Source organism: Beta vulgaris, chromosome 8 (genome assembly GCF_026745355.1).
Source record: "Beta vulgaris subsp. vulgaris cultivar EL10 chromosome 8, EL10.2, whole genome shotgun sequence".
Lineage (NCBI taxonomy): Eukaryota > Viridiplantae > Streptophyta > Magnoliopsida > Caryophyllales > Amaranthaceae > Beta > Beta vulgaris.
The window spans coordinates 7,505,699-7,569,566 of NC_079209.1; the positions used below are offsets into that span (position 1 = coordinate 7,505,699).

The window sequence follows — 63,868 nt, forward strand, 5'->3', positions numbered from 1 at the left end:
CAAAATTAGGTTTTCCATAACAACCTTAAATTCACATTTTCGATATATTACATAAAATCCTAGCCAAATTAGGTTGATTGCACAAATGTCCTCAATATTTATGATACTATTCCCAAATCACTACGATAAAAATCATGTCTCAATTTTACGGTTTTACCCTCAACTCCACTAGGGCAGACACATTAAAGAAAAAAAAAAAAGCCCGAATTCATATCACAACACAACACCATAGCATCACTTGTGCAATACCATATCATTAAGGTTGATGTCTAAAAAGTTAAAATCAATCTCTTGGGTTGTCCTTATAAAAAGCCTCATCCAGTGGCCAATTATAAGTCATACACCCCCAAACTGCCTAACTGGCTATCCCCTATCTCTTTAATCCCAAATAAATGATTAAAGTAGCCGAGTAGAAATTCAACGCTACACTTTACTACAGAAGATAGAAAAAACTCACCACTTAAACTTACAAAATCTACTTATGAACACTTCTATGATTCTATCTCAGTTATGTAATTACCTTGCCAAAATTTCTCCTATATCCTATTCATTTGAAATAAAAATCTAACTTATGATTAGTTGTTGTTCAAGAACAACATTACACACACAACCAAATTAAAAATCTCCATTATGACATTGACAAACCTCAAGAAAGTTGGTGAAGAAGAATAAAGCTTTTAAAAGTGCAAAAAAAACCATACATAGGAAGTCCCCAACAATGAAGGTCCGGCCCTCGACCCACGAACCGATATCCGAAGCAAGTTCCCAACCACGATCCTCGCCCACGACGTGGTTAACCTGAGCCTCAGCCCAATGTTCTCCATAGACAAACAACAACACCATCACTAACATCAACATCAAAAAGTTTTTCCTTACGCAACCCATTTTTAATGAGAAAATCAAAGAGTAATAAAAGGAATAAAGAGATATATAAAGAAGAAGATGAGTAATGGAGAAGGCAGTATAACTATAAACCTATTACAACTGCCAATCTCTTTTATCACACTCTCTGACTCTCACTACAACTACCAGTCTCCTTTTTTATATATCTCTACTAGCCTCTCCCTCATAAACTCACTTTCCTCTTTTGTTGTTTTTATGCTTGCCACTCGTCACAAATATGTGGCAATTTCAAGGTAATTTCTTGTAGGACCCATGCGTTTGTGACTCAACAATCAACATACTAGTATCAAAGCCTACATAATTTTTTATTTAACAATTAGTCTTGTGAGAAACTGTCTACTTTTAGTTTATAAGTAGGCACGACCCAAGTCCAATATTCAGTAGAGAACATGCCACCTTTCTTAATATAATGACTAGTTTAATCTATTTAAGGACCAGTTTAATCTATTTCGTGACCATTTTAGTCTATTTAGTAATGACATTCTCTAACTTGTTTAGTAACTAGTTTAATTCATTTAATGACTAGTTTAATCCGTTAGGTAAGACTACCGCGTATTTTTTGAAATTGTCTGTTGATAATTCGAGAATCAAGAACACAAATGAAGGAAAAGATAAGGGATGACTAGGATAGTGTTGGGTTAGAGTGGAATGAAATGGGTTTGTTAGAAAATATTAGTTTTAGGTTCCTCTAATTTTATGTCAAAATTAGACCATTTATTCTGATATTTTGTTTTTTTTAACAAAAAAAATAATAGGTGAGAATAAATCTTTTGGGTTGCCTTCAAACAGTTAGGAGTCAAGACTCCCATCAAGAGCACTCATTATACGCCCCACAATTATCCTAAATTCTAAGCAAATGCTTACATAGTAGTGTGTGACAAATATGAAAAAAAAGTGCTTGAGAGCACATAAAACTAGGCCCTCATTTTTACATTTTTTGAACATTTTATATTTTATACATATGAGCAGATTATGCGACAAATGTGTATAAAACGTACTTTGTTTTTTTTAATCATTCTCACTTAGAATCTTGATACTATTTATACATAGAAAGAATATTCTCAATTTTTTTCAATTTATAAGAAAAGATGTAGTTATATATGATCTTGTTTGATTCGTCTCAATTAGTACCATTTTAATATTCAATCGTTATAATGTTTACTAATATATAATGAAAGATATTTAAGTTCAAAAATATTGATATGAAAATACAAACAGGAAAGTGAGAAAGATAAAAAACAGAGAAGTATTCATAAATATATAATTCTACGTGCTCCTGAAAGTACCTAACAATTCGCATACTAGTATCAACACAAATCATCCTGCATCGAGTTTTCACACCTTTAGTGTAGCTAACTTTTACCTAATTGCAATATTGTTACACTATCTCATATTCCCTTCTATCATATGCTATGTAGATGAAATTTGTTTTCCATTTATGAATATTAAACTCAAAGCTGCTTCTTTTTGTTGGTGTTTTTTTTTAAAAGTGAATCGCCAACAAGTTCAACAAGCGCATAATACAATGAAGTTGTGTGCTAGAACTTGTTTGCAACTCACAACTTACATGTTTTAGTTTCTTTGTTTGTTAGTTCCCCCATTGTCAGAAAAAAACTTTACCCACTAATCCAACATTTTCAAAATATAAATTCAGAAGATAATGATATTAAACAAAGTATATAAAGAATGGTGGGTTCAAAACATAATTAATAAATAATTGTGTAATAAATGTATACCTAAAATTTAAGTATTTATAGTATTTCTCTTAATGTTAGATACTCCGTATGTGTCTAAATAACTAGTGGGAGAAATATAAATCATTGATCTCTTAGGCTCTGTTCTTTTGGACTGTATAAATGAAATTTCGTTTCAGTTCAGTCTAGTTCATTCACTTCAAATCAGTTTAGACAAATTCATTTCAGTTATGTTCAATTCAGTTCAGACTACAAATTCTTCTTCTTATTATTATTATTGGGGTTGTTGTTATTATTATCATGATTATTATCTTTATTATTATTATGATTATTTATTATTATTATTATTAATATAATTATTAGTTATATTTTTGACAATGTCACTTTTAATCTTTTTGGAGGGTACTTTTTGACCCATTGAATATAAAATACGATTTTTTCACCATATACCCTAGAATTTTTTGTTGTACCATATACCCTTTCGACTTTTGAAATTCACCATATACCCCTCACTTTCGAAAAAATACATCTACTTACCCTTAATGACTAACTGCGTTAAACTCCGTTAGTCATTAACCCCTAATCCCCCCTCTAATCCTAATTAACTAACCTAAATCTACCTGTAACCCTAACTAACCTAGATATACATCTAACCCTAACCCTAACCCCCACCCCTTCAGTCCCCCTCCCCACCACCCCCGAAGTCCCCCCTTCGCCCACCTCGCAGCCCCCTCCCTCTTCTCGCCACCCCGCAGCACCGCAACCCCCTCCCTCTTCCGCCACCCCTGTAGTCTCCCTCCCCACCACCCCCACAAAATCGTGCAACCCCCTCCCCCTGCAAAATCACGCAACCCTCATGGCCCTGCAAATTGCGCAACCCTCACTCCTCCTGCAAAATCGCGCAACCCCTGACAAATCGTGATTTACGATGCTGAAATGCTTCGTGATCATCGGTCTTGGGATGGATTCAAGTTTCCGGTGATTGTGAAACCCTTGGTTGATAATGGAAGCGCGAAATCGGAAGAACATGAGAGAGATTCGGGGGGGGGGGGGCTCGAGAGAGCAGCGAGGAAGGTGATGAGGGGAGTAGGGTGGTTGGTTGGAGGTGGTAGACTTGCAAACGACAGTCAGTAGATGGAGGAGTGGTGATGGTTGTCGTCGGAGTTCGTCGGTGGTGGTCGGGTAGTGGTTGTTTTGGTGGTTTACTGAAATAGAGGCAAGAATCCATGGGGAGGGAGGTCACGGAGGAAGGGAAGGGGGTCAGTAGGAGAAAGGGAGGGGTGGTGGTGGTGATGTGTGGTGTGGTGAGGAGGAGGTGGTGGTGGTGAGGGGGTGATGCGGGAAGTGGGGGGGGGGGTAAAGGATGGTAAGGGTTAGGGCCCAAGTTAGTGTATTAGATTAGGGTTAGAATTAGGGTTTAATTAAAGTTTGTTAAATAAGGTTAGGGGAGGATTAGGGCCTAATGACTAATAAAAGTCTAACACCATCATTCAAAAGGGTATGTGTGTGTATTTTTTAAAAAGTGGAGGGTATATGGTGAATTTGGAAAGTTGAAAGGGCATATGGTGCAAAAAAAATTTGTCAGGGGTATCTAATTAAAAATCCGTATAAAATGAGGGGGACAAGTGATAAAAAGAATATTTTTTTGTGAAAGATAGAAAATTAATACTCCCTCCGTTTTATTTTGTTGTTCGTATTTGGAATAGTTTGTGAGAGGAAATTCGTCAAAGTAGGAAGAACATTCGAAAACGGGGGAGTATTACTTTTTGGTGGGTAAATAACTCCAAATGAATAAGTTTAAACAACGATTTTTTTACCATATACCCCTAACAATATTTTTTTGCACCATATACCCTCGCAAGTTTTCAACTTCACCATATACCCTCCACTTTTAAGAAAATATATACATTCACTTCTCCCTTTATGACTAACGGCGCTAACGCCCGTTAGTTATTAACCCCTAATTCCCCCTAACCCTGATTAACTAACCTAATCTAAACCAAATCCTAACCTTAACACTTGATCTAATACCCTGACCATGACCCCACCCCACCCCTACCCCACCCCACCCCACCCTACCCTACCCTTTACCCTAACCCCTCCATTCCCCCACCCTTAACTCAGCAACCCCCACTGCCCCACAACCCTCGAATCCCCTCCCCTCCCCACTCTCCCGCATCCCCTATCCCCTTCCCTCGCTGAATCGCGCAACCCCCTTCCCGCCTCCGGCCTCCACTACTAAATTGCGCAACCTTCCTCCTCCTCCACTTTGATTTTTTTTTTCATTCAGCAGTGAGTTTCGTCGTTTTGAATTTGTTAATTTGTTGAAAATGACGGGTTTCGAGAGGATTTGAGATGATTTTGTCGAAAATAGCGAGTTTGGAGAGGATTTTAGGTGGGTTTTGAGGAAATTACAAGGGGCTTGCGGGGAAGAGAGGTTGCGAGGGAGGGGAGTTGCTGGGCAGGAGGTTGCGAGGGATGGGGTGCGAGTGAGTGTGCATGTGGGTCTGTTGGGATGAAGGTGATGGAGGGTTTGCTGGCATGTGCAACTGCATGGGAAGGGGAGGGGGGTTGCGGGGGTGTTGTAGAGGGGGCTGCGGGGGTGGTAGGGAAGTGAGGGAGGGGTTAAGGGTAGGGATGGCAATGGGTAATGGACCCGACCCGGATCCGCGGATAAAACGGACCTGGATCCTTTTTTTGGACTCGACGGATCCGGGCAGGATCCGGATCCTCTGTTTAAAATACGGATCTGGATCGGATCATAAGTTATTACCCGGATCCGTTTACCCGTTTTTTAAAAAAATAAATAAATAAAAATATAAAATAAAGGGGTGAAAATGAAAACCCTAAGACCCTTTGTTTCATTTTTTCACCCCCAACCGTTTCTATTCCTTCGTTTCTCTTCAGTCTTCAATGACTGAAATCAGTCGGAACTTTGTTTCTCTTCAGTCTTTGTTTTTCATCGTGCAAGAGGAGCCGCCGACGCCGGAAATCAGTTGGAAATTTCGGGTTAGTCTTCTATTTTTCTCTCATTCTTTAGTTTCTTTGTTTTGTTTTCGTTTTTCATTTATTTGGGTTGTGATTTTTTCGGCTTTTTCATTATCAGTCGGAACTTTTGCTCGAATTTGCTGGATTTTTCTTTACTCGATTTTCTACTTGTTTGCTCGCCGAAAATCAGGTTAGTCTTCATTCTTTCGTTTCTCTCTCTGTTTTGTTTTAGTTTTTCATTTTTTTTGAGTGGTGATTTTTTCGGGGTTTTCATTATTTTGGGTTGTGATGTTTTCGTTTTTCATCTTAACCAATTGTTGCTCGAATTTACTCGATTTTTTGCTTCTTTACTCGATTTTCTACTTGTTTGCTCGATTATTTACTTGTTTGCTCGAAATTTATTTACTTATTTACTCGATTTTATCTTGTTTGCTCGATTTTTTTGCTTGTTTGCTGGGTTGTTGTTGGCTTATTTTTCTTTCTTGTTTGTTCGATTTCATATTGTAGTTTGTATGCTGATTTTTTTCGTTGCGTTTTTTCAAATTAGGGTTGTTTGTAAATCATAATTATGGATGGTAAAATGTCATTTAAAGATAGTGTGTCATCATTTTGTTGTTTGTTTTATATTTGTATATAATTTTTTAACTAATATTCGTATTTGGTTGGTTATTGTGTTGTTCTTTTTCTTTGTTTTAGGATGGTGATGATCTTAGTAGTGATGAAGAATAGTCCTCTTGGAGTCTTGATAGATGGACCAAGTGAAGAATAGAAGATGTAACATTGTAGCTTGTTAATTGTAGCATTATTGAATTTTGTTGAACTCTTAATATTATTGATGTTGGATTTGTTAAACTTAATTTTAGTGAATGCTTGGATGGACAAATGGCGTTGTTAAATTGTTATTGAACTTTTGTTAAACTATGTTTTCATTTTATAATAAAAATTTGGGTCGTTTGAAGAAAAATAAATTAGGATCCGTTTTAGACCCAGATCTGTATGATCCGTCGGATCTGGATCCTCGATTTGATGACCTAACGGATCCGGGTAGGATCTGGATCCTTGCCTAAAAAACGGATCTAGATGATCTGGATCCTACCCGTTGCCATCCCTAGTTAAGGGGTAAGGGGTGGGGGAAGGGTGGTGGTTGGGTGGTTAGGGTTAGGGTATTATATTATGGGGGTTAGAGTTAGGGTTTGACTTTAGTTTAGGTTAGTTAATTAGGGTTAGGGGAGATTAGGGCCTAATGACTAACAGGAGTCTAACACCGTTAGTCATAAAGGCAAGTTGATGTATTTTTTGAAAAGTGGAGGGTATATGGTGAATTTGGAAACTTGCGAGGGTGTACGGTGCCAAAATAAAAAAATTGTCGGGGCCTCAAAGGTATATGGTGAAAAATCGTTTAAATATATAGCAATTTATAAAAATAACATTGAAGGAAAATCTAGCAATGAAAAGAAGCAAAAGGAGTACTCTAAACAAAAGGAGTTTTAATATCCTCTAAAAAAAAATAGTATTATTAATATTATTATTATCATTAATATTACTAATTATTATTATCGATGATGATAAATATATTACTCTACTTGTAATTATTAATAATACTTAATTCAGATCAATTTAGATCAGTTCATACAAATTTATTTCAGTTAAGTTCACACAAATTTTATTTCAGTTTAGTTCAGGCAAATTCATTTCATTTCATTTCAGTTCAAAATTATTCAGTCCAAAAGAACATAGTCTGTCATTTTGCTTAATTATATAACCTTTTATTTAAAATAAGTCTTTTTTTAAAATGTACACATAAAGTAAGAAGTTATTTTGAGCTATTACATTAATAATTTAAAGTTAATTAGTGACATTAAAGTAAGGAACATATTGGTAGATGCATGTAATTCGAATTAACGAGTTAGTACGATAGAACTTTTTTTGGGAGCCCTCCAAGGAACCACGTGGTAACAAAGATTTTTTTTTTTTGAGCTGTTCTCGTACATGGTCATTTACCCAGAGGCCTAAGAGCACAACATCAATATAGCTCTCCAAGATTACTCTCCAGTTCATCTTTAACTTTCTCTCTCCTCAATATCTCCCCTTCAAGAATTGCTAATAATGGTATCACTCTTCCATATGTTCTCTAATATTATTTTTAATTGCTTATTATTTTTAAATATTTTCAATGACATGTGTCATCATACTATACCAAGAGCATTGCTCTCAATGCTCTGCATTGATCCAAGTTCTAATAGAGCGACAGAGAGTACCTGAAGAGCACCAATGTTGGGGTAGAGTTGGTTCTTCATTTTGTCTCTCCTAGGAGAGCTACTTAGAGAGCACCAATGTTGGTTCTCTAATAAGCCATAATCCTCTCACTCCCACAACATTGAAATTTTTACTTACACCAAAATTTGAACTTTAGTTTTTTATGTGGAAGATAAGTTACTATACCATTAAATTCAAGGATATTTAGTGTTAGTACAAGAAACTATGTTGGGCAAGAGGGCAGTATTTGATTTCTGAACAAATGTTATTGGTTATCATCTTATCAATATTATTTCCAGAAAAAGAAAAAAAATTTGGTACGGTTCACCTAACAAGGCAGAAATTGTTGTAGCGCATAACTCTCGTGGTGAACGTGCACCCTCTTTGCTTTTTTTGTTTTTCCTTTTCATTGTTAACCAAGTTAAAAATGCTATTAAAAACGTGTTTGCCTTGTTCCGCAATAAAGTTAAACTTCTGATAACGGTAAAAAGCGGTGTTTGATGCAGTAGTGTTCAAGGTAATTTTTGGCGTTTGAATCAGTGTTTTAGAGAAGGTATAAATAAGTAAAAAAACTAATATGAACCCGGTGCACATTAATTAGTGTGCACCCCATCCATATCACGTGAGTTTATGATATTGTATGTTAAAATGATATAATGTATGTTAAAATGATATAGTGTATGTTACAGTGATATAGTGTATGTTAAAATGATAAAGTGTATGTTACAGTGATATAGTGATATAGTGTATTAGTGTATGTTGTGATATAGTGTATGTTATAATGATATAGTGTATGTTAAAGTGATATAGTGTATGTTATAATGATATAGTGTATGTTAAAATGATATAGTATACGTTAAAGTGATATAGTGTGTGTTACAATGATATAGTGTATGTTATAGTGTATGTTAAAGTGATGTAGTGTGTGTTAAAATGATATAGTGTGTGTGTTAAAGTGATATAGTGTGTGTTAAAGTGATATAGTGTATGTTAAAATAATATAGTGTATGTTAAAGTGATATAGTGTATGTTATAATGATATAGTGTATGTTAAAATGATATAGTATACGTTAAAGTGATATATTATACGTTAAAATGATATAACGAGTCACGTGTCTGGGCCTGGTCCACACTATTTTTAGTGTGAACCGGGTCCACGCAAGTCGGATTGATAAATATTAGCTTTTGAAATAGACATATTTTTTTGAGTAACTTTTGAATATTAAATATAATTTAATTTTGTTATTTTTCTAAACTAATATTTTCTCCGTTTCAAATTATAAAGCATGTAAACCACTTTTACGTATATTAAGAATTTAGTTAATTTTAGTTAGATTTGCTCCTATAGGTAATAAGAATTGACATTAAGTATTGTATTGATAATAGAAAATAACCTATACTATTATCTTGATAGTATAAAGTTGCATTAAATTTTACATTGGTAATGGAAAATGTCTTATATTTTGAAACAAAAACTTTTAGTTAAAATGACTTATAATTTGAAACAGAGGGAGTAGCTAGTTATACTGAAAACTAATTTTCATAAAAGCAATTTGCACAAGCAAACTCTAGTACCTAATAGAGTATCTGATAGCTAACAACTAGTATAACAACTGACAATGATTATTGACTTATTGTAATTAACACCCATCATGGAAGCTACTTTTGCCGAACAGACCTTGTAGATGTAGGTCGATTTTGACTGAACCACGTAGATCCTTGTGTTCTTTGTTTGTTAATCTTTATTGTTTTCTCACCTTTATTATTTCATTGATTTTCTGTTCCGTATTAATCAAACTACAACACTCAATTTCCTGACAAACCTTATACCAAAAACAAAAATGCGTTCGATGATTAGGTGGAAGTAAAATATATTTTATTTAGGTTGTATAGTCATGCTGACATCTGAAATGGAATTATACAACTTCCTTTGTTCCCCCAAAACTCAACCTTTTAAACATAATCAAGGTCAAGTTTCATCAACATTGACCTTCTTTTTACAAATAAATATTTTTTACTCCATATTATCATGTCTATTATATTCATTTTAATGTAAAATTTTAAAATATCAACCTTTTATTACTATTTTCCAATACATAATTAAAATATGAAATAAATATGTAAATTAAAGATCTTTTGAAAAATGAAGCAAATGAGTTAACTTTAAAGGCACAAATAATATATATACATATACATATAAAATATGAACACTAGGAAGTAGGAATGGAGAGTTAGTGGAGTCATTAGCATTGTTTGACTCTGAGACTTGAGAAGCCCCATATAAAATACTTCTTCTGTTTCTAAATAAGTGCAACACTTCTTGTTTTCACGTTTGCCAATGCATTATTTTAACCATTAATATCTTCAATTATCAATAAGTAAAAATTATAAAAAGTTGATATTAAAAAAATTCACATTCAGACGAATCTAACAAGATCCACATGACTATGTTTTTCCTAAAATGTAAATCACGAAAGCTAATTAAAGTTTAAACTGTGAATAGTAAACACTATGCAAATGTTGCACTTATTTTGAAACGGAGGAAGTATAATGTAATGAAATCATTAACCCCATAAAAAAAAAACACTTGAATTCATTAACTCATTTAATATTATTTGCCTGACAAACTATAGAAAACTAAGAGTAAACTCAAGAAGAGAGTTGTACGGGTTTTATGCGTCACACAGAGTATATGAATATGACCACAGAAATTACTGCTGGGGCCTGGGAGCGTGGGCACGAGTTTCATGCTCAAGTGCTCAACTCCTTGAGATTTTTATTTATTTATGACAATTGGCAAACAACTTAAATTGTACGGATTGTATTGTTCATTAATCTCAGTCCTTAACAAGGTAATAATTACAATTAACAATTAAGCTAATAGTCAAATCCATACCGCTGTTAAACAAGTCGTGTCGTGTCAAATTCGTGTCAAGTTTATCGATAGAGGGGTTGATCAACCCCAATCCTAACTTGACACGTTTATTAAATGGGTCAACAAACACTCAATCCTATCCCGATCCATTTATTGATCCGTTTATCAAATGCGCTTATGAACATAAACTAAACATGTACATCATATTTATCTTAACCCACGTCTTATATACTAATATCTTACCTAAATAAATCAAATTGAACAACCAAAGAATAAATGTTACATATTATGAAAAATATTCAAGTTATTTCAAGCTCAACTAATAATATTGATAGTAAGTAGTAGTTACACTAGTTGTCATGTCGAATTTGGGTTAAAACGTAACCCTAACCAAATTCGTTTATTAAACAGGTCGGTATGTGTCAACTCCGCTTATTTAAACGGGTTGAAAACCTTGACCAAACCAGATAATACCATGCCGGCCGCAAAATTGCGGTTGCTTTAACAGATCAGAGCAGATTTTTCTTTTTGGTTTTCTTTTCAAGTTTTCTGTTTTCAATATAGAAGGGTAAAGGGTTGGTTTTAACTAGCAGTTTACAGTGCTGTGTAAATTTTTTTTAAGCTGGCTTTTGGGCTCAACAAGCTTCACTTTTTTTAAAAAAAAAAACTTTGGGGAGGCCAGGCCCAAGCCTGCCCCATTAAGATCCGCCACTGATGCCGGGCACCGTTTGAGTTAGCTGGTCATGTTAATTTTTACCCCCTCTAGAAATCCAGACAATCTGTTTGGTTTTTCTTTGATTTGTTGTGAATTGTGATTCGAGCATGGCTCTTATAAGCTCAAACAGTCAACCGTCAGGCCGAGCAATTCGAATCCCGCAATGTACAGCTAGTGGGATATCCAGGATTTTAGTTTCGTGGTGTCAACTATAGGTTTTAGGATTCATAATCAAGGGTTGCAAAATTGATAGTTAATACAATTTTTTATTTTTGGTGGCCCAATTGTAAGGTAGATAAAGCTTTGTTATTTTATGTTATTTGGGATGATCTGATATTCCTTTCCAACTACAAAGAAGAACTCTTAACACAGAAAAACCAAAGCCACAACGAAGCATCATGGTATAAAGATAAGAGAATTAACATCTGTATTACTAAGATGAATAAACAAAAGCTTGTAGTTTCAGAATCTGGGTAACAATAAGCTAACAAGTGAATCAAGAAATTTAATTTGCCATAAAATGAAGAAGATGTAAACTTAATGTAGAATTATAGATCCTATACTTGACTTCTGATAAGAAAACTACCATAACTTCAAGAAATCTAGACCCTAAAACAATAAGAAAAACCAAAAAGAAGTGGAATATTTGCTCATGCAAAAATGCTTGTGACCGTCTACTGTTGTATGTATGGTTAATTGTATAGTTTGCGTCGCAAGCCGTGCTTCAAAACATACTAATTACTATGTCAGCAAGTCCTCAGGCAGTCAGGCCCCTGATATTGCAGATTTTTTTTTAAAGGGGGGCTTGCTGGGTTGGTAAGAAGTGTGCTACTCGACAAGATCCTCGCACTGGTCAACCCAGCCAAACTTAACAAGCAAGGCCCATGAAATTGCAGAGTACTTACGGCAACAGGAAAAAGGTTGTTCGACCAGCTTCGCAAAATTGTGTCTTCATCATTGGGTTTTCGGTTTCTTGATCTTCACATAAGGGAAAAGGCCCAAGAAATGAACAATCTTAGGGGACCACCCTCGTTGTTGGGCCCGGCAAAACATCAGAAATGCATTTGCGAAGTAGGAATTGAAGCCCATGAAGATGTGCCACAAAGCATGTCCTTGTGGATTGACAGGCCAGTCAGATACGTGATCGCAGAAAACACGGTCACAAGCCCAACATAGGCTCCCAAGGAATAAAGTGGCCACGTATAGCTTTGCAAGACGCTTGGCTGCAGGATCCTTCGTGTGGATGTAGTATTTGTACATCCGAGGGATACAAAGGAGGCAGAGCACCGCATAATGAACTTTAAAGCTAATCCCGAAATGGAATAGCGAATGGACAATTGCAAATACAGCACCATAGAGGAAGAGGAAGGTGGGCATTGTGCTTCGATAGTGCCAATCAGGTGAATAGAGGATATAGATGTAAAGGAGCATTTCCCAAACCATTGGAGTTTCATCACTTTGTTGTTGCCTGTAAATACAGTCAGTAGGCAAATTTCATGCACTGATAAGTTTTAATTCAGATAAACTCAAGTTTTACAAGCAAAGCATCTGGTTGCCTGGTATCAGACTAAACAAAATTGCTACACACCAAGTGATTTGCAGCATAATATCGATAATCATAGTATAAATTCTCAACGCTTATGGCATACATCTACCATATCATGATTCATATGTTTGTCATAAACATTTAAAGAAAAGCACTCAAACTGGTTTTAGAATATGTTAATCAGACTCTGCTACAAATGTACACTTGGATACGGTGTCCGAGAGGCAGACACGGCAATGTCATAGAAAAATGTCAAGTTTTGGTTCGAAATGAAGTATCCAAGTGTCATGTGATCATGTCTAGCACAACATGAGTACACGAGGAAATTAGAAGTCGGAGACTCGGAGTAACATAGGTTCCAGGTGCTCTTCCTCTCATTTCCTCATTCTTTTAGGCGCTTAGTGCATGCCATGATTGTAGCCAGAAAGCTAAATAACTTTTTCAGAAGGATTTGTTGCAAGAAGAATGACGGTTCCCATAATTATCGGCTACCTATTGCTGATATTGAGTAAAATGATGGCGATGATTTCATATGCATTCATCGAGACTAATATGTAGGCAACATAATGATCAAATTATGGGTTCAAAAAAAAATCGAACGCTTTAAACAGAGAAGTGATGGCCAAGAGTAAAGCTGCACACTCAAAGAAAAAAGCAGGCAGATTAAACATCATATAGCCACCTCAACCCATCCACACCCCTTCCATTCCCCCCCACCCCACCCTTGAGAAAAGATGAAGCACAATGGAAATTAAGCAATACCAAAAAGGGTAAAATATAGAGCTCAAATATTCGTATCTATCAAAGACAAACAAACTAAGCACATATAGGACTTTGTCCCTTTATCTCAACAAAATCTCCACTAGAGTTACCATATCTCTAGTATCAGCATACTCCAGAAATGGCATTAAAAATGGCGAATAAGCTGTGAAAATGATATAGCAGCAAGCCGGAAACAGGCAAGAATTTTAAGAATAAATATAGAAAAAGAATAGTGAAAGGTGCACAAGAAGCAAGACATGAAAGCCGATCTCAAAACTTGTACAACCACTTCAATTGCTTAATATGTTGAACATGTCACTGTCCAAAGGGGAATTATACATCATAACCCTGTAGAATAAGCCATTTTTCCAAAATAAAAGGCATATTTGACATACTAAAAATAACCCCGAAATGAAAAGAACACTATGAGGGGGACTACGACATCAGATTTTTGGTTCTTTTTTTGACAATTTTATCCTCTTGATTCACCCTTTCTCCCCTCTTTCCCCTAAAAAATCTCCTTGCCATATAGATTGTGGGAGAGAAAGGTCAATGGGAGTGAGGGTTAATTATGTAAAAGGCCAGATGACGGTTCTGGGCTAGTTCAAGGGCTAAAAATGATGGTTATAAATTGTTTTAATGCTGGAGTTTAGTGCTTTTTAGTTACCTATGTAAGGCTAAGGCAATGACATCTCAATCATGGTGGTGCACTTGAATATAAGAAACAAAGAAAGAGGATACGTGAGGGACGTCTTTGGGAGGTATAGAGGGAATAAATGTCAAAAAAAAACCTCAATGTTAGACACCATCAACGTTCATCATAGGGTGAACGAAGTAGTGTTTTGTTAAGATCAGGGTTATCAGAATGTCCAATAAGTCAGAATTGTTTTTGAAAAGGGCTATAGTACAGCCGTACAGGGTTACTGTAGATTAGCTCCCTACCCAAAAACCAATCACCCAAACAACACTAGAACGCATCAAGCTATCAACTAGACACAGACAACACAGGTCAAGAACTTTAACATGCCCCAAATTTTCCATTAAATGCAATGATGTAGAATCATAACCATATAAGTGAAATAAGGTAGGAAAGATAATTTGTAGGAAAAGTTAAGCACAGTTACTTACACACGTTGCAGTGTTCCATGAAATAATATGCTCCCCATTGCAAGTATCATATTTGAAAGGTGAAGAACAGTAAATCTCTTCTCAAAACCCTGACTTAAGGCAATTATGAGGCCAACGATAGCCAAAGTAATAGTTGGTATAGTTGATATTGTGTTATAAAATTCTGCAATATAAGATGAATAAACATAATTCTTCTCGCACCAGTCAATAGAGGATGTGACTGGGCCCCAGAAGTTTAAAAGCTTGTCACCCATTGGTCAAGTTTTATGACCCAATTGTAAGTCGCCAAAAATTGCTTGTGAGTTTAACCTTACAGAGACTCTAAGATCTCCAAAACCTATTCCTGCAAAATTAGGCTTAACACTTAGCATAGAATAAAGGATCTTCCTTCTGAGCAAAATGTCAAAATCAAAGCTTAAAACACAAAAGAGCACTTTATACTGAAGGATGCAATATCTAAGGTCGTTACTTTTTGGACAATAAAGATGGTAGAAAAACAACAAGAGGGTGCATTCTTCTTTAGGCGTCCACAGCAAAATGATCTTATAAAGAGAAAAGGTACCACCGTACCAGCAAGTAAGATGAAGATACTAAGTGAAAAAGAAAAATCAGTAGTATATGAACTAATAATCTCCCCTCCCCCCCCCCCCAAAGAAAAAGAGAGATAAATACAAGCTTAAAACATCCTACAAAAATAATTATGCCTTTCTAAGCTCTAACACTGAATAGGTAGTCATATGACTCATATCTCTCAATGCATCAGGTCATTTAAGATGTGCATTCAAAGTAAAACGGGTCCTAAAACTTTATAAGAAGCCCCAATCTGTTCAATGCTCTCTCCATATACTAATTCAAACATTACAGATTTCCAGTAGAATGGCCTTTGAAGTAAAGATTGCTATTTGGAGTCTGCTATAGACCAAATATGGAGGACAGAATTCTATAGATATTAATTGGAGGGGGGGGGGGGGGGGGAGAACACTGTCCTATACATTTGATTGCAGAGTCAGCTAATAAAGCAGCCACCCAGAAGTTGATGTAGCAGACTTTGTATTATGATATCTATTCGACTTATAACTGATGATCACGAAAATGAAAGAGAAAGGAAAGCAAACTTTCCAACTGCAAGAACATGATGATTGACCAGAAAAGTTTCTAACTTTAGATAAGACTCTTAGACTTAATCAGTTGAGATACATGGGAATAGAAGTGTAAAACACAAGTTCTCATATTGTTTGGAGTAATCAAGTTCACTCCATGACTTTATTAAAAAACAGTCCGCTAGTTTGAAGGACCTAAATCTAAATGCTCCATGTAGAGTGTTCAACTTTCTCATAGGAAATAAAAAGGAAACACTAATAAGCATGGTAATGGTTCTGACTTCTGAGATACTACCTCCGTATTTTTTTAGTTGCAACATTTGGTTTTGTGGCACTATTCATCAACCAACTTTGTTAAACTATCTCGCATTATTATATAAGAAAAAAACATAGTCAAGTAGGGTCTTGTTAGATTTGTCTCAATGCGACGATTCCAAATATCAAATTTTTATAACTTTTACTTACACCCAATAAGAAATATTAATGTTCAAAGAATCGTTTCGGCAAATGTGAAAAAGCAAATAATGCAACTAAAAAAATACAGAGGTAGTATATTTTAGAATACTACGAACTTAGTGGCAATGGCAGGAATGATGCTTGTAGAAGTGAGTTAACTTGGGGATCAGACTAGACCAAGAAAAAGGAATAAGTTAGATCTTAAGAACAAGAAATTGAAGTAAAGAGCTGAGGTGATATACTGATATGAGATCCAGATAGAGAATATACAACCAATTATATAAATTTCACCGACCAATCACAATGGATATCAAGGTTGGGACTTGAGACAGAGATAACTATTGTCACTAATGACCTTCGTCTGTGCAGTACCAGGGACAGAGGAAATTTTAATTCTTTTATCTAAAAACAAAATGCTATCACATCGAAGCACAATTACACCAAATTGTTCAAGTCACGACGAATGAAAACACATTTATGACAACCCCCAGATCTACGTGGTTTCTTCACCCCTTAATGGTATTAATCAACCACAGTCCATTTACTAGTTTCAAATTAAACATTAATTAGAGGTTTTATGCTGAGTACAACTTGACATAACAAATACTGGAAAGGTTTTCATACATACTGTGTGGTGGTAATGATGGTTGTTTTCATTGTTCTAAAGACATCAACCAAAACACATTTTACAAAACACTGAAAAGGAAGGAATCTACAGCTAGTCAAAGTCCAATAAAACCACAAGACAAAACAACATGAAAACTTATTCAAAGTTCGAGTGACAAGCTCTTCTTCATGCTGAAGGACGAACGTGTAATCTAGGTGAAGGGCGAAAGATTACTGTAGTTCCCTTTGCTCCTCTAAGTCAAATTTTGAGGACTTAGCTGGATTCTAAAAGTAAAGATGCTGCCAGAAAAGAAACTCCTCAGCATAGGTATATAATGGGGGGAGGACGAGGACTAGAGGTGATCCCTCTCCTTTCTTGGACCACAACCACCAGTCCTGTAGATGTTGTTATATTGCTCAGCTCCAACCCGTCTCTAAATTCAGTAGATCATGGATGTATAGCAGAGTCGCAACTACATAATGTAAACCTCCCCTACCAGATTACCCCCAGCCCACCCCTTTTGTTACTTATCCAGTTAGACTCTTTGCTAAGCCTTTTGATACACCTAGATACGGCTTGAAACTCAATGACTCCAAATGTCAAATCAAAAGCCTGAAAAGCCCCACTTTGAAAAGTTCACTCAGCAACATGCCCAATCAGAACTTCGCTATTTTTTATAGACTGAATAACATTTAACAACAATTTTTTTTTGTGGTATCTTTATACACCAATTAAGTAGCACAGCTAAAATGCACTTCACTGCAGGTGTACCTCAAATATGTACATTTCAATTTACCAACACAAGTGACCACCACAAGTTGGAAAACTTAATTGATCACAATCAATTTCATTTCTACTCTTTAGATTGATCTGAACGCTAACCAATCAAATGCAACAAACTCTAACTCAAAGCAAGGCTAAAAGCTCAAAACATTACACTTTCAACCTCACAATCAGGTGACTATTGTGTCATACAATCCCAATGTTTGATCCAACAATAAAGCTCTTCCTTCCACCATTTAAACAAGACTATCAAAGCGTCAGAGGCTTATATACTCATTCAAATACACTAAAGGTGTGTTTGGACCATGATGTCACTCTGAAATTGTGGAATTGGGTAAAGTGTAAACAAGCATCTAAAGAAATTCAAATGTAGAATCGATCAAAGTTCCAAGAGGTTCTAGAAAGGCCCATAGACAAAGGAATTGAAATGACATATAATACCTTGTCATTGGTAAATTCTACACCAAACTCCCAAGGCCCCAACCTTCCATACTGATCTTCTCTCTCTCCTTCCCTAAATTGACTGGTATACGAAGCTAAGGTTAGGCAACCATGGGGGCTTCTATCCTGCAGTCTCTCCTTCATTTTCAAGCTACAACGAAGTGGAATGCACATCGAAACAGTGACATTTGGGGCTCTATGAGTTTGGGACGACCCCTAAATTGATGAGTTTAAGAAGAGAGATAACAAGTGAAGGATCAAGTTCTTCAGTCTCTATTTAAAATAGAGAAACCTACAGAATCCTCTGGACAAATCCAAGTTTTCCACTAAAAATGCTTCACAAATTAAAAGAAGTGACACCTCAACTAATTCTCAGACTTTACATGGTGAAGTTTGTTAAGATGAGAACGTTGGAGTCATAGTTTACTAGTATGCATTCAGCTATCTTTTTATTGGATCTCTTTGAGGGTGGGCAAATTATTATTCCTTCAAAAATTGATGTAACATGAGATTCAGTAGGTGAATTTATATACCATCAAAATGATAATATCTAGTGTAATTAACTCTCTTTTTTTTTTGTTCTTTTCAACAATTCTAGATGCTATTTTTGTATTTAATTGTTTTCATAATTGAAGCTCGACTCAATCCCAAACATTATGATGGAGTCATGGAGGGTGTTTCCCAAACACCATACTTTGATTTCGATTTCTATTTCCAAAATTCACATTCCATAACTGAAATCATTCAATTCAAATGAGTTATAGGTATCCAAACACTACCCTAAAAAAATTTCAAAAGACCCACCCCCTTAAAAACAAAATATACAGAAAAAAAAAAAACCAAGCAAATATTCCACCAACACAAAAAAGATAGAAAAGTTTCTAACATAACTCATAATCCAAAATCCCACCTTTATGTTTCTGATAATTAGTTACTCAAAGACCCAACAGATCATGGATGCTGTAAATCAGGGATCAAACTAAAAAATGTAATCTAAAAAGGCTAAATCTACCAAGATAAATTCATTGCAGCGAAACACAAAATTCATAATTAAATAATTCCAAGACTTTTTCTTGGGAATAATTTCGTTTCAATTGTTGAATAAAAAGTGGAAGCTAATAATCACATTCCTAGCAATGAGGGAAATTTCACAAAAAAAAAAAAAAGGGGGGGGAACAGAATCTAACTTACGCCTAACAAATTTGCAATGAAAAAATTAATGAAGCAAGAGAATTTGATTAAGTTCATGAATACTCACCTTTCTAAGAAGAGATGGAAGCCCTCATCTATCACTTTCAATTGCATCAAATTTTCACAGGAAGAGAGAGAGAGAGAGAGAGTACGACTTTGGAGCGAGGTTGCTTGGCCAAAATTATAACCGTGATTTGCTAAAGTAACAAATCACAGATTCACAGGACAGGATTATAAATTTATAATTGGCGTTTCACGTATTAGAAAGCTTATTCGGACGTGCTAGACGTTTAGGAGTCCGTTTGATTCACTTTATTTTGTTTATCTTTATCTCCCTTCGTTTTACTTCATCAAATCTTGGATATGGCGTTTTCGTTGCGCTTTCTTATTAAAACTAGTTATTAGGCTCGGGCTATGTTCCGGGTAAGAAAAACTTCATTTATTAATATTGTACTTTGATATGATAGCACTAAATACAATTTGGTCTAGTGGTTAAAACTTTAGTTCATGAACTTGAGGTCATGGGATCAAAACCTATACTATGCAATTTCTAAATTTTTTTATTGTACATGGATTACATGAACTAAAACTCCCTAGGGGTTAGTATAGATTATTTGTCTTAATTTCACAAAAAATATCGTTTACATCAACAAAATATTTCGTATAATTGTATATAGGAAAAATTTACGCTATGAAGCTCAACTATGAGCCATTTTCTTTAATAGGTCTCAACCATTAAAATCTAGTGTCAGGCCCAATTATTACATGACCCGTTTTTGCGTGATGACCCGTTTTTGCGTGGACCTAACAGGTCACTTAACCTGCTACTATAGGTAACAAGGTTACGTAACTTTAAAATCCCTCTTCTTCCTCGGCTCTACCCCTCTGCTTCTTCTTCATCTTATACCCAAAAATCTACAGCCAACTCATTCTTTCTCTTCTCAAACCCATAAATGCCCACTGTAAAAAAAAATCAAATCAAACCCTTATATTAGGACCTTGTTAGGACCTTCACTAGATTATACTAGCCTTTTTTGCACGCGATGCGTGCGTGAATTATTTTAGCGATTATTATTAAATTTCATCTAAATGTAATTTTGAAGGATGTAATTTACAATCATCATTAGTTCTAATTAAATATCATGTGGTGTAAATACAAAATATAAAAATTACTTGATGAAGAAGTTGTTTTCTTGGTATTTTTATTATTTGTAATGGATGTTGGTATATTGTTATTGCATTTCAAAGTTTAGGTAAAACTAAAATTTTATGTCTTTGGTTTTATAATTGATTTGAAAATTACTTTAGTTATGTTAATCTGTTCTTCAATCATAAACTTTTTTCTTTCAATACACATTTTTATGAAAGTTTATTTTAGCTACTTTGGACTTTCTTTGATATACATATTATAAATTAGAAAGGGCTATGATTGAGAAAAATCTCAAAATCTTAATAGGTATCTTTTAAATATTGAATGAAGGGTTAAAAAGTCATTTGAAAGGGCGACACCATAACTCCTCCTTGGCTTATATAATAGAGATTTTTGAGTTTGATCCCTGATTTACAATAAACTCAAGTCATAAGTCATTTGGGTCCAATAAATGACAATGCCCCATAAAGTTAGGACCTTTACTAGATTATTAATAGTTGGTACCTATTAAACAGAACCGCTCATAGTTGAGCCCAATATTTCCTTACATACAGGGGATGCATGTTTGAATTTAATAATTAAATACGAAATTTTTCACGGAGCAGGAATTGGACCCATACTTGTTCATTTAATCCAATTTAGTTTGCAAAACTCCATGTATTTTGATACAATTTTCATATGTGAACATCTTTATGTCAAGTCCTCTTTTAATTTGAAGTTTATGCTTCAAATGGTAATTTATTGTAACACCCCGATAATTCTCTTTTTTCTGAAATACTTTTCAATATAAACTTAGAGAATCATCAAAGCATTATTGCCTGTGTAATAACATATCTGCTTTTTAGGAATTTTACAGTGGAAAACATAATAAATAACTTTAGAATTAAAATTTAGTCAACTACAAAGTCAACTCCCAAAAATCAACCAACAAAATCAAAGTTAACTCAAAACCAAAACCAACTATAAACTACATAAATTCCAAAGTACGATAATTAAACTACACAAGCTCTCCAATCTTGAACTGAATGATGCATCATCTTCAAACCTGTAGTTAGACAATGCACTATTGATCCCTAGAGACTGCTCACTAAAATGGGTCATCACAAGTTCAATAAAGCATATCCATGATCAACATATTATACAAACAAAAGCACGTAATCAGCAAAGCTGGGTACTACATTATAAATAAAGAAACAAACCTAACATGATACTACTACATAAGAACAATAATGAATACTAATAAAATAAACTTGCATATAACTCTTACTCAACTAAACTTTACAACCAATAATTCAATTACTTTAAATGGAATAGTCAATGTCCCGAGTTATTTGACAAAAGACCAGTCTTCCCTTTAGAAGACGAAATACAAGCGCGACTCTGTATTTCCATGACCTACGATATCGAGGAACTGATAAGAGGTTTTTATTGTGTCGTTAAGGCACCAAAAACCGCTTTCCAAACAACATTTATAAGTCTTAACAAGCAATTACTAAGAAAATAGTAAGGGCAAGTCAAGGGTCGATCCACAGGGAAAATGGGATTAATTAAAGTCTATCAACTTCAGACTACCTAATTGATAGGTATTTAGGGGTTTGAAATGGTTTGGTAACAATTATGACTAGCTAAAAACTGTAACTAGCAAATAACAAGAGTCCAAGTATCAAATAGGAAGACACTAGAGTTAAGGTTACTATTATGAATTAGAACGGACAATGATTGTTGATGCGATTGTGAATAAATGGAGATGATCATGCAAGGTTTAGTTTTCCTCTAAAATACTAGAGTCCTCTCTCGAATGGTCCTCAAGAGTAATCACTTAATCAATCAACTAAATCCTCTCTTGAATGGTCTTTAGTTAATTTATTAAGAGATTCAATAAATTCGGAAAATTCCTAATGAAGGATCCCCTTAATTTCTACCAAATATCTTGGCATAGAAATTAAGTTGATTCTTGGGGATGATAAAAGAGTTCAAAATTCGATTTAAGAATATTTGAGTTCAAAATACCAAAGTATAAATGTGATCAATATCTATCCTAAGGTTTCAAAACACCAAGATCAATGCATAACTTTCTTTAGAACATCACAATCTCATCAACAAAACATTCAAAATCCTAATTCATACTTTCACCCAACCCTAGATATGAAACTACTCACTGATCATGGATTCTAAGCAATTAAACATAAAATCTATGACTAATCTAAGGCTAAACATGATAAAAGATAATTAAACTAATAGAAATCACAATTATAAGAATATGAGAATGAAGATCTAAAATAAACTAAAAGCAAGAACAAACACTAAGAGAATGAAATAAAAATTGAAACTTCTAATTAAATTCAATAAAAAGTACCTTCGATGTTAATGGAATCACAAACTATTATTAATGATCTCAACTCTCCATCAAAACTCAAGTGTTTTCTCTCTAGTATAAAACCCTAAAAAACTCTCTAAAAACTAGAATAAAACGTAAGTTTTAAAATAAAATTAAACTCTCGTTTTTAATGAAGGCTCGATTTTTTCCCTTCCGGAAACGAAGGGTGCGGGCGCACCAAGAAGAGGTGTGGGAGCACCAAAATCAGGTGCGGCCGCACCTCACCCTTCTGCCTCAAACTTAGACAGTTCAACGCAAAACGAACATAACTTCTTCGTTTTATATCCAAATCAAGCTTATCACCAGTTGTTGGAAAGATATCGAAATGAGCTTTCACCTCCAACTGAAATTACCTTCATCCGTTTTGTGGTTAGAAAGTTATGTCCATTTGAAGTTCTCTATTCAAGATTCTATTGTGCAATGTGCTCCTTTGTGAGAGCGGGCATGGGGAATGGTGCAAGCGCACCATTTCTCAATGTGTGATTTGTTTTCATTGCTACCTTTTCCAACTTTACGAATCGTAGCCATCTTAGTAATTTCACCTATATCAAGAACATGGTAAAACAAGGTGAAAGCAAATGTACTAGAAATTCGGTCAAAAATGACTAAAAATCTAGCAAAATGTCACTATGATCAAGTATGATCAAGTGAATGAAAGAGAAGGGGAAAGGGAGAAGAAAGAGGGAAGAAAGGGGAGAAAGAGATCAAAATGAGCTAAAAGGAGTCCTTAAAGTACGTTTGAAACGCACTTATTAGGAACCCTTTAAATAAAAGGGGAACAATAATGATCAATCCGGTCCAAGGAAAGCTATGGGCTACCACCATGTACTTCAACTCTCTACTAGACCAACACTTCTGACGTGCACGAGTCTAAGGTTATTGTTATCCACGTTTCACTTTACATGATTTACCATTTATTACTTGTTATGACTCACAAGCAACACATATAATACAATGATCAAACAATCACAACTTTCATTTTTTTTTAATCTTAGGATTAGTTAAGTGATCACACAACTTAACAACCCAAGATTAATTCAACCTTTAATCCAATCTTCCTTATTTGTTGAACCTAGCCAAAAACCAACCAACCTTACAAAGATATAAAATATCAAATTACCAAATAATGCCCTTGGTCCTCATAAAGTAGTGAAATAATAAAAAGGAAACAAGCAACATGATTCAATCATGTATGTATGTATGTATGTATGTATATATATATATATATATTATATATATATATATATATATATATATATATATATATATATATATATATATATATATACTCCCGTATGAATTAATAAAATAAAGTTTCCAACCATATGCTTGCATCAATCTTCCATACAAACATAATATAATCTCATAATCAACATGTTTCACACACCACGGCACAAAACATGCAAATTCAATACAATAGAAACCATATATGAAATCAAAATAGTTCATATACATGATACTACATGATTCTCATCCTTAAAATCATGATACTAAGCACATCAACATATAGGTATGTACGTACCTTATGTAGACAAGTCGGGTGGCCACTTTCACAACCTTAAAAGTCGCATACAACGAATTATCAGCCTAATAATAATCGACATAACCAAGAATCAATACTCAAATAATTTCCGGCAACTTTAAAAATATCTTAAATCCTCTTTAAAAGTGTTTAAAAATCTTTCTCATTATTAAAACTTCAATTATTAATACTTCCTAGTATAGTATTACTATACTAGTCATTAAAAACCCTTAAAACACATATTTAAATCCTTAAAATTCCAACAACAATACCCTTTTTAAATTTCCAGCAACATATAATATATTAAAACTCCTTATAAACATGCTTAAATATATTTAAACTTATAAGAATAAACAATTTCATAAAGTATATAATATACTACTATGATATTCCAATCTCTAAAACCCTAAAAATCCATGATTTGATAATTATAAAACCAATCTAAACATAATAAGTAAATTTGAATTTTTAATTCTTCAATACATAAATTATATAATCTAAGATTCGTAATTAAATCATCAAACTAAAACTTGTAAATATAATCAAACTAAAAACAAATTTTAAAGACATAAACTTTAAATAAAAACTTAGGGAGGAAGAAAAGTAATCAAACCAAGAAAGAGACATGCCGACGAGGGGGCAGGGGTGGCTGGCAGACGATGGTTGCGGCAGCCGGCAAGGTGAGCAGGGCGCGATTGTTGAGGAGGAGAGAAGAAACTGTGAGAGAGAGAGAAAATAATGGGGGAGGTCCGAAATTTTTGGAGGAAAGATGAGAGAGAAAATACTTGTGTGGCAAAAATATGGGGTTTATATATATTTCCCTTGTGGGCTTAGAAAAAGGTGATTTGGCTCAAATAGAGTTTAATGATGTGTCAAATCAGTGGTTGGGTCCTCATACCCAACTAGGAGTCCTTTTCCTAATCTAAATAGTGTTTGGGGTTCTTCAAGCCCACTTAGAATCCTTTTTCCAATCCAAAAAACATTTCAAATATTTTTCAAAATATGCCTAAATGAAATATTTTAACTTCTTTAAATCAGTAAAATAATTCCTTTGACTTTCTAATAATCAGCCTTTATTCGAAATAAATTAAGGGTGGGGTGGGGGAGGGGTAAGGGATGGGTGGTTAGGGTTAGGGTATTAGATCAGAGATTAGGGTTAGAGGGCTCAGATTTAGGATATTTAATGAGGGTTAGAGGGCGGATTAGGTGTTAATGACTAACGGGGTTAAACTTTCGTTGGTCATAAGGGTAGGTTAATCTATTTTTGAAAACGTCGATCGAGGGTATATGGTGAATTTGGAAATTTGCAAGATTATATGGTGCCAAAAAAATTGTCAAGGGTTGGTGAGAAAACTGTTAAAAAGAACAAATTCGATTTTTTAACCAGTGAAACCGATGACAAAAAATTTAACTTGGTAAAATTTAACTTGTTAGACTTATTTGGAAATAATCAAAAGAATGACTTCATTAGCAAATAGCTTAAAGGTTGACTTATATTTTGCAATTTTTCCTTTTTTTTGGATGTCGGTGAATTGCACTTTTTGGTTACTTGCGGAACAATCAAGCTTAATTTATCGATGGGTTTGCGAATTTCTGGGGTGTAGGAATGTAAATGCAAATATAGCGGAATTTCAGAAAATAATTTCCTAACATCTATCACAAGATCGCATGCATAACTTAAATATAAATCATAATATGTGGAAAATAATATGGTTGTGCAAAGATCATTGTCGGACCGAATCTGGACAGGATCGGAGCAAAGATCCCATTCGGGTCCTCAATCCACAAAATTGCCCGATTATGGGTTTCGGTCTGGTCCGGATTGGTGGATCGGAATTTCTGCTCTTTTAAGAAAAAAAAGTTCTATGTTAAAAAAGTTACAAAGGTAGAAACTCAAAAAGTTTAAAAAAACCTACTATTTATTATATTTCGGATTATTGTTATTAAGATTATTAAATGTTAATGTATCTAATTTATAAATATCTTTGAATCAAATAAAAAATATTATGTTTATAAACAAATATAGATTCCGGTCCAACATGTCTAAGACCGGAAAGACGGAAAAAATTCCGATCCCGGTTCGATAAAATCCCAAATTATGGTCCATCGATCCAACCGCTTCCACTTTGATCTTGGACCGGTGCACACCCCTAGAAAAGAATGTACAACTTTGTAGCATGTTTTCCTCTAGATTTTAAGTGTTAGAGATCGAACACCAATTTCGATGTTTCTCTACTTAATCCACAAGCACCAGTAGAATTCCCATGTTTGCTAGAACGAAAGAGGATGAACAGATTTCACTCTCTTGCTTTTTAGGAGGGTGAATAATAGGGTTTCTCTCTCTAATCTTCAGTTGGAATGTTACTGACAAACTGAATGCTCTATACACCCTATCATTATAACCTTTCGTAATAGTAGGAGAATAGGTTTAGTAAGAGACCTAGTCCAAGCCTAATTTCCCCTTTTGACCGACTTTTTTTTAATTGGTTACTACAAGTGTCACCTCATAGGATTACATTAGCTTAAGTTGTAGGTCTAATCATATTGTCACACTAACCATCATTAATTATTTCCTAACATCTATTACAAGATCGCATGCATAACATAAATATCAATCATAATATATGAAAAAGAATGTACAACTTTTATAGCATATTTTCCTTCTGATTGCAAGTGTTAGAGATCAAAGAACACCAATGCCCCTTCAAGGAATATGTCCTTAGACATTTCCGACAATCAATAAATATAATAGGAACCATCTTTATAATAATTTCTATTATATTTAGTGATTATCGGGAATATCTAAGAACGTAGTCCTTCAAAGGGACATTAAAGAATAGGTGCATTTTCCTTGTAACCCTTTCTCATATCATTTTTATTTCCTTTTGACGAATCAAACTCCCCTACATCTCTACAGAAGAAGTATAAGGTTATATCTCTTTGATAGTATTTCGGAGTATGATAATTTGAAATAAAAAGAAATAAATTAAGTAACATTCATCAATCATCACCAAACCTAGCTTTGTTCATCCTCAGTCTCCCAGTAGAGTGGCTGTGGGATAGCTTAATTATTAGACAAAATGTATGTAGACATACCATGTAAGATTCAATGAACGTGGACACATCAATAATCATAACCTCTGTTCTATCAATGTTGCATCGTCTATTTTCCGCATCCCATTAATTAATCACACACAAAAGTAGGTGCATTATATTTATATGTGGTCTTCTATATTTTGCATAGCATAAAATGGTCTTCACTTCTTATATTTATCTACTAGCCTTCATATGCATGCGATGCGTGCGTTAATTTCAAAATTTGTTATTCTATTAGATACTCCATTCGTACTTTATTTATGATTAAACTTAAATGTGAAAAATTCAACAGTTAGATGAATTTAGATATATTGATTCGCTAATGTAAAAAAAATAAAAAGGTTGTGAGTGATTGTTAACATTAAAGTTTTTGTGAATGAATATTGAACAGAAAGAACAAAAATAATGAGTTGGCTTAACTGAATTAAAGAGTATCAAAGGTAGTGAATGTTCAGACTTTTCATGTGCACGTTATGTATGCCATTTTTTTTATAAGGTATAAATATTTTTTCCATTTAATTTTTGATTGAAGTATTTGATGCATATACCATTTTAAACTTGTTTTAAATGGCAAGTTGGAATGAGAATTTTTAAATGATTTGGTTTTGTAATTTTTTTCATTCCATTAATTAGATCATTAAGGATATTTTAGTCACTTCAAAAGAGGACACCACACCTCCTCCCTTGACTTATATAATAGAGATTTGTTTGTTAGCTTGCTTGTATTTCATATGTAGACTGATTACTAATATAAGTACTTTGATCATTTCATGTGACAGATATTGCTCCATTATATAGAAACATTTAGACATATTATTTCATTACTACGAATACTACCAAAACATTTAATTTTGCAGAACTACTCATTATTCATTTTTTGAATTAAGTTATTCCTATGCACTATATGACTAAAATTATTCTTATAGTGCAATAATTAAATAGCTTAATAAAAAATTTAATAAGATCGATATTAATATTGAACGGCACAATGACCTAAAAAGCTCAACTATAAAATTCAAACCAAAGATTATGTGATTTAGCATCCTTACAATATATATATAAGGTAAATATGTAGAATTAAATTTCTGATTATATAGAGATTGATGATACCGAAAATATACATCTATATATATTTATATATCTTTATATTAATAATAATATTCATATATTATATTTGGATCATTAAGAAACGTTTCACGACTTTAGTGACCTAGTATAAGGAGACACATTCTATATAATTTGATTATAAATCCTTTGACCACATTAAAAGTTTAAAATATATTTATGTATGATATAACAACCAGCTGCGGCCAAATAATGTTTTCACCAGGCAAACTTTTATAAAACACAATACTTTTAATATGAAAATATGGAGTTAGTAAAAGACATATAAGGTTATAGATGACGCATATATGGAATATTCATGATACAATAATGTTCTTTTTTTCCAGAGAAAAGAAAATGATATTGTTGTATCATATAACAATATCATTTAAGCACGCAATGTGTAAATCATTAGGAAAATGAAAAATCATGTGTGAGACCGTCTTAATCGAGGCATAAATGAGACGGGTATTAGTTTAGGCCTAATATATATGAGTTTAAGCCATGTATCCATCAGTTTAAGCCCATAAACTGATAACAAGACCTTGCATTTCAGATAAAACGCTTTGTTAGGGAAATGATATAGTTTTCTTTAAGAGAATTTGATAAATTAATTAATTAATTGAATGTCATACGACATCTACAATCAATATTAAATAAAAACAAAATACCGACTTGATCAAATAAAGTTCTTATACGATATAACTATGATGATAATGAACCACGTATGAAATACATCCCCTCCCCCTTTTCATTGAACTCATGTAGTCTTCTATGATAGCGTATACCATTCTAACGTATAGTTTTGAGAAGAAATATCTTTACTGGACAGTGTAAATAGCGTATTGCGAACATTCAATAATTATTGCAAATTTTACAACAAAGCATCAATGAACTATAACTTTGCAAAAGAAAACCACAAAAATCAAATTTAAAACTTTCACAAGGAAGACTAACAAATCCAACTCCAAACTCGCACTAGTGGAGATAAGAGCCGAACAATTGAGTTAAAAACTCTAGAAAAAGGATTATTATTAATGAAAACTTGAAAAACAAGCGAATAGGGACTTGCTTAACACCATCGTAAAGAATGGTGGTAGTCTCAAACTGTCCAAAGAAAGCCTAGGGTTTTTTTTAAGAGAGCAAAGGGAGTAAAAAAGAAAAGGACGACAATTGTTATAAAATTAGGAAAAGTAGTAGAGTTTAGATCTTAATAAAAATTATCCAAATCTTTATTGTACGCAAATGTACCAGAAAGACAATAGCACTTAATTACAATTGTCTCGAACTCCAAGTGACCAAATAAATGTCTAGCAAGTAGCCGAAGACCGCTACATTCACAATTGAACACAGACGCAAAAAAAGGGAAAGTTCATTGTCTACATTCATTACAATCCACGGATAATTCACAATATGTTTCTTTCAAAAAGGGTAAAATTAAGTAAACGATGGTGTACTATATAAGTGTAATAGAAATCCAAAATTTAAACAAAATAAAATGAAAACTCTACAACTGCTATGGTAACATCCTATCACCATTTTTACCTCATTATATCTTCATCATTATAACTCATCATTCATGCCTTTTTTTTCTCTATATAAACAAGAGGTTGTCATTCACTTAAGTTATATTGTCATCTTTCAAAAGCCAAAAAACAGTAAGAAAACAACATACATTATTCAAAAATGGCGAAAATTCCAATCAAATTCAAGAGGGTAGCAGCAGCTTTTGATGAGGCAGCCAAATGGCGACGACCGTGCGATGGCAGCAGCAGCGGCAGCGAGTATTGGCCCGAGAGTGAGGCCGATCTCTCGGATCTTGTGAACTCGTTTATCGAGAAAGGAGATTATGCATGGGTGGATCATAATTTTGATATAGACGACGTTAATGATACTAATATAGACGATGCAAATTGGGTATCTGATAATGATGAGACGATCGACGAAAATTATATAGAAAAGGTTGAGTTGTTACAAGGGCTTTTGTTAGAGTGTACAAGTAGTAAACATAATGATAAATATGGTACGAAAGAAAAGATTTTGGAGGAGATTAATGTTGCCTTGAAATTATTTAGTAATTGTCATGGTGTTAATGATGCTTCAAGAAGTAACCTTAAACGTAATTTGATGGCTCATCTTCGTGACAAGGGCTTCGATGCTGGTAAGTGATCATGCTTCTAATTTTTTATTTTTATTTTCGTAATTATTGAATATGATCTTAATTTAATTTCTTCTTCATTACATTTTTTATCATCATCTTATTGGGTTTTTACAATTAGATTAGAGTGTTAGTAGATTATTTCACAAGTCTTTTTTTCTTTAGCAATACAATTTCAAATGTGATTATGGCGTAATATAGAAGACATAATGTGCTTATGGAGTAATATATATGGTATGATGTCCATAGATGAAATTTCGTATAGTGGAGGAGTATTTCTATATGTGGTAATAGAGATTAATTGCTATGAATTGAGAATGAAACTTCGGTTGATTTCCACTTTCATAATTTAAGTACTTGGTTTTAAGAGGAAATATAATATGTTCAATCATACAACTAAAATATCACATTTCAAACTATTAAATCATGGATTCTCGTAAAAAAATATCTTAATTCATAAAGTAACTCTTTTAACTTTATTTGTACTCATAAGTCATCTAAAACATTACATTATATAAGGCTTCTAACTATAACATGGCTTGGTCAATTGCTTCATTTTCCAACTAATGGCTAGAAGCCTAGAATTATACTGATAATTATTTTTACACAGGCCTTTGCAAGTCTCGATGGGAGAAAACCGGTCGATTTCCGGCTGGAACCTACGAATACATCGATGTAATAGCCGGGAAAAATCGATACATCATCGAGGTCTTATTGGCCGGAGAATTTGAGATAGCACGTCCAACAAAGCGTTACAATGCCATACTAGAAATGATCCCTTCAATATTAATTATAGAAAAGCCTCAACTACTCAAACAAATACTAAGACTTATGAGTGTTGCAATGAAGGACTCGTTAAAGACTGCAAGCATGCATGTTGCGCCTTGGAGGCGCAATGGCTATATGCAAGCCAAGTACTTTAGCCCTTACAAGAGGACGACAAATCGAGAGTCGAATGCTAGGGAGGTCAAGAGGTTAGGAGAGCGATTAGCCAAGAAAACATCGATGGTTGGTTTCGAAGCTGATCAACTTCCTAGGATGCCTTATTATTGTAGGGATGATGATTTTGGTAGCAAGGTTAATGGAGTAAGAGTTGGACTTCTAGCTGCTGTTCTTCAAGGAAAATGACATGAACTTGTAAACTAGGTAGATGATTTATAATTTTGTTTTTAGTTAGTAAACCATTAAAATTGGATTTAGCTTCTTCATTGCAACAACCTATAATGCATGTACATATATATGCATCCTAGAAGGCTCTTAGCTAGTCACATAGGATTTGAGTTTTTAATCAAAGTGTATGTATATCATGTATAATATTAGTGGCAATTCAGTTTATTTAATTTTCTAATAAAGATGGCAATTCAGCTTGTGTTTTGAGTATTTACCTTGTGATTATCTAAGTGTTTGACTTTGAAATATGCGGTGTGTTACTATGGGCGTGTTCGGCACAAGCTTTTTAAGTAGCTTTTAGTGTCTTGATTAGGTCAAAACACTAGTTAAAAAAATAGTAGTGTTTGGTAAGTTAGTGGTGTCAGTAGTTTTTAGTGGTATAAGTAGTGTTTGTGAAAAACTACAATTAGTAACGTTTAGTGGTGCATAAATTATATATTAAAGTTTTGTTTGAGTTTTAGTTAATTATTTGTAGACAACTACTTTGACAGCTTATTTTGCCGAACATCAATATCTTATACTGCTACTTGGACAGCTATACACTAACCACTAACGGCATGTTTGGTAGTTGGTCATAAATGGTGGTAATGGGAATGAATTTGTGTATAAATTTGTGAAAAATATCATTGTCCATTCCCATAGTAATGCTAATTTATCCTAAAGTGTCCACTTTCCTTCTTGAATTTTCATTCCCATCCAATACCACCTTAGGTGGTAATGAGTGGTAATGAAATTTGCTTCCCCTTGGAGACAAAAACACAAGTATGGGGGTGAAATTGCTTGCCCATTGAGAAAATATGTCTCCCCATGGAAATATTAAGGATGTTTCCCTAATAAAATTACACTTAAAATTCATTCCCATTACCACAATTTATTAACGACTACCAAACGGGCCGTAACAGCTATCAGCACGGCTAACAGCTACTCTAACCACTAAAAGCTACTACCACAACTATGGTTTCCGGACACACCCTATATATGTATATGAATTCTTCATAGATGAAGAGAAGTTTTTTATTTCCACTAATGAATAATCAAAATCGCACAACTCCTTACTAGTCATAGTGAAGTAGGCATGGAACATACATCATTGGAAAGCTTAAAAAATTAGTTCCATATCGATTTTCTCAAGTATGTGATTAAGTTATTCATGAATGAATATACAGACTTCAAACACTACAATATTTCCGCTTGACTGTTTACCAAGTTTGAGAAATCTAGTTGTAGCAACCTTTCTTGCTAGTCTAATACTTGTATTGTCTAAATTTGCTTGCTTTTTTGTGAACATAAACAGTCACAAGAGTCGTGATGTAAACGGAGCTCAATCCCATATCATCGGAATCGCATAGGTACATACCGAGCTATCCTGAATGTATACATCAGTTCTTTTGTATTTACTTAACTAACATTGCGTTAAATGTTCCTTCAGACAAGTGCATAAACCAACCACTGGAATATTAATCTAACCATTCAAAACCACTCTCATGGCATGGGTAGTCTAGTTCTCAGTTGACTGATAATCACAACTAAGACATGCCATTAATTAATGTCGGCATGTTTGTTTGTTCAAGTCAAAAATCAAAATTACGCAAAAGTTTTAAGACAATTATTGAGAGAGGGAAAAAGACGATTGAAAGACCATCTAATGTTTGTACTTACAATGGCGACATCGTGAGCTAATCCATTCAACAAGCATAAGCCGTCAAGTGGACAGACTTTCAGTGACATTCATGTTAACAACCAAAAAAAAAAAAAAAAAAGTTATACTCCTTCCATCCCAAAATGTAATTCTTATTTCTCTTTTTTCACGGCAATTTATGCTAGTAGAATACAAAACGGACAATAAAGATTTTTTGTTTATTTAAATAAATATTGTATGGGAAAAGATGACTTAAGGAGAGAGAATGGAGTATAATTGGTAAAAGAGCATTAATTGTAACGTTTTGGTTGAATAAACAAAGGAAAAAACAAAATTCAAAAAACAAATAAATGATGGGACATGGTTTTTCTAGACAAATTACGAAAAAATGTGAAGCTAAATATGAAATGGGAACTATATTTTGGGACACCCAAAATAAAAATGGGAACTATATTTTGCAACGGAGGGAATATCACTTTAATACCCTTTAAGTAAAATCACCCGGCAACTTCAATTAGATGCGTGGAAGATTGCGAAATACACATTGTTTTGCAATTGAATGTTAAACATTGTTTAGGGGACAAATTCAAAGAGGGAAAGTAAGAGAAATATTGGCATAGTTGCATTTGCATAGACGAATATTCAATTGGAAGAGCTGGTAAAGTTCTCGAATGTGGTATCGAACTTGGAGGTCTGGGTTCAATCCCTACCGGCCACTTGTAAGCTCTTGGAGGTGAGAGAGCACCCACCGGCCAGGCGGCCACCGCCTACACCAAGCTTGCTTTAAGATAGCAGATGTAGAATATATTGGAAAGAAGTACTAATATATCAACTGTATTAGCTACAACAAAGTACAAGCTATGTACTTTCTTTTAATTATGCACTGAGACAGTAAAGAAGATAAGCATTAGAGAAAATTTTAAATCAGTGAAAAATGAGAGAATGTCGTATTGTATCTTTTTAAGTACACAATAACCGTTACAAATACAATCAGCTCAGTTAATGGAAACATTCAAATGGACTAAAAATTACATTCACAGGGGACTTCACTCCATTAACAAGTCGAAGATAACAACACAACAAAGAGTAGAGGAAAGGATCAAATCAAGGAAACACAGGGCTGAGCCGACCTCCCAGTAATAATCGGGCGTGTATGGTTATTAGGTTCATGCCCCGGAATTTGATCTTTCTGGTTGTACATCCTTTTCCGGGTCTGTCTTAGAGTCGGAATCATGCTCCTCATCATGGGATGTCAAACCAAGACTCAAATCCAATTCATTCAAATCTTGCCGTGCTGGTGGAGTTTGGTTCTCTTCAACAGCCTGAAGACAAACACAAAGTTCCATTGCCATCAGATACTTGCGTGACAATCACTAGCTACTTGACTTTCCTATTTTATAATGCACTTAATATTTGTTACTGGAAGTTTTGAACTTCTGAAAACGATTGTCTTCATACTTTCATAAAGAGTATCTTTCACTAACTTCTACTCCCAGTCTAAAATTAATTGTCATATTATTCCAAACCCCCTCATAATTAAGGATCCCAGTAACATTCACTAAAATACCTTCACACTAGGTGTCTCCTACTCGACTTCTCTTCATCACACCATTTCAGTGGGGGAACATATGGAAAGAATTCCAATCGTAGTTAAGATTCCCAGTAACTTTCACTAAAATACCTTACACTAGATGTCTCCTACTCGACTACTCTTCATCACACCATTTAAGTGGGGATGGAAAGAATTCCAATTGTATATACCTGACAACCCAAACATTCCAAAATAGTACATGATCATCACTTCCAGTTCTGAACAGAGAGAAACGTGACAATAAAAGCCAGTACTGAAAGTTATGACTTTGAAGAGTGCAATGTCAACATTGAAGATTTGACTGGACAAAAGGAATAGTTTACACGTAGTTCGGAATTCGGATGCATATAATATGTGGAACTATACCACTAATTACCTGGTTCTCTTCCATGGGCACATCATTAATGTCAGGTTTTTCGTCATTACCATCACTTTTAGAAGCTTGCTCTCCCGTATTCTCATCGCTCTCAACTGGCTTAGCTTCGTCATCATCGTCAGTATTCTCTTCCTCTTCTTTCTTTGGTTCCTCTAGCACTGCAATCTGTTACAATGATCGAACAACTTAATTATCTGCCAAACTGTTTAACAGATAACCTATTTGTACAGCTACCATGAAGGGATCCTCTATAAAACAATTACACTTGGTTGTGTGCATAAACATCGATCAGCGCAGTGGCCAGTGAGGAACTGAAGAAAACTTTCAAATGAGTAACACACATTTTATCTCCAGAAAATGACCTTAGAGAAGTACTCTGAGACGAAGTGTACTTCTTTGACAGCACATAAACCTATAGTCACATAAAGAAAGAATACAGCACAGAATTCATTATCCTACTTGCTAATGAAAATCCAAGATGCGGTATTATTTGCATGTCACAAGCAACCAAAATTCTTTATCAATATTGTGGCCAGGGCAAGGAAGGTCAACATTATTGTCTCAAATCCAACATAATATTGTTGAATCGATCAGAGCTCCTATTCTAAAATGGCAAGCAAAGGGTGAACAATCAAATATGGAATAAAGCTACCAAGGACCCTGATTAAGTGAACTGATTGTGGAAGAGAGGAGCTCACTAAGCTTGCAGTGAGAAAAACAAAACAATGCACATCGAAGCCAACAAGGTGGACCTACCATGTAGCCTCTAAAGTAATAACAGGTAAGATTGCTCACAGGATCAACTGAATATTGTTGATCACAGAAGCTGTGTGCATTTGAAAATCTCATGGGTACATGGTGTTCTACAACTACTAGAGGCAGAAGTAGTTCATCTCGCTGTTTAACACACAAGGCTAGAAACATGTCTGGACATGGGAGAATGATGCAGCAGAAGCTTATCATGATCATGAAGAAACAAATTAAAAGTAAGACTACAAAGCCATAAAGGTAGGGGGAAAAAGCTAAATGTAGCAGAATTTGACTTCATGCCAACCCACAAACATTAGAAATAACTGACGGCAAGGTGTTCGAATAAGAAAACAAAACCGTTCTGCATTCTGAACATGAGTTGACACATAAAGTAATAAGAACCATCATGTGTCTGAATTACATACCATAGAAGGACAGAAAGACAATAAGAAAAAAGCAATAACAAGATGATACGTTGAGTTGCTATCTGCCCTACAACGCGATTTGATGAATCAACCATATATTGATGTGAATATATGTTAAAAGAGTGATAACAGGTACTTGAGATTTGAGAAAGTCAGGCCATTCACTAAGACCTTTGTCCTCAACCTCTATCCAAACTGAGGTCACAACATTAATTACCTCCCTTCAAACCTAATACATGAGTCTTGAAGAAAAAGTAAACTCTTAGTTCACGTGAACTTCAAGAACCAAAAAACTCAAGAACAGCAATGCAAGACAACAGTAATTCGTGCCGGAGAGGAAAGGTCACCTTTAATTCTAGAAGCTTGAATGTAAACTACTACATAGACTGAGGAAATAATGGTTTAATCATCCATTCCAGATTTCTTAAACTTGATGATCACCATGAAACAAGCGACCAACAACAACAATAGCCAACTATGGTTCCCCGACGTTGGTCAGGTCTACACACAATGTTATCGAACATTATGTGTTACAAAAATCTTGCAATTCCTGCTAAATTATTTCACCACAAACACAAAACGGTATCTCCTACAGGCTACCTTAAAGGTAATACATGCCCAATCTTTGAGATGTTCCAGTCTATTAGACTTATCGATAGCAAACAAAGACCAATGAGTAGAGTCAGACCCATCATGACATCTTCCTCTGACAAGTAGGATCTACACATAGATGCACAGACAAGTAGTACTAGTACAATCATGAATTCTTGTCATTGCATCTAACTTATCAGGAATAATGAACTCAATTCCCGGGGGGAAAGTAACTTTTGACCATATAACTTCCAATATTGTTCTACAGTCTGCAGAAGTACCTTCACTTTCAGTTCTTCAAGGTGCAATCAAACTCATCAAAAGGGGATTCAAAACCAACTGAAGAACAAAAAAGAATTGACTTTTAGGTGCTAATCAGCTAGTAACTAAACCAATAGAAGTACAATTAGGAGTACAAGGGAGAAGGTTTGGCAGGAGTTTTGGTTACATCTTACATACCCAAAAGGAAGCAAGGGAGATAGAAGTGGTGCTCGATAAAAATAGCGAAAAAGGTCATCGTGTCCAATTGCCCACAGGCCAAGACCACCTAGATGACAAGAATCTCTAATAATTTATTTATTGATTTTCCTATAACCCCTATTCTCTGTTTCCAGAGTTAAACCAAGTCGCCTCCTACCTCATAGGTTTGTTTTGACAACCACCCCTAGAAAAAATCACCAATGAGAACAGGCAGACAGAGCAGTCAGTGGAACTTGATAGAACCCCTACCCTCAAAGTGGTGACAAAAGGAACATAGCATTCAACAAAATAAGACCAATGCCACAAACTTATAGTGATATTATGATACTAATCAAGCAGCATTTATCCAACTATTCTTTAATAACATTGACATGCTCCTACACAAAATGAATACTCCCTTATGTTTCTGATAATCTAATCCTCGTTTTTTTACTGCGTTCACCCATTAGTGCCCTCCCTTCTTCAACCTCGCCCCCTCCCCTTCCCTCAAGAAACACGTGCAAAACGATGGATGACACACACAAACACACACACACACACACACTCTGCAAGATCCTCCAAGCATTATCAAACTTCAACTACAGCTGACTAACAAAGTAACCAACAGAAATTAAATCTCCATTTACTATAGTTCTGACTTCTTAGAACTTGACAGAAAGAATAACCAAGTTCGAGAACTGGCCGATGATATTCACGCTAACCATTCCCCGTGAAAAGCATAGTTTAACATTCAGTTCCGTAAATAGTAACAACAAACAGTCCAATAATGATTCTGGATTTACATGTTAATGTTAGAAGACAAATATAATCAACTGCAGGAAACACTCATATCCAAACACACCCTGATTTTACTATTTAGAGTAGTAGTAGTATATGACCTCATCAAAAGCACATACTAAAAATTGACACTTTTTATACAGAAAGGACTTCAAAGTACTTGAAAAAACTTTCAACCAAAAGTTCTCATACACAATCCAAAAATTAGTGAAAAAATGCTTACAACATAATTTTGCCAAGTGTCACAAAATCTAAACCTACCACAAAAATCAAAAGACATATTCTACAATACAAAACACCCTAAAAACAGTCAAACCCCCCCCCCCTTTTCTTCTCCCTACAAATAAATCAACCATTCATAAAATTACAACTCAAATCTAAATTTCTTCCCTTATTTGCCAATCACAATAGGGTATATAAGGGAAAGAATAAAGACAACATCAAACTCAAACTATGAATCTACCAATTTCAAAGCATATTAATCTCCAAAAATGAAGAAAAAATTACCCAATTAACTAATCAAAGCAAAAAAAATATAGTTAAACCTTTAGTTCCTAGCTTGTGAACATATTTAAACAAGATTATATTGGAACAAAAGCATCCTCATTACATCAGCTTAAAGTGCAATTAATTAAAATACCTAACTTTCCAAAACTTAAGGGCACTATCCCAAATACTCCCCCACCCCCTTCCCAAAAAAAAAAAAAGAACCCCAAAATTGTAAGACTAAATTGAGGTCATACCCATCTAAGAGTAACAGCTTAAAGTACAATTAAAATATTTAAATTACCCAAATCTAAGTTAAGAACAATTAACTTCATAAGTTATTATTAAAAAAAATCCCAATTTGCAAAGAAAATCAAGGTAAAATTTTAACCCAAACCAACCTCAATCTATCAAGATAAAGTGCCTTTAAAGGAATAAATTAAAATTTTAAGACCCATAAAAAAAAAACACAACCAATATGATATTAAGAGTAAAAGAAAAGGGAAATTACCGGAATATACTTGAATTTTCTTCTGGGAGGTTCTTCAGAAACGACGTCGTCACTAACAGAAGAATCCTTACTTCCTCCATTAACAAGAATATTACTATTATTATTGTTATTACTACTACTAACTTTATTATTATCATTAGAATTAGAATTAGAATTAGAATTCTCCTTGTTAACTGGGGTCCACTTATAGAGACGAAGATGAGATACACTGTTACCATTACTACCATTAACAGAACCATTGGAAGAAGAATGATGATGATGGTTATTGTTATGATGATGGTGATGTTGATGATGATGTTGTTGTTGATGATGATGTGAGTTGTTTGAAGATGAAGAAGAAGATGGAGTTATTGGGACCCAATCTTTCTTCCATTTTCTAACCGGGCCGTTAAAGACTGTTGTGGTTCCGTAACGACTAGAAGATCGGCCCAATCGGGCTCCGACACCCTCCATACGGCGGCGTGTTGGCGGATCGACGGAGCTCTTTTGGTTTTGGTTTTTTCTCTCTCTTAATTTTTCTCTCTCTTTTTTGTTTTTTGGGTTTGTGCCTCTTTTTCTGTTCTTTTTCTTTTAATTTCAGAGGAATCACGTTCACACTTCACGGGTATGTTTATGAAAAATATATAACATGTTGGGTTTGGGTTTTTAAGGGAGAACTTTGATGTATAAAGCTCAATTTTTGGTTTTATTGAATACAAAAATTATTAAAAGAGACGGTCTAATTTTAATATAAAAGTAGATCTACTAACTAAATGGATTAAACTAGTGACCGAAATAAATTAACCTAGTCACTGTTGGGCTTTAATATTGGGCTTAGCATTGCCTAATTGTAATTTAAAAGTAGGCGGTCTCTTACAAGACAAACTCTATTGAATAATAGAGAATTTGGGTTTTCATTATGGGTTGAGACAAAGTATTTGGAATCCTAAAAGCACAATCCAAATCTTAATAGTCATTAGTCAAAGCCCATCATGTTTTATTGGCTTAGGGTCGAGTGGAGGAGCAAGGTGTCTAGGGTTTCGAGTTGGTAATTCGAGTTGATGAGGTTGGGTTTGGATTTGGTTTGGTGTTTAAGTCAAATCATATTCAAAATATACGAAAATTTATGTGAAACTTAATATGGTAACAAGTTATGCTAATTGGGTCAAATGAGTCGTTCGGAGTAAAGGTGTTCATGGGAGAAAAGCTCCGTTGTAAAAGCGAGTTTGGACAACATATTTTATATTAAAAAAATGACAATTGGGCGGGTCTAGCCTCGCTTGTCAAGATTATTTGGCAAGGATTGACTTTACAAAAAAAAAAAAAGAATTAGGGCATGTGGGCCCTATTTAATTTGTTTATTTAAGAAGAATAATAAAGTTTAATATTCATATAATTTTTCCTTAAAAAATGAACTATGTAAAAGATACTAACTAAGTTATGCTTATTTTTATCTATAGAATCTCGAGCACTAATATCCTGTTCTTTCGATAATTTAGTAACATGTGTAATTGATTGACTATATTTAATAAGCTTTCAAACAAAATAAAAAAAAATGAAAAGTAGGAGAAATAAATAAAAGTAGTATGATTGTGAGACTGATATCCTTCATTCGTCCAATTCTTTTTGAAGGCTATTGATAATAGCACTAACAACAAAGAATATTATTTCACTTTGAAACAATTTGAATTGGCTTTACTAGTTTACGATAAATTGTGACACAATTCCATTAACCACTTTTTGAAAAAAAAAAAAAATCTATTTTGAAAAAAAAAAGGTCGGAATAATTTGTACACTCTTTTTCTAAAAAGATGGAAGAATTATTTAGGCCCGTTTGCTTACAAGCAAGGCCCGCCCATATATAGAGCATGTAAGGGCAACAAATTAAGCCCACAAAAAAGAGTTTGTCCGGTTTTGCTACATTAGGCTCACGGGACAAAAACATTAGGTTAGGCTTTGGCCATGTTTGTCCGTAGCCTGCAAATGATCACCTCTAGTTCAAAGTTCTGTAAAGTTCAAGGTTCTCTCAGTAATTTCTCCTTATAAAATATTGATGACAAATATAACATATGTGTCGAATACTTTGTTTAAAAAAGGCAATAAAAATAACGAGCATGAATCAGGATTTTCTACCACCTTTAGCCACTCATATGTGTTACATATTACAAATAAATGGGGTACGAAAGTTCATTTATGTATGGATTGTTGGGATGACCACGGGTGAGATTGTTATTCATAGGCTAATTTTGTGTTTCGCATAGTTTTGGGTTGACTTAGAATTGTTGATGGCTCAATTTTGATATTGGTTGGTTTAGCATGAGTATATAAAACTTGATACTTGTAAGTTGTAGTAGTTTAGACCATCTTGTTAAGGTTCGATGTTAATTCTTAAGGTGATTTCATTCATATAATACAAAATGATTGGCCAAACATTTATCAAGTCTAATATGTGCAACTCCAAGGGACGAAAAAGATAGACAATAAACATAATAGATAAACCGCATTCTAATAGTTCTTCGACCATCTTCATCACTTTCATAATTAGGGTCCAACCTTAGATGATTGTATTCTCATAGTTTATAAGGGTTATTAGGAGTCGATTTAAATATGGTTTCAAAAGTGTTTTTTTTTTTTGGCGACAAGGACAAACATACCAAAGGCTTAACAAATTAAGTTACCGATTCTAGCTGCGGTAGCTAGGTCATGGGTTGGACCAACCTCTAGCCGACTCACCTTACGAATAATGAAATATTTAAACTTACTACATATAGCTTTAATGTCGTGAACTAGAGCAGAGATTTTTCAAAAGGCTGATGTTGACTTTCAATTGCACGAACTAGCTCTGTGCAGTCTGAATGAATTTGGACATGTCTGATACCCTTGTTGAATGCTTCGCGCAATGCTCGAGACAACGCGCGGGCTTCTGTTTGAAGTGTGATAAGAGGTTTTTAGTGTGTCGTTAAGGCACTAAGAACCGCTTTCCAAACAATATTTATAGTCCTAACAAGCAATTACTAAAGGAATAGTAAGGGCAAGTCAAGGGTCGATCCACAGGGAAAATGGGATTGATTAAAGTCTATCAAGTCCAGACTACCTAATTGAAAGGTATTTGGGGTTTGAAAGATTTTGGTATCAATTAAGATAACTAATAGCAGGAACAAGCAAATATCACGAGTTTAAATATCAAATAAAAGACACTAGAGTTAAGGTTACTAGTATGAATAAGAACGGATGATGATTGTTAATGCGATTGTGAAGCAACAAGACGATTATGCAAGGTTTAGTTCTCCTCTAAATTACTTGAGTCCTCTCTCGAATGGTCCTCAAGAGTAATCACTTAATCAATCAACTAAATCCTCTCTCGAATGGTCTTTAGTTAATTGATTAAGAGATTCAATAAGTTTGGAAAACCCTAATGAAGGATCCCCTTAATTTCCATCCAATATCTTGGTATAGAATTAAGTTGATTCTTGGGGATGATAAAAGAGTTCAAAATCCGATTTAAGAACATTTGAAATCAAAATACCAAAGTATAAATGTGATCAATATCTATCCTAAGGTCTCAAAACACCAAGATCAATGCATAAACTTCTCCATACATCACAATCACATCAACATCATATTTAAAACCCTAATTCATACTTTCACCCTAACCCTAGATTATGAAACTACTCACTAATCATGGAGTTAAAGCAATTAAACAATAATCTATGACTAATCTAAGGCTAAACATGATTAAGAAATATTAAACTAATAGAAATCGCAATTATTAAACTAAGAGAATGAAGATCTAAATAATAAGCAAAACAAAACAGAAAGAATGAAATAAAAACTAAAACTTTGAATTGAATTGAATGAAAAAGTACCTTGAATGTAATGAATCACAAACTATGATACTAATCTCAATTCAATGAAAACTAAAGTGTTTTCTCTCTAATACAAAACCCTAAAATATTTGTGAAACTAGAATAAAGCGTAAGTCAAACTAAAAGAGAAAAGGGTTTAATGATCGAAATTTTTCCAACGCAGGTGCGGGCGCACCATAAGAGGTGCGGGGCACCATGCTAGGTGCGGGCGCACCAGACTCAGGTGCGGCGCACCTGAGTCTTCTGTCTTTCGTAAAATGCTCCCGTAGTGGTGCGGCGCACCAAGCAGTGTGCGGGCGCACCTGTGCTGGTGCGGGCGCACCAAGTCGTCTGTTTGTCTCAAATGTCGATGGTGCGGGCGCACCATCGTGTGCGGGGACTCTAGGCGCACCTCATGGCTCCTCTCATCCTCTAGCTCGTTCCCTGTGCCATGTCTCGCATTACTCGGCCCCGAAAAGGGTCATACCTGCAATAAAACACGAGCAAACATGGTGAAAGCATATGTGCTAGAAATTCGATCAAAATAGATCGAAAATCTAGCAAAATGTCACTATGATCAAGTATGATCAAGTGAATGAAATAGAAGGGAAAAGTGAGGAGAAAGAAGGAAGAAAAGGAAAAAGGGAGCTAAAACAAGCCAAAAGAAGTCATAAAGTGCGTTAGAAACGCACTTATCAAACTCCCCAAGCTTAGCGTTTTGCTTGTCCTCAAGTAAACCAAGAATGAGAAAGAAGAAAAGAAAAAGAAAAAAGGGAAACATGCAACAAACTAACCTATATGCTCTAAATGCAAGGTTACAACATGACATGCAAGCTAAATGAGTTCATAGCAAGATTTAGGAGACCAACCAAACACAAGAGGGAAGATGATTAGGAAGCACAAGAGTGACTCTAAGGTCTCAATCCACCGATCAACCGAGTCTTTTTGAAAGAAAGCTTTCCAAGAATGATTTCTCACTCTTCTCCACTTCCAAGACCCAAGTTTGACTCCTCCCTAGGGATGCTCAACCATAATTGCTCGCCTCTACCATGTTTTGATGACCCTCATCATGACTTGCACAAAATCTCACCCGCCACTACTAAATAGATCAAGTCCAATCTAGAAGTCAAAAGGGACTTTGTTAAGGTTGTAACGGGGCTAGGTTAGGGGTGTGGATTATATTCTAGGAATGTGGTGCAAAAAGGGTAAGTGGAGTACAAACTAGGGGTAAATACTCCCCCAAGCTAGTCCTAACACTATTCTCAATTAAAGAAATCTCACACATACCTTGAATTTCACTTGTTTCTTTTTCACTTTGTGAACTTTTTCATTTTTCTCATCAATTTGATCTTTCTTTCTTTTCATTTTCAATAATAAACCAAATCAAACAATAAGAACTTTCTTTCTTTTATTTCTTTTGTCTTTCTTTTTCACAAATTTTTTTTCAACTTTTGCATCATACAAGCACATTAACTCTCTTTCAACCAAGACTTAATATCAAAAACTTAACTCAACAAAAACTACACATGCACTCCACTTTGGGGAAAGTTTGGCCATGACTCATTATGTGGGTTAAGCAAAAATAGGATAGAAAGGCTCAGATGGGTTGAGAAGCGAATATTATGCAGGTATTCAAGCTTTTGGTTTTGTAGCTCCTATTACTAGCAAAAGAAACGCCCTAAATCATTCTCCTAGAGGCTCGTCTTATGTAATCTTGGGGAGCTAAAATGCAAGTCACAAGTTAGGCGATCAATGGTGAGGGTTGTGAGTGAGTCTTACGAGGTTCTTGGCCCTCCTTCGGGATTCATCGCACAAGGGGCAAGGCAATCCATTCATCCAACTCGCCTAATTTCAAAGAGACTCTACCAAAAGTTATCGTTTCAAGAGACGCTTAAAGTCACAACAGGGCTTCCAAAATCATCAAGTCTAATATAAGGAAGGTCTTCCAATCAAGTCATGAACTCTTTAGCCACAAATCATGCATGCAACCAAGCTATCCTAAATGCAGAAAAAAGAAGAAAAGAATAAAAGAGAAAATGTTTTTTTTTTTTTTTTATAAAATATGCAAAGCAAAAACAAACTACAAAAAAACTACCAAAGCAAAGCTGTACAGGTGAAGGGAAGTCAGTAGGGGTGGGGGAGTCAAAACCACAGACAGGAACAATCACCAACTACTACCGAAAACCAATGAGATCCCTAACTTCTAACCATCGATGACCCCAAAACTCCCAAAGATATAGACATACATGCAAGTCCCCCAAGCTTAAGCAAAACTCCGCGCTCGGAGTTGCAAAAGGAGGAGGAGAGGGAGGGGGTTATGAAAACTCCTAATAGTTCCCACCATTACCCCCATCGGGAGGGGGTAAGGAGGGAAAACCCACCAGAGTACCCATCAGGATAGTAGGATGGGTAATGGGGATAAAGGCGGAAAGAAGGATCCTCAAACGGCCCTTCTCGAGGGTCGAAAGAAGGAGGATAGTGGGGGTGGTTAGGGAAGGGAGGCTCATGTCATGAGTGGACATTGGCGAGGTGAGTGCACCAAGCCACCCTAGACACATGGTCAAGGTCGGTGCGGATACCGACAAGAGTAGTCGTAACCGCGCGGTGATTGGCCTCCTGAGAGGCCTGCATCTGGGCTATGGCTGCCATGACGGAGCCCATGTCGAAGGATTGAGAGGATGAAGCTTCGGCCACCTTACTCTCAGGGATTGCGGTGGTCGGGCCTCGGACTTCTCGGAACGCGTGGAATGCGCTCCGTACGGATGGGCACAGGGACAGCCCGTGGGATGTCATGGGAAGGGGGAATCCGCCAACGGTTTTCACAGTTAGCGGGGAGGTCCCAGTTGAAGTCGGGCCCTATAAAACAGTAAGGTTGCCCCCCCCACAAGCCAGGTGCAGTTTTCCTTCTGGTAACCGCGCAGAAATTTCATCTGCTGCAAACTGGCACCATCCAATCTGTTGGACTGACCAACAGTAGGCACGCTTGCTTCCAAGCGAGTCAGGTCATCGTGCAAGTCAAGGTAGGACGCTAGTCGGGTGACCATGCCACCACAAAGGATCTCCCCAGTCACCGTAGTGCCCCCCCCCCCCGAATCTCCTGCAGGGTTAAGGAGGAGCGCAGCAAAGTTAATACGGGTTCGATGGTGGGCCCCGTCAGTGGCCAACCAAAGAACCAGCAACTCATCCTTTCTCAACTGCCCGACTTCCTGTTTAGGAAAGATGGTGTAAACCAACATCCTATGGAAGTAACGGAGAGCAAGATGGACGATCTCCGACGCTTTGGACGAGTTCGTCCGAAACGGAGTCGTGCCGTTGGTGATCTTTGTCCACCATTCTTGCTCATTCTATCCCTGCCAGATGGTGCCTAGAGGGGCATTGGAGGGAGCTCGAGGATCCATCCCAAATGCCTCACAGAATTCGTCAAAAGACAGTGCTATAGCTTGATTAAACATACGAAACTGAATAGTTATAGCACGTGTCACCTTACTTATGTTCAACGTACTCAAGAATTCGAGAGTGAGTTGATCATAGGTAGGTTCATGAATATCAAGGAAGTCCGATAACCCGACATTATCTGCCATCTCCCTTATCATCGAGTTGATTCTAAGGTAGAAGCAGGTAGTGTAGTCATAGAACTTCGTTGGACGAAGTGTGCGCTCAAAAGTTGTTGAAAAATTTGTTTATGACCGGCATTGGGAAAACTTTAGAATAGAGGGGAGGGGGATGTGAGCTAGACGAGGGTCCTTGTGAAGAGGACCCGGTCTTTGCTCGCTTAGACCTAGATGAGCCTTCACCACTATTTCTTCCCATGGTGGTAAAGATTGTTGGTTTGCAAAAAGGGGAAGGAGAAGTGATGATCTGCTGCAATGACACACCACAAAGCGGACTTTCCACACAGAGAAACACACAGAAAGAAAAATCAAACCACTCAAAAAATAAAACACACAAAAAGAAAAAAAACAAAAACTAATCCTAAGATCTACCAGCTAGCCAATCCACAGTTAGTATCAACCAAGTTGCTAACAATCAAGAGTATCACCACTCAAAGAGACTTTCAAGCCAATTTTACCAAACCAACCACAATTATGCACAAGAATCAACAACACCTAAAATGCAATGTAGTTCTCAAAAAGTCAGAATATTATGAATTTATCACAAACCACAAAAAATTGCACTTGTTCACCACATCATCAAACACAAATATGACCAAAGTTCATGAATAATCAAAAGAAATTAAGGAAAACAAGCATGCAACTAAAAGAAAACACACTAGAAGTCCAATTTAGTAGATTATTGATGAAAAGGCAAGGGTAGAAGAGAGTTACCAAACATGGAGAGATGAAAATCCCCAATTTTGAAACCCTAGAAATCAAATCCTTGCAAAACCCAATTTTTGGTGCTCTTGAATGTTGTAGAGAAGATGGTGATGAAGATTCCGGTGATAAAAATCGTCGGAAGTCGCCGGAAAAGTGTCGTGGTGGCCGGATCTAGAGAGGAGCAAGAGAGAGAAAGTGAGTGAGTGTGAGAGAGAGGTTCGAAGTTATGAAGAATAGAGGGAGGAAGGCCGAAAAAAAAACAATGTGAATCGTGTTTTTTTTCGCCCAGCCGGGTTGGTGCGGGCGCACCTCTCCAAGGTGCGGGCGCACCAATCGAAAAAAAAATCAGAAGTTGTTTGGTGCGGGCGCACCAGGAAGAGGTGCGGGGCGCACCAAACTTTCTGTTTTTTTTCTGAAAAACCGCGGATGTGTTGGTGCGGGCGCACCTTGTCGAGGTGCGGGCGCACCAACTTTTTTTTTCTGAAACTTTTATACAGGTGCGGGCGCACCAAACTTTCTGTTTTGTTAGCCAAAGGCGTTCGAAATATGGTGCGGGCGCACCTTGTCGAGGTGCGGGCGCACCAACTTTTTTTTTCGAAATATTTCCTATGGTGCGGACGCACCTGGAGGAGGTGCGGGAGCACCTTTTCTTCTATTTTTCGCAAAATTATTCTTAAATCTCGGTGCGGGCGCACCTAGATTGGTGCGGGCGCACCTTTCTAAGTTTTCGAAATTCTCCCTTCTCCAATTACTCCTTTCTCACTCCATTTTTCAGAAAAATCATGTCTAAAAGTACCTTTCACAGCCAGCTGATTGATCACAAGTCTAACTAACAATCAAAAGAAAAATAAACTAAGATAAAAGAAAGGAAAGAAGAGAAACGGGTTGCTTCCCATGTAGCGCTTGTTTTAAGTCATTAGCTAGACTAAAAAGGATACATCCATCATAAGAGTCGCTCAGGTGAGCGAAATCAAGCAACCAATGGAACCAACGGCATGAATCATGTAAGAGCTTCAATCTTTGACCGTTAACCCAAAATGGCCGTTCTCACCCATAACTTCATAAGCTCCATAGAGTAGTCTTCAACACAGAGAAAGGGACCGACCACTTGGACTTTAACTTTCCGGGAAAAGCTTTAGTCTTGAGTTGAAAAAAGACTTGTCCCCAACCCGGAATTCTCGTTGTTGAATCCGGTTATCGTGCCATTTCTTCGTTTGCTCTTTGTATATCTAGAATTCATACGCTCAAAACGAAGTTCTTCCAGCTCACTAGCCTTTCTTTTCGAGCTTCCTCCCAAGTGAAGATCCATGTTGAGCTCCTTAACTGCCCACCAAGCCTTGTGCTCAGTTCAACCGGCAAATGACATGCTTTGCCATAACAAAGCGATAGGGAGTGGTGCCTATAGGCGTCTTGAAAGCCGTGCGAAGAGCCCAAAGAGCGTCATCAAGCTTCAAAGACCAATCCTTTCGTGTCCTATTGACCACTCTCTCAAGGACGTTCTTAACCTCTCGATTCGAGACCTCAACTTGGCTGTGTTTGGGGTGATAAGGAAGACCTACTTTGTGATTCACCCCGATTTCTTCAATAGAGCTTCTAATTGCTTTTTGGCGAAGTGTGAACCGCCATCACTGATCAACACACGGGGCACCCCAAATCGAGGGAAGATGATCTTTTCAAAGAGCTTGTCTACTTACTATGGTCATTAGTAGGAGAGGCACCGCAAAAAGAATGTATACATTCCCACAAGAAGGAACGAATGGACCCATAAAGTCGACACCCCAGACATCAAACGGCTCAACCTCAAGGATGTTCTGTTGAGGCATCTCGTGTCGCTTTGTGAGCACACCACTCTTGACATCTATCACAAGCCACCACAAATTCCCGGGATCCTTTTGCAATGTTGGCCAGAACATACCACATTGGAGCACCTTAGCAACATTTTGCTTGCTCCACCGTCCCTCCACATGCCAAAGTATGCAATGAGTCAAAACGAGGTCATCTCATGATTAGGCACACACCGCCTAAACACTCCATCATCACACTTCTTAAAAAGGAGCGGGTCATCCCAGTAGAACCTTGAAACCTCTTTGAAAAACCGCTTCCTTTGTTGGGAACTAAAACCATGAGGCAATCCCACAAGCCAAATAATTCGCATAATCGCGAACCATGGAACCTCATTATTCAGAATGGCGAACAATGCTTCTTCTCTCAAATCTTCCTCGATAGGAATCTCCTCCAGATTATCAAGAGGGAGGCGAAAAAGATGGTCAGCTACCACATTCTCCGTCCCCTTCTTCTCTTTCATCTCAAAATCAAACTCCTGAAGAAGCAACACCCACCTAATGAGCCTAGGCTTGGCATCCTTCTTACTCATCAAATACCGGACCGCAGAATGATCCGTATACACCACCGCCTTATTACATGTCAAGTAGGAACGGAACTTGTCAAAAGCAAAACCACGGCCAACATTTCCTTCTCCGTAGTTGCATAGTTCCGTTGAGCATCATCCAGAGTCCTACTTGCATAGGCTATCACATGAAGCCTCCCTTCCTTTTGTTGCCCAAGAACAACTCTCACTGCAAAATCACTAGCATCGCACATTAGTTCAAAAGGCAAGCTCCAATCCGGAGCTTGCACAATGGGGAGAAGTAAGGGCTTTTTAAGAGTTTCAAAAGCCTTAGTACAAGACTCATCAAACTCAAAATCAACATCTTTTGAAGTAGATTCGTCAATGGTTTGGCTATTTGAGAGAAATCCTTGATGAAACGCGGTAAAAACCAGCATGTCCAAGGAAAGCACGAACTCCCGTCACCGAGTTCGGTGGCGGAAGCTTCTCAATAACCGAAACCTTTGCCGGATCTACTTCAATACCCTTTTTCGACACTTTATGCCCAAGTACAATGCCTTCCTCGACCATAAAGTGACACTTCTCCCAATTCAGTACAAGGTTCGTCTCTTGACACCTTTTTAACACACATTCAAGATTAACCAGACATGTGTCAAAAGACGAACCAACACACTAAAGTCGTCCATAGACACTTCAATGGAATCTTCTAGCATGTCAGAGAAGATTGCTGTCATACACCTTTGAAAAGTGGATGGGGCATTACACAAACCAAAGGGCATCCTTCGATATGCAAATGTCCCATACGGACAAGTAAAGGTGGTTTTCTCTTGGTCATCCGGATGAATGGGGATTTGAAAGAATCCGGAATAACCATCGAGAAAACAGAAGTGTGAATGACGAGCAAGCCTCTCCAACATTTGGTCAATGAAGGGAAGGGGGAAATGATCTTTCCGGGTGGATTTGTTCAGTTTTCTGTAATCAATACAGACTCTCCACCCAGTGACAGTCCTAGTTGAGATTGTTTCTCCTTTCTCATTCTCAACTATAGTCATGCCTCCTTTTTTTGGAACCACGTGAATCGGGCTCACCCACTTGCTATCTGAGATAGCATAGATGATTCCCGCTCACGTAGTTTCATCCTTTTTCACAACCTCTTTGAGGTTGGGATTGAGCCTTCTCTGATGCTCGATGGAGGAGGCATTACTATCGATGAGATGGATACGATGCATAGCAAGAGAAGGGCTTATCCCCTTAAGGTCATCAATCGAATACCCAATGACATCTTTATATTTTTGCAAAATTCCAATCAGTTTTGATATAGAAATGTCATCAAGACTCGAATTGACAATAACAGGATAAGTACATGCATCATCAAGAAAAACATATCTAAGAGAGGAGGGAAGGGGTTTGAACTCTACCTTGGGAGGAGGCTTAGAACACTCCTCTTTATCAGTGGATGATGAGCTAGAACCTCAAAGCCTCATCTTGCGTTTCCTCTTCCATGTCCAAGCTAAGGGTCGTCGGTAAGTAGCACACAAATCGTCCCAGAATTATCCACACTCATGGTCCTCTACCTCATCTTCCACTAGGCTTACCCGCAAATTTCTCCATCATAGGTCTCTTCATGTCTTAGAGAACTCAAACACCACCCGCTCATTAGCTACCTCAACCGTGATTGTGTCGTTTTTCAGTTTATCACGGCACCCAAATCTTTAGAGCTTCTCTTCCCAGAATAAGAGGAGTCTCAGGATCTTCCTCCATATCCATCACCACAAAGTCGCATGGTACAAACACATGCCCAACTTGAATCGGTATATCCTCCAACTCACCACAAGGGACTCTCACAGTGCGGTCCGCCAATTGAATCGTTTTGCGCGTAGGATGAAGAGGAAATTTAGGTGCTTTGCAATAGAAAGGGCATCAAATTGACACTTGCTCCCAGATCGGCCAGTGCACCCTTAGGCTCTAAGTCACCTATCTTCACCGGCAAGGTGAAACTCCCGGGATCTCTTTGCTTCTTGGGCATAGTTCGTTGCACAAGAGCACTCACTTGGTAAGGTAGGGAGATAAGCTCATCTTCAAGTTTTCGCTTATTGGAGAGGATCTCTTTCAAGAACTTAGCATAAGCTGGCATTTGAGACATAGCCTCAAGGAATGGGATGTTGATTTGCAGGCTCTTCATCACATTTAGAAATTTAGTGAACTTGTCACTCAACTTTCTCTCTACCAACCTATGAGGATAGGGAACCGGAGGCACATAAGATTTGGTTGGTGGAGGTGATGGCAATGGTTTTTGTCACCAACTTGAACATGTGACTCATCTTTCTCCTCAACTTCCTCTTTCTCAGTTTCCTCAGCTCCATCCTCCTTCTCAACAACCTCAGCTTCTTCATCCTTCTCTAACTCCCCATCTGGCATCTTAGGACCCGCATAACTTGTTCCCGACCTCAAATGAATGGCTTTGGCTTGATGGAGGTTGGGGTTAGGGATGGGTTGGCCTGGAAGTTGATTTGTGGGGGTGAGGGATTCTTCTCAGCTACTTGGGCAATTTGGGTTTCAAGCATTTTGTTGTGGGCTTGTAGCTCTTGAAACCTTTGCTCATGGTTTTGGAGAATTTGGTTCATGGATTGGAGTTGTTGGAGAATTTGGAGAGAGGTTGGATCGGAAGATGGTGTAGGTTCGGGATTTTGTTTGGGGAATGGAAGATTGGAGGGAGGTTTTGGGTTGTTGGTCCTTTGATGTGGAGCTTGGTAGTGTTGGACCCTTGTGAGGAGGAACCACCTTGGTTATAGTTTTGGTTTTGGTTATACCCTTGGTTGTGAGCTTGGTTGTACCCTTGTTGAGGTTGATTCCATCCTTGTTGAGGTTGGTTGAATCCTTGGGTGTAGTTTTGTTGAGGTTGTCTCCAACCTCCTTGTTGATTGTTCCTATACCCTTGGTTTCCTTGATATCCATCTCCTCTTGAATTAATTGCCGCCACATGCTCCGAATGGGTACCTCCACAATAAGAAGTATCATGGTTAGTACCACCACAAATATCACAAGAAAAAGAGTTTACCTGTGAAGGAGTAGACGATGCAAGATTGATCTTGGAGAGCTTCTTGTCGAGTTGGTCCATCTTGGCTTGAATTTGATCCATGGGGTCAATTTCAAACTTTCCGCTCTTCTTAGGTTGAGCACCTCTTCGTCTTCCACCCCATGAGTAGTTCTTGATCACTTCCTCAATTGTGGACTCAAGTTGTTCTTGCGGGATCTTAGATAGTTGACCTCCCGCTCCAGCATCAAGGTTGGCCCGTGAAATCGGATCAAGACCATCATAGAAAAATCGCATGAGTAGATTCTTGTTGAACTCATGGTGTGGGCATGAACGGATCATCTCCTTGAACCGCTCCCAAGCTTCGGCAAGTGTCTCATCGTTCTCTTGCTCAAATGAGGAGATCTTCCTCCTTATGTCCGCAGTCTTCCACTCCGGGAAGTATTTCTTCAAGAAGGCCATTGTGACTTCTTCCCATGTAGTGAGGGAATTAGCAGGCAAGCTCTTGAGCCATGACTTTGCTTTTCCGGTAAGAGAGGACCGGAACAAGTGCATCTTGATGTAGTCAGGAGAGACATCATTAGTTGTTATCATGGCACAGATCTCAAGAAACCTGTCGAGATGGTCTAGAGGATCTTCATCTGACCCCCACAAAACTGCTCTGCTTTCACCATCCGAGTATACTGAGGGTGAATGCTGAAATTTGTAGTGGTGGTGGGGAGTCGAATTCCACCTTGAAGAACATAGGAACCCGGATTTCCGAAATCCCTAAACAGTTGTGGATTTGCTTCACCCATTTCTGATTCAACTTCACTTGATGTACTTGAGATTGGTGAAAAAGACTCGGAACCCAAAGTCAAATTTTCCAAATTCTTCCGAAGCTTTCGCAATGTACGGTCGATTTCAGGATCTAGAGGCAATGTGGGTGAACCGTGAGTTCTTCTTCTCATGTAACACAACAAAGCTAAGCAGAGGATTAGCAAATAACAACCACAGTCAAAAAAAAAAAAAGAAAAACAATAAGCAAACTAAACTAAAATATACTTCAATCAATAGCACAATTTCCCCGGCAAGGCGCCATTTTGATAAGAGGTTTTTAGTGTGTCGTTAGGCACTAAGAACCGCTTTCCAAACAATATTTATAAGTCCTAACAAGCAATTACTAAGAGAATAGTAAGGGCAAGTCAAGGGTCGATCCACAGGGAAAATGGGATTGATTAAAGTCTATCAAGTCAGACTACCTAATTGAAAGGTATTTGGGGTTTGAAAGATTTTGGTAACAATTAAGTCTAACTAATAGCACGAACAAGCAAATATCACGAGTTTAAATATCAAATAAAAGACACTAGAGTTAAGGTTACTAGTATGAATAAGAACGGATGATGATTGTTAATGCGATTGTGAAGCAACAAAGACGATTATGCAAGGTTTAGTTCTCCTCTAAAATACTCGAGTCCTCTCTCGAATGGTCCTCAAGAGTAATCACTTAATCAATCAACTAAATCCTCTCTCGAAAGGTCTTTAGTTAATTGATTAAGAGATTCAATAAGTTTGGAAAACCCCTAATGAAGGATCCCCTTAATTTCCATCCAATATCTTGGTATAGAAATTAAGTTGATTCTTGGGGATGATAAAATAGTTCAAAATCCGATTTAAGAACATTTGAAATCAAAATACCAAAGTATAAATGTGATCAATATCCATCCTAAGGTCTCAAAACACCAAGATCAATGCATAAACTTCTCCATACATCACAATCACATCAACATCATATTTAAAACCCTAATTCATACTTTCACCCTAATCCTAGATATGAAACTACTCACTAATCATGGAGTTTAAGCAATTAAATAATAAATCTATGACTAATCTAAGGCTAAACATGATTAAGAAATTATTAAACTAATAGAAATCGCAATTATTAAACTAAGAGAATGAAGATCGAGAATAATACAAAGCAAGAACAAAGACGGAAAGAATGAAATAAAAACTAAAACTTTGAATTGAGTTGAGTGAAAAGTACCTTGAATGTATTGGAAATCACAAACTATGATCAACAATTCTCAAATCTCAATGGAAACTAAAGTGTTTTCTCTCTGATACAAAACCCTAAAATATTCTGTGAAAACTAGAATGAAAGCGTAAGTCTAAAACTAAAAGAGAAAAAGGGTTTAATGAACGAAATTAAATTCCCGAAACGCACGGTGCGGACGCACCATAAGTAGGTGCGGGTGCACCATGCTGAGGTGCGGGCGCACCAGACCTCAAGTGCGGGCGCACCTGAGTCTTCTGTCTTTTGTAAAAAATACTCCGTAGTTGGTGCGGGCGCACCAACAGTTGGTGAAAGCATATGCGCTAGAAATTCGATCAAAATAGATCGAAAATCTAGCAAAATGTCGCTATGATCAAGTATGATCAAGTGAATGAAATAGAAGGGAAAAGTGAGGAGAAAGAAGGAAGAAAATGAGAAAAAGGGAGCTAAAACAAGCCAAAAGAAAGTCATAAAGTGCGTTAGAAACGCACTTATCAAAGTGGCGTTAAGGCCAAAATCTTGGCATTTCCTTCAAAGGTTTTGATATCGTTTATAGAGGCTGACCAACCAATTCCGGCTCGTGGAAGCTGTTGCTTATACCGTTTCCAGGCCCCGTCCACTAGAATGATGTAGATTTCCCGTTGACAGGAACTACTTGTAACTAATATTTCAATCTTGTTGTTAGCGCCTGCATGGGCTGGTGTTATATGTGACTCTCTGAGTTTGGTACCTTCTGTAAAGTCTTTGAGGAGGGTATCTTTGCGTAGTAAAATTGAAACAGGGTATTCGTCCGATTTCTTGAAGATGACATTATTCCTATGTATCCATATCGCCCAAAGGGTGGCTATGAAATCTTTAATTTTGTTCTTTCTGACTTCACGCCATCTTCTTTCCAAAACAACTTCAGGAAGTTTTGAATCCATTCTCCTATAGGTGTTGAGGGATTAGAGCAAACCTTTATGCCCAAGGAAGAGCAAGCCCAGACACGTGCTAATACGACACAATCCCGGAAAAGATGGTTTTCGTTTTCCATATGCATCTTGCACAGGTAACAATTTGCCTGGACTGGTATGTTTCTTCTAATCAGGTTGTAGTTGGTGGCTAGAGCTCGGTTGAGTAGTCTCCAGGTGAAAATTTTCCATTTGGGGTTGATATCGGAAGAGCAGAGTTTATGCCAGAATTGTCGAGTACTTCGAGACGTATCTAACTTACCTTGTTGAATTAGGAAATATGCATAGACTTCCTTGAACCGCAGGGTACCAGACTTTGATTCGCTCCACGTAAATTTATCTTGTAGGTCTTCAGTAGGGATATGGGTGGATAAAATTTGGATAGTTGTGTCGTTGGTGAAAAGCTTCCAAATAGAGCGAAGGATTAGTGTGGTTCGAGTGAGTATTTTTTTTTTTTTTTGGTTTGTCTCTGATCTTAAATTGTTGGTATTTGGTGGTTTCAAAAGTGTTGGTTGTTATTTTCCACCCACATCTTGATAAAACTACATTTGTCGATTTTTTAATCATTCTCGACCTATAACTAGCCTAACCTAGGGCCTGTTCTCTTCGGCATAAAATAGCTGAACTGAACTTATTGGAGTTGAACCGCACTGAACTTATTGCAGCTGAACTGAACTGAACTGAACTGAACTGAATTGAATTAAATTAAATTGAATTAAATTAAATATATAAATAATATTTTAATCAATAATAATATGAATATTAAATAATAATTATGATGATAAGTAATAATAATGAATAATAATAATAATAATAATAATAGTATTTTGGATATTTTAAAATGATAGTTATAAATAAATAATATTAATAATCATAAATTAATAATAATAATAATTAATAATAATGATTTTATATTATTTGTATTAATATATTAATACTTGACGATGATATATAATAACAATAATATCTAAGAAGTAAATTAATATTACTATTTTAATAATTAGATTTAATAATATAAAAATACTTAGTAATAAAAATAATGATTGGGTTGGACCGCGAAAATTACATCATAAAACGTCTTGACGCGATTTGATTGGTTTATGGGCTAAAAAAAGTGAATTTATTTGTGTTTTGACCTAAACCGTGTTCCTCCTAATAATAATAGTAATAATAATGAGTAAAGCTATAATAAACAAAATAATATATAGAAACGACAATAATAGGAATAATAATAATACTTAATAGTTATGATATATATTTAAATAATAATAATAATAATAATAAGAGTAATTGGTAAAATAAATTATACCAACATAATAATATTTAACAAAATAGTTATAAAAGAATGGAGCTGAACTGAACTGAACTGAACTTATTGGAGCTGAACTGAACTGAACTTATTAGAGCTGAACTGAACTAAAAATAAGCTGGGGAGAACAGGCTCCTAGTCTCCATCGGATAATATGACTTATGAGCCCATTCATAATCAATCACGATCTGTCGACCATAACCATTACCAACTCTACCACATAAGTAGGGGTGAAAGTTATTCGGATAAAATCCAAAATCCAATCTAATCCAATCCAAATTAGTAATTCGGATCGGATTCGAACTGTGTTCGGATTGGATTCGGATTGAGAATTTTTGAAAAATTGGATTTTCGGATCGGATTGGATTGAGGGTAATTGGATCCAAAAATCCAATATAACCGAACAGTAATATGCCTTGTATTATGTATCTGGATTGGGATTAAACGCTTAACTGATTTTTTTATTATAAAAAAACCTACTCCATAGTCCAATACACATAGAACTTCAATCCTTCCCCTAAAGCACTAACTGCACTTAATTCCTCATTTCCTAAATCTACTAAGCTGCTGTTGTGCTTAATTTATTTCATCGGAAAATTAAAGTTTTAAAAAAATCGGATTTTCGGATCGGATCCAATCTAGAGTATGAAATTTCGGATTGGATTGGATTGGATTCAAACCCTAATTGGTTTGGATTCGGATTGAAAAATTGAAATCTAAATTTTATTCGGATCGGATTGGATTAGGCCCTAATCCAAACCGCACACCGAACTTTCACCCCTACACATAAGTACTTGTTTAGTTGTATAATAGGGGGTGGGGAAATTTGGAGGGAGCTACACATTATTTGGGCTAAAAAACCAAATTTCTACTTAACCTAGCCCAACAACTTCCGTCACAAAATCCTCAGATATAAATAAGTGTCGCACTCCCCTATTCTCTCACACTCAACCCTACTATAGCGCTGCAATCAGCTCCTACCATTTCAATGGCTTGCAAAATTAAAATCCCCTTTTTAAAAAGAATTTCATCTGGGTTTTCTTATTTTCTTTTGGTTTTCTGTAAATTTAAACCTGTAGAATAATATGGGGCTAATTTCTCATCTGGGTTTTCTTGTTTTCTTTTGTTTCCTGCAAAATAAATCTGTAAAAATCATTAGGCTACTTGTACCAAGAGAAGAGTGAAATGAATACTCTAAAATCTCTTGAATTTGGCCAAATTGGCTGTAGCAAAATTAATTGAGTTCATTAGAAGCTATCTGGCCGATTGTTGTTAATTACATCAACTAATTTGCTTACCGAGCTTCTAACATTTCTCTAATTTGGAGTATTTGATATTTTCTCTCTCTTCAAAAATAATAATTTGTGGGTGGTTTGAGAAGGGAGAGAAGAGGAGATGGCATAAATTAAAGCCATTTTAGGAGGCCCTTCTCGTCACATTAAAAAATTTCGTCACTTTCCAGGCAATGCTGCGTGATTTCCCAGCTACTTTGCGTCTATAAGTGACTACATTATAATTTCTTCATTTCTGTATATATTGTTTAAAGTAAATCTGGGAATAATATGGTTTAAAAATTGAACTTTTGATTTAAGAAATAAACAAGTTTGATCTTTGGGCAATTGATGAAAATAGATCTTATTGTTTTTTTTTATCCATAAAATAGATCTTATTGTTGAATGTTGAGAATGATTATAATCAAAATAGATGGTTGGAGGACAAATTAGTTGTTTGAGTTGTGTATAATTACTTGAAATACCAAGTTGGACTTTCAGACTTTAACACAAATTGCTATGTGCAGACTAATTGATTTTGATTGCAATTGTTTTTTAAGTTGGTAAGATAAAAGATTATACTATACTGTATAACCAGTTAGATTTGTAGGTTAGATGACTTGAAAGGAGAGGGAATGGTAAGAGAAATCTCACCCCAAAAAGTACTTATGGTCCGTTTGGTTGGAAATATTTTAGGCTTGGAAACGGATTGAGGTAACACACTCCTTTATTTTATGTTTGGTTGGGTTATCCATTTTTTTCACTTCCTTACTAGCCCAATTTTGATTCCCCCATCTTGAAACCCTTCTCACACCACATGAAACAAAAAGTAAGGGAGTCATTAGGCCAATGATTCAATTCCTACATCAAAACAAACAAGTGTCTAAAGTAACACATTTCATTTCCATTCCATCCTTTCATCCCATTCCATTCCCTTTCCATTCCTTATTTTGAACCAAACGACCCCTTAGTGAATTGATCTTAGCGCATGTAAAATTGCTATATATTTTGATCTTTTGCATAATATAAGATTGAATTTAATAAGAATGGTGAAAGATGACTATCATACTTTGTGCATTGATTTGCTGCAAGTACAAGGATAAGGTAAACTTGCTTTCTCAAAAAACTTCGAACAATATATGAGAACCGGATCTGAACTTGTACTGATCTGTAATGGTCTTGCACGTAAAATTTTAGTAAAACAGGTCATCTATAACCCAACTTGATACTAATTGATACTAGATCTTAAGTCTTAACCCAATACACTATGACTTGAACTTGAATTGACATCCACCTAAAAAAGGATGAAAATTGAATTGATCCAACTTTATAAAGATCTGAACTCGATTTGAGACCTGACTTGATTATGAATTGAAATTGATTACAACTCGTTGCAAGCTGTTATTGTACCCGGTTGCGGCCCGTTACCCGAACATGTACTGATATGTAATTGCCTTGCATGTGAAATTTTGTTAAAACACGTCACCTGTAACCTGACTTGATAATAACTGATACTTGATCTTAACCCAATACATTATGACTTGAACTTGAATTGACACCCACCTAAACAAGACAAATAACTGAATTAATCTGACTTTATAATGATCTGAACTCGATTTGACACTTGACCTGATTATGAACTGAAATTGATTATAATCCGACACAATCTGTTATTGTCCCTGATTGCGGCTTGTTACATGATTTACCATACATTTGCGCGACCCGATACATGGTTCTACGGGTTTACCCAACTTGTTGCTATATGTTACCCGATTTTAGCAAACTTCTTGATTGTTGATAACTCAACTTGTCATTGATTTCACTATTTAGTAACATAAATCATAATCAGCACTACTACAAAAAGACATATAACTAGATGAACTATTCAAACATTGATTTTGAATGAAATCTTAAATAATGATACAAATTTGAAGCAGCGCTTCATGAGTTTAGCTTCATGGCCCTTTCCGTACTTGAAACGACCCGAAGAAACCAAATAATCATAGCATAACCCGACAATTATCGACCTGTACTTCACTCGAATCGCTATTGTCCTGACTTGATAAGTATAAGAGCAACGCATCAACTGAATCGAAAACCACCCGCTAGTCTGCTACAAATCTGCAATAAAACCATTCCGACACCACACGACCACGGAACATGATCTGACCGAAAATTGATTGTGTCGAACACGATCGAACCTGAAAGAAGAAACAAACCGAAGCAGACCTGATCGAATTACGATTGTTTCTTACATCCAGTCGACATGGTTGACGTGATGACGTTACACGACCTGATTGAAGATGACTTGAATCTTGAGATGACCCAACTTACCCGACTCTAGTAATTGAATTGACAACTCTTGCCAAGTAATCTTGCATTCATACTCTACCTTCACGATCTTTTGTTATTCTTCATCACCCAAAAGGATGCAGAAGAGCAACTCTAATGGTGTAAAGACTTGCTAGCAATTTTGTAAAAATGTTTAGCTAGTTGCTAAAATCATTGGAGCATAAGTTGGAGTTTTGCTTTGGTATACCAATAGAACAAATTTGCATAACTAACACAATGGGTACCACACGATAATAAGCTATATTTTAGATAAACCACTAAAGAATAATTGACTAAAGATGGAATTTTCGAAGGAAAATGACTTGACATCTTTAATCAGGTATTCTTTTAGCTAACTATTGAAGTTGCAAAGGCTCCGTATAATCTTAACATATACTTATAATATTATATTTTTCTTATAGTAGAGGTGATATCATGATAATATATAATTAATTCATACTATGTCTATGTTTATTAGTTGCAATACTTAGAATTTAACACTTCTAATATCCTAACTTTGAGCGCTAAAACATTGTAATAATTAATAATATATATACAAGCAAATTTTCGCGATGTAATTAAGTGGTAGATTTATGTCTATATAATGAAAGATATTAATTGTGAAAGTAACGTGTTGCCAAAAAAAAAATTAACAATATTGGTAAAAATATAAAAATTAGCAATTTCTTAGATGTTTCCTGAAGCACCAGGGTCAATTCTGACATTTTGTGGGCCTAGGGCGACATACCTTATAGGGGTCCTGTTTCTCTTAATACTATATTGATAGATTTAGACTATTGACTTTTGAGTAATACATGTGCTTTTCTAAGAAAAAAGAACATAACTTAACCAGTCGGTTTCCAATCTTCATTATCTTTTAAGGAAAAAATAAAAAAAGATGTAAAAGAGTAGAAAACTTTTTTAAATGAATGAAAATGCATTTTCGATTTAATTTTAAAATATACTTCTACTAGCTAATAACCAAGCAACGCTCGATTTCTTAACTAACATATATCAATAAGTAATAAGATATTTGTAACTTATAAGTCGTCAAAGAAAATCAAACTTATGAAAATCGTTCATAAATTGTAAAGATGTATACATATAAAATTTAGAATTTTCTTTTAATTATCATTATAAAGTTATCTTATAAAGATAAAAAAAAAAGAGTTCAAATCAAAGTGCTCTTATAAACTAAATTACTAGTTCTACACATTAATTGTTTTCAATTCAAATACATTGCTATCATTTATTAAGAATAGACATAATTTCATCTGCATATAATTTAACCTCATGAAATTGCCTAGATTTAAAAGAAAAAGAGATTTGCAAGATAGTAAAAGAAAAAGAGACTTGCAAGATAGCAACTAGCAGGCGTATTATGCCAGTGGAAGTAGAAACTACGTATTCGGTCCGTTTAGTTAATGGTTAAGTTGTAATGGTAATGAAATTTAGTATAAATTTGTAAGAAAATCTCATGAAAATGAAACTTTATCACAAAACATGGGCTTTCCTTTATAAATTTTCATTACCACCCAATACCACTTTTTCAAGTGGTAATGGATAGTAATGAGATTTTAGGAAGCAAATGGATATCTTGGAATGGAATAGCATTACCATAGGTAATGACATTAGATTTCTAGTACAAATTTACACTATAAGTCTATAATGCATTACTATTCCCACCATTTATTACCTCTTATCAATCGGGCCGATTGAGTACTACACTAAGCTCCAATGCCTTCAAGCACGGGCCAAGCGTTCTATAAAAACAAAATATGGAAATTGTAAAGAGAGGATTGAACTAGTAACCTATATCACGTTCATAAATAAAACAATTTTTTCACCAAATACCCCCGACAAATTAAAAAATTCACCGTATACCCTCAATGTTTCAAAATGCACCATATACCCTTAAGTTTTCGAAAACGTGCACCAGATACCCTTTTTTTGACTTTCGTTAACTCACCGTTCTTTATTTACCATTTTACCATTATTAACACTAAACCTTAATTCTAATCTAACCCTAACCCTAATCTAACTCTAACCTTAATCCTAATCTAATCCCTAACCCACCCTAACCCTCCCCTCCACCCCAACCCCCACCCCTCTCCCTCCACCTCAGGCCAACGCCCCACCCCTTCCCTCCCCTCCGCCTCAGGCCAACGCCCCACCCTCCCCTTCCCCCTCCACCGCCCAGTCATTTCGCCAGAAAAACGCATCGCAATCTCTCTCTTTCCTCTATTTTTCCTTAAGAAACTGTGCACCACACCACCAACCCCTCCCCCTATCTTCACCAAAAGCGAGCCAAATAATCCGGTGCACCACTGCACCACCAACCCTCCCCGTCCCTCTGTCGAAATCGAGCCAACTAAGTTTGGGTTTTCAAGCCAATCGAGCCAATCGCCGAAATTTTCACGCTTTCTCTCTCCTCTGTTTTTCGAGGGTGAAGATTGTTTTCAAGCCAATCGAGCCAATCGCCAAAATTGTTGTTGTTGTTGGCTGTGGAATTTGACGGGGAGAGGAGGGGGAAATCGATGTGAAGGGAGTGGGGGAGGGTAGCAATGGTGGGGGGGTGGGAGGGTGGGAGAAGGGTTGCGGTGAGTGCAAAAGAGGTGGGAGAAGGGTTGCGGTGAGTGCAAAAGAGGAGGAGGTTTGGGGAAATAAGAGAGAAATAGTTTGGTGCGGTGGTGGGCGGTTTCGTTTGGTTGGCGACAGGTGATGTGGTGGTGGCGGTGTGAGGCTCGACTAGGGTGAGGTGGGATGGGGAGGAGGGGAAGGTTGGGTTGGCAGGGGGTTAGGATTA

The 63,868-nt window shown here is 36.0% G+C and overlaps 4 protein-coding genes and 2 non-coding genes across 6 annotated transcripts in view; 3 read left to right on the forward strand and 3 right to left on the reverse strand.

Annotated features, from left to right (window-relative positions):
• The window catches only part of LOC104882996 (mavicyanin), a 3,108-nt gene extending 2,045 nt beyond the window's left edge, over positions 1-1,063 (reverse strand). Inside the window, exon 1 of the mRNA XM_010667436.4 lies at positions 702-1,063. Within this exon, the coding sequence (XP_010665738.1) occupies positions 702-885 (184 nt within the window). The 5' untranslated portion in view covers positions 886-1,063. The remainder of the gene's footprint in view (positions 1-701) is intronic.
• A 10,772-nt stretch (positions 1,064-11,835) lies between these two features.
• On the reverse strand, positions 11,836-19,735 carry LOC104882997 (alkaline ceramidase). Its single transcript, XM_010667437.4, has 3 exons — positions 19,513-19,735; positions 14,868-15,210; positions 11,836-12,899 (listed from the first exon to the last, which is right to left on the reverse strand). The coding sequence occupies exons 2-3, from the start codon at positions 15,119-15,121 to the stop codon at positions 12,386-12,388; spliced, it is 768 nt and encodes a 255-aa protein (XP_010665739.1). The 5' UTR covers positions 15,122-15,210; positions 19,513-19,735; the 3' UTR covers positions 11,836-12,385.
• Positions 19,736-30,171: 10,436 nt separating this feature from the next.
• Positions 30,172-32,232, forward strand: LOC104882998 (hypothetical protein). The gene is made up of 2 exons (XM_010667438.3): positions 30,172-30,855; positions 31,463-32,232. Exons 1-2 carry the CDS (start codon positions 30,381-30,383, stop codon positions 31,978-31,980), a joined length of 993 nt encoding a protein of 330 aa, XP_010665740.1. The 5' UTR covers positions 30,172-30,380; the 3' UTR covers positions 31,981-32,232.
• Positions 32,233-34,578: 2,346 nt separating this feature from the next.
• Positions 34,579-40,264, reverse strand: LOC104883000 (uncharacterized). Its single transcript, XM_010667439.4, has 3 exons — positions 39,649-40,264; positions 35,629-35,793; positions 34,579-34,983 (listed from the first exon to the last, which is right to left on the reverse strand). Exons 1-3 carry the CDS (start codon positions 40,099-40,101, stop codon positions 34,828-34,830), a joined length of 774 nt encoding a protein of 257 aa, XP_010665741.1. The 5' UTR covers positions 40,102-40,264; the 3' UTR covers positions 34,579-34,827.
• Positions 40,265-53,482: 13,218 nt separating this feature from the next.
• LOC125493072 (small nucleolar RNA R71) lies at positions 53,483-53,589 on the forward strand. Its single transcript, XR_007269453.1, has one exon. It is a non-coding gene; the product is annotated as a small nucleolar RNA R71 (small nucleolar RNA).
• A 5,091-nt stretch (positions 53,590-58,680) lies between these two features.
• On the forward strand, positions 58,681-58,774 carry LOC125493032 (small nucleolar RNA snoR109). The gene has a single exon (XR_007269413.1). It is a non-coding gene; the product is annotated as a small nucleolar RNA snoR109 (small nucleolar RNA).
• Positions 58,775-63,868: the final 5,094 nt, after the last annotated feature.

Excerpts from the sequence above, each read along its gene's own strand:
- LOC104883000 (XM_010667439.4), bottom strand. The coding sequence starts at position 40,101 with ATGGAGGGTGTCGGAGCCCGATTGGGCCGATCTTCTAGTCGTTACGGA. Across the intron at positions 35,794-39,648 it reads GAAAATTCAAGTATATTCCG|ATTGCAGTGCTAGAGGAACC; the intron begins GTAATTTCCCTT and ends TCATTGTAACAG. Across the intron at positions 34,984-35,628 it reads TGCCCATGGAAGAGAACCAG|GCTGTTGAAGAGAACCAAAC; the intron begins GTAATTAGTGGT and ends GTTTGTCTTCAG.
- LOC104882998 (XM_010667438.3), top strand. The coding sequence starts at position 30,381 with ATGGCGAAAATTCCAATCAAATTCAAGAGGGTAGCAGCAGCTTTTGAT. Across the intron at positions 30,856-31,462 it reads TGACAAGGGCTTCGATGCTG|GCCTTTGCAAGTCTCGATGG; the intron begins GTAAGTGATCAT and ends ATTTTTACACAG.
- LOC104882997 (XM_010667437.4), bottom strand. The coding sequence starts at position 15,121 with ATGGGTGACAAGCTTTTAAACTTCTGGGGCCCAGTCACATCCTCTATT. Across the intron at positions 12,900-14,867 it reads CATGGAACACTGCAACGTGT|GCAACAACAAAGTGATGAAA; the intron begins GTAAGTAACTGT and ends CTGTATTTACAG.